Source organism: Poecilia formosa, unplaced genomic scaffold (assembly GCF_000485575.1).
Source record: "Poecilia formosa unplaced genomic scaffold, Poecilia_formosa-5.1.2 Scaffold252, whole genome shotgun sequence".
Classification (NCBI taxonomy): domain Eukaryota; kingdom Metazoa; phylum Chordata; class Actinopteri; order Cyprinodontiformes; family Poeciliidae; genus Poecilia; species Poecilia formosa.
Window position 1 is genome coordinate 24,584 of NW_006800191.1, and position 64,524 is coordinate 89,107.

The 64,524-nt window shown below is 36.1% G+C and overlaps 1 long non-coding RNA gene across 1 annotated transcript; it reads right to left on the reverse strand.

The window, feature by feature from the left end:
• Positions 1-34,649: 34,649 nt before the first annotated feature.
• On the reverse strand, positions 34,650-58,142 carry LOC107838419 (uncharacterized). The gene is made up of 3 exons (XR_001664477.1): positions 57,993-58,142; positions 36,690-36,695; positions 34,650-34,662 (listed from the first exon to the last, which is right to left on the reverse strand). It is a non-coding gene; the product is annotated as an uncharacterized LOC107838419 (long non-coding RNA).
• Positions 58,143-64,524: the final 6,382 nt, after the last annotated feature.

Sequence of the window (64,524 nt, forward strand, 5' to 3'; positions counted from 1 at the left end):
TCTTTAAATTAAATTACAATAGTGTAAAAGGGTCACTTAAAAATATAACAAAAAAGACATAAATGTCCACCAAAAAAAGTAAAGTATTTTGGAAGAAATAAGGACATTTCTGAGGTTCAAAAGTAGAACATTTGCCAGAAAAAAAATCTGAAATTTTGAGATCATACTAAGAAATCTTCTAGAAAAAACATGGAAATTTCTGAGTTTAATTTTTTTTTAAATATTTGACTTCTGAAATTCACAAAATTTCTAAAAGGATTTAACCTAAATTATAATGGCATATTAGGCCCATTCTACATAGAAAAAATGGAGCTCATGTCTGCCATAAATAACTTTAATTCGTTAGAAAAAAAAATTGAGTTTCAAAAATCTAAAATTAGCTAGAACATACTTTATTTTTTTCTCTTTTTTAAAAATTAATTTCCAGAATAATATCAGAAAAAAGTGAGTAAATATCCACCAAAAAACTAAACATTTCTGGAAAAAACAAGGAATTTTGAGTTTAAACAGTAGAAAATTTTCTAGAAAAAAGTCAGAAATGTTGAGGTTAATTTCAGACATTTTTATTTCTGAATTTCATAAGTCCCAAATTTTTCCCTTTTGAAACTGTAAATTTACAAAAGTCCCTTACATGCAAATTACAAGGGCATATTTGGGCCATTGTAGACAGAAAAAAGGAGTACATTTCTATCAAAAACCTCAAAATCTTCTAGGACATTTTGAGATTAATTATGGAAATTGTGTAGAAAAAAAAACGAGTTTGAAAAGTCAAGAATTAGCTAGAACCCCCTCCCCCCCCCGAAATATCTAAAAAAAAATTCCAGAAAAAATATAACAATGCTTGAGTTTCAAAGGTTGGACATTTTTGACATTTGAAACACAGAGATTTTCCAAAACTTTAAAATTCAGAAGTTTTTTTGTTTTTATGGAAAACTTCTCAGCTGAATCTAAATGTTTGAGTTTTTTAGTGGAAACTTAATTTTCTCTTGATTTTTTCCATCTACAATGGCCATAAGTCACCATCATACTAAATAAATCTCTTGTAAAAGATTTTAAAAATGACCTAAATGTCAAAGTGTGCTTTAGAAAACCAAAAAGCAAATTAAACAACATATTTAAATATCTACCTGTTAATACTTTTCAGATGTTCCACGCTGGGAGGATAATGAGGTAGAGATGATGGATGGATTTTATATATAGTAAAGTCTCATAAGGCAAAGATTTATATGCAGATTTATCCAGTGAGAAGGAGACATTATAGAAATGCCATCATTAACATAGAGACCAAGCAGACCTGCACCTTATCCAGGAAATTAGCCCAGTGTTACCCATCTACATGTAATTTATTACAGAGATAAATTAACTCTTGTATAATAAACTCCTATTAGAAAGAAAAAAAACAAACAATGTGGAGTAAGAGGTCTTCTTGCATAGCTGCTGCTGTTTTAAGATGCAAGGATGAGACTGAATGAGAGGATTAATTTATTTAATAAAGTGGCCTTTCAGTGTCAGAAATGAAAACACATGAAAAGTAATAAACATTTTCTCTACTCAGAAACTTTATGCTGCTTTATCCTACTGTTGAATTTTATGATCTAGCTGCTGATTCAGTACTTATTTTCTGATGTTTATGTAAGTTCACGCCTCAAGTTAACTTCCTGGTGGTTCTGGCAAACAAAAAACATCTTGTGAATATGTTTAACTGTAGAAAACAAATTATGCTGGACCCACCGGTGGGTCCGTCGGGTTCTAGGGGTTAAGAGTTTTAAAGACTTGGACTTAGTACTCGCGTCTCTGAACTTTATATTAAATATTGACTTGGGTTTAAAAAATTGATTATAAGATTTGAATAGATTTTCTTTGAATTGCCCTGATTTCCATTCATAAAACTCTTAAATTGTCTTTTTCCTATAATGCCACTTGACTTCTCACGTGAACCAACATTCTGCCACTTTATTTATCAAGTGATTTTTTTTTATTTAAAAATGTTTTGCCTTTTTTTGTAATTTGCTAAACTCTGTTAAATATAGCATCATTTTGAAAGAAATTCGGTTATTATGATATGATGTTATGTTAAATTTGTTCAATTAAGAATTTGAAAAAGATTTATTTTTTATATGCAGCAAATGTGCAAAACCATTTTTTTTTTAAGTTTTTGATTTGTATTGAATAACATTCCTTTGGTACAACAACAAAAATAAGGACGACTTTTTATTTTCTTGGCCCACGAATACTTTTGACTCTACAGTTTTTGCCCACATGACAAAAAGTTTGGACACCCCTGGTCTATGGCTTTGCGATTAGAAGGTAAATAGTTTTACTCAGTTTATATAATAAAGTTAGGAATCATTTTCCTGATGCTCCCTTTACATATGTTATACCATTTTCAACCTTATATTTAAGCTAAGTATAGCAATGCTAACTAAATTCCAAATGCTAACATCTGATTCATAATGATTAATGGAAATATGTGCACAGTAAATCCCAAATTACTTCTGACCTCAAACCAATGTGCTGCATCTCGACCATTTTAAATGAATAGAGAGGACAGAATCAATAATAACGGCTAATATTCACTCTCATTTGCATTAGCGGGCACAGGTGCTGAGCTTTAACACTGGCAATTCATGTTCGTCTGAATGCTCCGAGATGTGAGATGAAACATTATGTAAATTAGTCTGACGTTACCTACAGCAAGGTCCTCTGACCTTTTTCACACAAAAGCTCTCACACTCGTGCTTCAGGTTGACCAGGAAATGATTTATTAGAAGAAGAAGAGCAGGTTAAAACGGGCCAGGTGTTATAAAAAGACCAGGACTGCAAAAGTTTGGACCAAAACAACGTTTGAATATTGATTGAAATGTTCGTCAAAGTTGCTTGAGAGTATTTATGTTCCATACATTGTGATAAGATTATCTTCAGTGCTTTTAGATCCAGAGGCCTGACTATAAATGTTAAAAGCTGCTCTTTATTTAGTGGTTTGTCTGAGCTCTTCGTTTCCCTTTTTACAAAAAGACATCAGCTTAGCTTCATGTGATTGGGGTATTTACTTGGTTTAAAAGGAACAACAAGATTACAACATCACAGGAGGGGATTATAAAGACACAAAACACAAAAAAGACGACAAATCACTTTAAGAAAATCTTTTTTCTTGTTTATGTCCTGCAGCCTTTCATAGTCTCAGCTATGTATGAGATATTGCATTGTGTTGTTGGATAATTTTACTTACTATTTTGCGTAAAATTAACTCTGAGCTTTACATCACATATTGTTCCCTTAATATAAACATCCCTGGAGAGTTTATTTCATTCTTAATCCATGTTTATGGAGTCCTTTAAGCTTCTGTGGCAACCATTAGAAGTTGCCTTAAAGCTGCAGATTATTCAAAACGATTATTCAACAAAGCCCCTCCCATTTCCACAAAGCCCCGCCCATTTAAAAAAAGCTCTGCCTATTTCAACAAAGCTCCGCCCATTTCAATAAAGCTCTGCCTCTTTCCACAAAGCTCCGCCCATTACCGAGAAAACGATTATTCAACAAAGCCCCGCCCATTTCAACAAAGCCCCGCCCATTTCAACAAAGCTCTGCCTCTTTCCACAAAGCTCCGCCCATTTCCCCCCCCAAAAAAAACAAAAAAAAACAATTATTCAACAAAGCTCCGCCCATTACCGAGAAAACGATTATTCAACAAAGCCCCGCCCATTTCAACAAAGCTCTGCCTCTTTCCACAAAGCTCCGCCCATTTCCCCCCCCAAAAAAAAAACAAACAAAAAAAACAATTATTCAACAAAGCTCCGCCCATTTCAACAAAGTTCCACCTATTTCTCTCTTGGATCTTCAGTCCTGCTGATTTCCCATCTCTCCCCACTCAGCTCCTTCAGACTAGCAGCTGCAATTAGCAAACACCTGGTGAAAGTGTTCATCTGTGCAGCTCATCATACAAACTACTTCTCATGATGCTTTCACACTCCGCCTGTTCGACTCGTGTGCAGTTTGCACCTTTTAGATGTTTGGTTGACGTTCAAAGTCTATGTGGAGGCGCATCAGATGCGTCAAAATCCCTCGTCGTTTTCTGTTGCCGGCCTATTTGTCGAACGCGCCTTACGAATATAATGCTCAAAATGCTCCAAACGCATCGCATTGGGCCCTCGATGTGCCTCCACATAGACTTTGAATGTAAACCAGACGTGCCTGACATGCGAAACGCGTTTGGTGTGAACGCACCAAAAGTGCAACACTAAGAATGATGGCTACTGGCATCATGGAGCAGCATTGTTGTGATGATGTGCTGAAAGGGGAAAGAATAGGAAAGACAGAGGTCAAATTCAAGGTGTCAGATACGATTATGATGCAAAGTCATTCTTTTTCAGTTGTTTTTGATATAAACAGCACTTTTATAGCAAGTGAAGGTAACATAGCTACTTGATTGTGCTATAAAATGCCACTATGTGCCTGAAAAATACATGATATTGCAAACTGATCTGGTGTAGAAAGTACAGAATCCCCCTCTGAAAAGGGATTTCAAGGGCAGAAAAACCGAAACTCATAGGAAGCAATGATTGCAAAATAAAAAATTGCCTCTAAAACAAAAGAGAAAAGAAGGGCGAGAAAAGGGTAAAGAGAGAAAACAACTCAACTCCCCGACGGCATAACCCATTCAAAAGCTAAGACAATATCAAGGCAATTTCAGATCAAATTTAAACTGGCCACTTGTCCCTTTTTCATGAAGCTGATAGAATCTCTGAGCACAGGCCTTGAGAAAAGGTCAATGATAAAACCAGGCTGGCACTCAGATCTGGCAGAGCAGCTGCTGTTGGCGCAAAGACTCTGTTTTCAGGACCGACGGGTCAGAAATATCTCTGAAGTAAAAATTATATGACGTCATATAATGTATGTGTATGATTATACGTGTTTTATAAAGGTTGAATCAAAAGGTGGGTGAAAATTAGAGCAAATGTAAAAGAAATCAATACAAAATAACTGAATGGGACATTCACACATCAATCATCTTTGTAAATTAGAAAATAAGCAATAACATGAAAAAATTACGCTGTTTTCTGTAGCAGAGGATTTAACCAGCTCTTGTTATGCATTCCCCTTAAATATTTCTAAATAATTTCTTTCGTGTAAGAATTTTTAGTCATAATTCTTACAAAAAATTTCGTCTCAGGAAAATAATTACGGGAGAAGAATAGTACCATTGGGAAAAAAAACTTTTTTTCTCAAAGTTCTGGCTTTTTTCTCAGAATTTAGATTTTTCTCTTTCTTTAACCTCAGAGATTAAAGTAATTTTTTCAGTCTCTCTAATCCTCTTCCATAATTTTACCAGCAGCGAATCTATATAATTCATAATTTTTATATGTAGCTCTGCTGTTTTTACATAACGAACTCCACGAGTTCATGGCAGCCTGTTAAACCTTTCTTGTCCTTAACTGGTGGCGACTGTTATTAGGAGACTGCTGCACACAATGCAAGACTGCATGAGGGGGATGTGACGAAAAGATGCCTCAGTTCTTGCTTCTCAGCATGACATGCAGTCATCATGCAAGAACCAATCATTTTGTAAATGAGATCAGTTGGAAACAAATAATATATCTGCAGCGGAGTAATTTAGTATTTCAGAGTTTCCCGCCACGGGTGTCCACAGAGTTCCTTGTTTTCTGCTTCCTCAAAACAGACAACTCAAGTTGTCAAGTGCGCCACGAGGGGATAGCGAGTTTGTCTGTCTGCTGTTCTGGTTTTGTTCAACACGATGAACTGACAGCAACATCAAAACTGCATGGCAACTTCCTCTTGCCCCTCGTGATCAAACAGAAGTGAAAGCACTGTCAGCTCACCTGCCCGTCTGCAGGTACAGGCAGATTTTACCACAGCTTTGGGGAGTGACACGTCTCACTCGTCTCTGCTGCCCTATTCACATTTAAAGTGGCAAGCTGGAGCCGATCTTCACCTTTTTCAGCCTGGTGTCGAACCACAGAAAACAGACAAGCAAGCACATTTTCAACTTCCTGCCCCATTACCACTGCGTGCCATTTGTGAGCGAACGTGTACCAGGTTGCTGCTGATGTATTTGTTCACAGTTCAACTGTTCTTGTTGTGTTTCTTTGTTGTCTTTTCTCCTTAGGTTCTTAGTTTTTTCTATTTTTTACAAGCAAACTGCAGCAAAAGACTGAAATGTCAGCAGGCAAGAGGACTGAGGGTGTTTTCATACCGATAGTCCAGCAGACTCGGTTCGGTTGTTGTAAGAAAATCGTAACATTTGTTACATTTTCAGTTGCTGCGAACAACTTTTTCAAACAAAAAACTTTGAAAAAGTTGTTCCCCTCCTCACCTGTGGTGGCGCTGCGCCAAAAACCATTGAATAAAACAGGAAAACCTCTGAAGAAAACGCTGAGGAGTACCATATAATTTCTGTTTTGTCTTTGATCACAAACCATTTCTCTCACTAGAGCTAGATTAGCATGTTTGTTTGTGCTGTATTTACCCAGAATGCCCTGCACTGTAGTCCACTTCCTGCTTTTGGAACTGCGTGCTTTGTGCCACTTACTGTAGGGTAGTGTAATGTTGCCAAAAAATAAGCAGAGCAAAGATTTCTTTAACGTGAATGGTTCGTATTTAGGTTTTACAAAATTCTTTGAAAGTTTGAAATGAGTACTGAAAAGAAATCAATTATGACGCTGTTTTAAATGATCGATGTTCAAACAGCGCAAACATCCTTCAAAATGGGGAAAAGATGGAGGCGTGTCTTAATTTACCCCTCATCAGAAATTGTTTTTTATTACATTTACAGAAAACTTCAGAAGGCCCTTTTCTTCACTTTTTTATTGTTAACATTACTTGTTTATGCCATTTGTGACATTGTTAAAACTGATATTATGTCACATTTGTTTGTTGGCTTCCTTGTTTTTCCATGACTGGATATAATCACCTTTTCTACAATTAAAATCAGCTCAAAGTTATTTAGTGAGAATATCATTTTGAACTGGAACAATAATGTAAACTCAATGAAAAATTAAAACAATAAAAACGTTGAATTTTTTTTCAAAATCTATGTTGGTGCTACTAATGTTAAATACGTAATAAAATCATTTAATCAGATGTTTATTACATGTGGGAGCTTTTCCAGAGTATTTTTCATCTGTTGCTGTTCAATCCACATATGAACAACAAACACAAAGAAATTCTGGATTTTATTTTTCCACCAGATATATCTCCAGTAAGTCTTTTGGGTTTTATTTTAGAAAAAGGGCTTTACAGTTTCATGAAACGTACTGAATCCATGAATAACATGCACACTGCTCCTTCCTTTTGTCTGACATGATGGATGTCTACAGGGCACAAACGCAACACTAACACACGTCAGCGCTGCTGCAGGAATGATTATGATTCAGAAGTGTGTCAAATTTTAATGCCCACCGCAGACGGACATGTGGAGTTTTTGATATTAAAACACAGTAAATGAATGATGGAGTGATTTCTGTCAGTGTCCTTTCAGAGAAATGCAGCTTTCCCCTCCCAGGCGCTGAAGGTAACATCACTTCTCTCGAGCTTTCACCAGCAGAGGCATTAATTCCTGTCAGCGAAAGGCACCGAAGCAGCGCGTCACACTTAACGTTCACGGGTAGTCAGTTCCGAGTACGCGCCTCATTTGTCCTCTTTTTCCTCACAGTGCCTATATGCATGTATGTGTTGGGGTTTGATCAGAATTTTGACTTATTTTCTCAGATAAGTGAGTTAAAATCTCAGAATTTTCACTTTTTCTCAGTATTTTGACTTTAATCTCAGAATTTTCACTTTTTCTCAGAATTTTGACTTTAATCTCAAATTGTAACTTTTTTCTCAGAATTTTGACTTTAATCTCAAATTGTAACTTTTTCTCAGAATTTTGACTTTAATCCCAGAATTTGGAATTTGTTTTGCTCAAAATTTGAACTTATTTTCTGAGAATTGTGATTTTTATTACTTTTTGTCAGAATTATGACTTTGAACTCATAATCTGATAAAGTCTGACTCTTCTTTCTCGTGTCCTTAACCCTAGCAGCAAATCTATCTAATTCATAATTTTTAGACATATCTCTGCTGTTCTCGCATAATAAGCTCCCTGAGTTTATGGCCGCCTTTGATACATCTTCCCATTTTGAACTGCTGGTGACTATTGTTACTGGGAGAATGCTGCACACAGACCAGACGGCATGAGGGGGACGTGACGAAAAGAAAATCACTCTTGGTGCACTTAACGTTCAAGGGTAGTCAGTTCTGAATATAAGCCTCATTTATCCTCTTTATCCACAGTGCATATATGCATATATGTATACACTTATATACACACACAGACACAGGAAGGACAATGTTTTTGTCAGTGTTAATTTCACAATCTATTTGTACAGGACTTCTGCTTGTCTCAGGTTGTGACAGTTTTACTCAAGGCCATCAGTGGATTCGTCAGTGGTGGCCCCAAACTGTCAGTGTGTGCACACCAGCGACGCTGTCTTTACAGAAATAAAAGGAACCAAACAGGTCTGTCATTGTCTCTGTGTGTGTGTGTGTGTGTGTGTGTGTGTTGGGATGCAGATCGCAGCGTCTGTAAGAACGGGAAAACAATTAAAACAAGAAATCTTCCCGTTTTCCTAATTTTAAGAAGATGTTAGGATGTGTCTTTATTCCTGTTGAGTGCTCAGCCTGGATGCTCAGTGCAGAGCATTAAAACCGTCCGTCAGACAGTCGCACATTCGTTGTGTGTTTAAAATGACAATCAGGGGGAAACAGATAAGGAGTTTTGAGTTGCTGCGGTTTGACAGTTAATGTTTGCAAGCAGGAGAAAACCCATTCAGACTGCGGTGACACAGATGATGGCCGTCTGCAGAAACACCTGCGCTCTCCCACAATAAAATAAACTAAAGAAGGAATGCTGAAAACTACTTTTAGTTGTTTTTTCTTCTTCTTTCTTTTACACTGGAATAAAATAACCTGAAATATGGCTGTGAAACTAACAAGTGGAGTAGTGTAACTTTATCAAGATTTAGTTTTTAGATAAAAAAGTGAACATTGCAAAGTGACAAACGAGTCATAATTGATCAATAATTACAAATTGAGGTTGAAATAAATTAAGATAACATATTTTATTGTTTTCAGTTAGGTTAATATTTTTGATTCATCTACCTCTACCTGATCCAGAATCAGTGTTACTATCAATTCAAATAACTAAACGTGAAAGATATCAATTACAAATTATATGTTCAAACCACAGTTATTCTAGTCTGTTGTAATAATATAACAGTGCAATTATTGAAACTGTCAATCTCATTAAATAAAAGATTGTTTAATTAATTTGTTAACCATCACAGAAAGTCAAGGTCAGACCAATCAAACTGAGCAGAGCAGTAAAAGGCCATAAAGTTTTAGCATATTGGAGCTTGTTTTTAAATAATTCCTTAATATCGATTTTAGTTTTAGCTCCATTGGCAGATTATTTAATTTATAACATGACTCTTTCAAGTTATTACTTAAAACAAGCTCCTATATCTTGCTGAAAAGCTACTTATAAGTTAGTGTCTTGTTTCAAGTGCGTTAAGATATTTGCACAATAAACTAGACCAAAATTACTCGGTAAGATTTTGTGTTTTTGCAGTGTAATCACAGTGGTCATCCTCATTTCTTCTTCGGTGGTATTGTTTTATTAAACTGTTGCGTGCTGAGTTTCTCCCTCTTTTGTCATTTAGCGTGCTGTTTATTTTTCATCAAAATACATCACTGCAAAAACACAAAATCTTACCAAGTATTTTTGTCTAGTTTGTAGCATAAACGTCTTACTACACTTGAAATAAGACAAAACTCAGCTATAAATAACTTTTCAGCAAGATAAAAGAGCTTATTTTAAGTCAATAATTCCTTAATATTAATATTAGTGTCACCATTGCCATTGTAATGTATATTTTCACCTTATAAAATGAATATTTGAGTGAATTTATGACTGTAAAACAGCAGGGATTGACTTTTTTGTTTTTCTGTCCTTCGCTTATAACCAGAACGACACAGAAAAGGTATTCTGTCTCTGCATAATATAGTTCCTCACAGTGTCCAGAAATATGCATGTTAGGTTAATAAAGCGTCTAGTTAGGGCCATCAGCGACTAGATAAAGCACCACTGCCATCGTTTGTCAGGCAGCAATTAAACTGACCACTTTAGAGAATAAATTTTTTTGGCCTTCAAATTAATGTTAAATCAATAGCAGTAAATAAGCTGTGGAGACGAGTTTATTTCTCTGAGTTACTAAGGTCTGCAGTCATGCCGGTGTCCAGCGTTTTACTGCAGAGTCTGTGGAGTCAGGAAGAAGCAGCCAAGATGTTTTGTTTACAGAAAATTGTAAATTAATTATTGAGGTTGCATTGTGCAGAAAATGTTGCTCTCACACAAACACAAGTGGTTTCAGAGAAATATTCGGACCCATTCAATGGAGACTTGGAAGTATTTTCATCTTTGATAAAAAATAAATGACTACAGTCTGAAGTTCTTGTAAAAAAATAAGACATTCTCCTCTTCAGACTTCAATTATGAAGACATGAAGAGAGAAAAAAACTATATTGAGACTTTTTTTGGAAGGTACTAGAAGGACACAGAATTATTTTACCTGCTTTAATTACCAGAAAATAAATTTTTTTTGTGTTTTTTTTTTCCTCCAGATGTTTATTTTTATATTTTCCTGAACACCCATTCTGCATCATTCATCCTGTGTTTACGCTCTGTTATTCATGCAGGGTCATAAAATGGCTGCTGCCTACATCCAGGGGTCGTTGAGCGAAAGGCGGAGTTCACCTGGTCAGGTCGCCAGGGCAACACAGAGACACATCCTAGAGTGACCACTTAAAAGTGACCTCTTAAGATCCCTACAACAGGTAAGAAAAATCTATACAAAACATATTTGTTACATTTTTTGCACAAAAACATTCTTAGACAATGAGATTTTAGTCTATTTTGAGTTGTTATAGGGTCTCTTGTCACTTTAAATACAAATAACAGGCCCCTGCCCCCAACTCAACATTTACACTCGCATGTGAAAATGGTAAATGCACAATTATACAACTGTACATATTTGAAAAGCATTAGTAGAGCCTCCTGCACAACCAACAAGAATGCAGCAAGTGGTTTCTGGAAGGTAAGTCAACAACAAAACACTTGTCTTTCACACATTGTACAGCACATACAGCGGTAAAACCAGCTGACCAAATGTACTAGAGCTCAGGTTGGGTTGCTAGGTGACGGGTAGTTTCACTGGAGTTGCTAGGTAACAGGCTGGGGTTACTAGATGAAGGCACCCTAAGGACTGACTGAGAATCTATCTATCTATCTATCTATCTATCTATCTATCTATCTATCTATCTATCTATCTATCTATCCTTCATGTTAAACCAGTTTTCATTCTAGCTGGTGTCCATCTTGAACTTTCTCAATTTCCCCTCAATTATGTTCTGGAAACAAGGATAGATAAAAATCTTCTGTCTTATGTATGTGATTTCAACCCTCGTTTCTGCGAAGCATCTGCTACCCACTGCACATTCTGCATCAGATTTATTTTTTGAGTTAACATTTATGCACATGGAATGCTAACTATTACAATCAGTTTTTCTTTTAGTGACCAAAATGCCTTCACACATGACTTTCGTTCTGCTAGAACTGTGAACTCTGCCAGCATTTGACACACATTTAATACTGAGTGGATTTCATTTAAAATCCAAGGACCACTCCTAATGCTTTGTGTGTTTGGAAATGTCATCTCCAGAATTTTGTTACCACTCAATTAGGAAAGGTCACCTGCACACTTTTCCATGTTAAACCAGTTTTCCTTCTAGCTTGTGTCCATCTTGAACTTACTACCCCTCTCTCAATTTCCCCTCAATATTTGCTTTAAAATGAAAGTGCAAAATGTCACTGAAAATGTTATTCCAGCCAGAAACTGAGAAGCAAAGATGTCAAATTAAGTGGAGAAAGTGCTAAAAGTTTCACTCTTATATAGCATGCTGAAAATAAGACTAGTTTTTTAAATGTCTGATATTAAGGAGGTTTTAACACCAGTTTTAAGCCTTCCGGACGTGGTATTTTTAAAATACCACGTTAAATCCCACAGGATCCCAACTACAAAGACTGAAACATAATTCTCCATATATTTTTTTCAGTGTTTTCTTTCTTTGTGTTGCTCAAATATCCATTAGTTAACAGAAAGAAGATGTTACTGTTTGTACAGATAACGTAATTTTGCTAAAGATGTTTCTAATGCCTCTTAAGGTGCAGCTATGATGGAGAAAAAGTAAAGTTCATGTAAATTAGAGAGAATTATACAATTTCTGCGCTCCAAAAGAGAAATTATTTACAAACCGGATTCCAAAAAAGTTGGGACACTAAACAAATTGTGAATAAAAACTGAATGCAATGATGTGGAGGTGCCAACATCTAATATTTTATTCACAATAGGACACAAATCACAGATCAAAAGTTTAAACTGAGTAAATGTATCATTTTAAGGGAAAATATGTTGTTTCAAAATTTCATGACGTCAACAAATCCCAAATAAAGTTGGGACAAGGCCATTTTTACCACTGTGTGGCGTCAGACGTCAGTTTCTCAAGTTTAGAAATAGGAATGCTCTCCATTCATGTCTAATACAGGCCTCTAACTGTTCAATCGTCTTGGGCCTTCTTTGTCGCACCTTCCTCTTTATGATGGGCCAAATGTTCTCTATAGGCAAAGATCTGGACTGCAGGCTGGCCTTCTCAGTACCCGGATCTTTCTCCTACGTAGCCATGATGTGATTGCTGCAGAATGTGGTCTGGCATCATCTTGTTGAAAAATGCAGGGTCTTCCCTGAAACAGATGACGTCTAGATGGGAGCATATGTTGTTCTAGAACCTGAACATAGTTCTCTGCATTAATGGGGCCTTTCCAGACATGCAAGCTGCCCAGGCCACATGCAACCCCAGACCATCAGTGATGCAGGCTTCTGAACGGAGCGTTGATAACAACTTGGGTTATCCTTGTCCTCTCTGGTCTGGATGACATGCCGTCCCAGTGGTCCATAAAGAACTTCAAATCGTGACTCATGTGACCACAGAACAGTCGTCCATTTTGCCTCCCTCCATGTTAAATGACTCTTGGCCCAGTGCAAACGGCTGAGCTTGTGGAGCTTAGAAATGGCTTCCTCTTTGTTCTGTAGAGTTTCAGCTGGCAGCGGCGGATGGCACAGTGGATTGTGTTCACTGACGATGCTTTCTGGAAGTATTCCTGAGCCCAGGCTGTTATTTCCTCGACATTCCTGTTTCAGGTGCAGTGACGTTTAAGGGCCCGGGGATCACGAGCATCCAGTAAAGTTTTACGGCCTTGACCCTTACGCACAGCGATTGTTCCAGATTCTCTGAATCTTTTGATGATGTTATGCACAGTTGATGGTGATAACTTAAAAGTCTTTGCTATTTTACGCTAAGTAACACCATTCTGGTATTGCTGCTCTATCTTTCTGTGCAACAGTGGTGGAATTGGTGATCCTCTTACCATCTTGGCTTCAGAGAGACACTGACACTCTAAGAAGCTTTTTATTCCCAATCATGTTGTCAATTGACCTAATTAGTGTTAATTGGTCTTCCAGCTGTTTGTTATATGTTCAATTTCCTTTTTCCAGCCACTTAATGCTACTTGTCCCAACAATTTTGGGATTTCTAGACACTGTGAAATTTTTAATCAACATATTTTTCCTTTAAAATGTTACATTTACTCAGATTAAACTTTTGATCTGCCATCTATGTTCTATTACGAATAAAATATTGACATTTGCCATGTCCATATCAGTGCATTCAGTTTTTATTCACAATTTGTTTAGTGTCCCACCTTTTTTGGAATCCAGTTTGTAGATTCTCTATGGCGACTGTCTGTTTGCTGATGCACTGTCCTCCAAAATGTCATCCTGTAAGCTTAATTATGTTTAGTAGATGATGAAGTCACTTTTAGCGCCACATTTTTCTGGTGTTTGTTCATCAGTTTGAGGGCATCTCTGTGATAAATGGGGTAAGCTAACAAGATCATCCTCTAATGTTAGTATATATGTACTTTGGAATACATACGAAAAACAAAACAAAACAGCAAATTAATTTCAGATTGTTAAAGAAAATGAGAGAAAAGCTACTCATGTTTTGCAAATTGTCCCAAACGTGTCCAGTTTACCGTAATATTGTGTGTGTTCCTCACAGTGTTTAAAATTTGTTGGTTGGTTACTAAATGCACCTTAATTTATCACACAAATAGACGTCCATAATTACCGTTTGCAGCTGCTTTCATTTCTTACACCTCTCAACAGTCAGAAAGTTAACGCTAACTGTTTGCATTTGTTTATATGCTTTGTACACAGCTTAAAAACTTACTCTTACGCTAACAAACATATCTCAATCACCTAAAACCAGTTATTCACAAGGTTAAAGCCCTTAAGGGATGCTGCATGTCAAATGAACAATAAAGCTCTTTGCTCGTTGGTTCATTTGTTTATGGTTGTTGGGAAGCTTCTTTCCTTCAGTACTTACAATAAAATACCTTTTAAAAGAGTTTATTGGTAAAAAACAAAACAAAAACGATTCATAATAAAGCTTTCATAAAATCAATATGAAAAATGTAGTGAAATGTTTTCCCCGATGCCATTCAATGTTTTACAGACTGAAAGTCTTACAGACCGGCACTGGATCACAGAAATTTTGCAAAGTGTGTTTTCAATTGAAAAGGCTGTTATGATTTTACCTTTCTGGTCCTACTGTGTGTGTGGGTGATGTTTCTGTGCCTTCACAATCAATTTCAGCCCTACTTGAAATGATTAAATAGTACCAGCATTTTTATCAGGCTATGGTTACTTATTAATCTAGCTGTGTCAACATTAGCTAGCATGTTGTCAGTTAGCGTACTGCTGAGGGAACGTGACGTCAACTGATGATCCCTCTAAACATAGCAAAAATACTCATGAAACAACGTATATGACTGAATTTGTCTAAAATAATATAATACTTGTAAAGACAACACAGAGCTGATCCCAATGCAACAGAAAAGGGGGGGGGTACTGTCAGTTACCGGTTGCTACGGTAACCACCAACTGCCAAGGGCAGCATGGCATAACTTAATCCAACAATAAGTGTCTGGAGAAAAAACTTCTTAAATTAACAAAATACATTTTAATGAACAAATTTTGACAAACTGCACATCTGTAATATTGCTAAAATAAAATCCTTTTTTAGTTCAACAATTAACAAAATACTGTAAGAACATCTACGAATATAATTTGTAAAGTTTTCTTGTGGTTGGGCTAGAAAAATATGAATAGATAGATCTTCATGTTTCATTGAAGAAACGTGAAGTTAATGAGCTATATATATATATATATTATATATATATATATACATATATATATATATATATACACATACCCACACTTTTCTCCAATGAATATTTATCAAATGTTATGATTAGAAGGTTAAGTTTCTTTTACTTTGTTTTGCTGAGGTTGTAGACTTGACAGAAGAAAATTGATAACATAGGAATTTCAACTTTATATCCCTTTTAACAGGTTACACTTGATTCGAAGTGCATGAAGTTTGTGCCCAGCTGGGAAAGGCCTGTGGATCACATGGTGGGACTTCTGCTTCAAACTGCTCACTACAGTATACCATTGCCTCTGTCATGCACCAGTTCACTGCAGACTGGCACCAGTTCACTGCAGACTGGCACCAGTTCACTGCAGATTGACACCAGTTCACTGCAGACTGGCACCCGCCAAGGACCATACATGGATGTCTTCTTAAGTTGTAAACCCTGAGTACATAATGTTGAAATAAAATTGATATGCCTTTTGTAAATACATTTTCTCTATCAATGACTTAAATTGTTAACTGTGATTATTATGTTTGTGTAATGTAGTGTATATATACATATTATATAATTACATAGATGTTTGCAAGAAACGGCCACAAACCTTATATCTTTGTTCCACAATGGCTCCTCCACATACTTTGTTGCCAGATGTGTAAAATTTACAAAAAGAAGTAATTTAAATGTAAAAGTTGCACATATGTAGATTACTCAAGAGAAGCTATATACAATAGTTTTTGCAGAACTCTACATAACATCAATTAATTTATTAATAGATACATATAGATATTAATTACAGGATAGATACACAAAAAGTTAATTTCTAACAGCTACTTGCAGTAGTGAGTGTTCATCCAAGAAGTGTGACTTGCAGGAGCAGGGAGGCTCTGACTGGTTTCTCCTTTTAAATCAAGAAGCCCATGATAGTTTGACTAGGCAGCAGATGTCCCACAGCTGATTGACTGAACCTGCCATGGACAGAGGAACAAGACCATCCCAGATATGGCAGGTTGTCAGGTCGGCTACTGTTGAGAAAGATGAACAAAACAAAAGGAGAAATTATGAATCACATCAGAATATGTAAATTATTTGGCAGATAGCGCTTAAGTCAATATTTAAAATGCTTTTCTAAACAACAGTGTTGGAAGATGTCAGTGATTTTACATTAATACAGAGAGTGAACCTCTAAACGTTACAGCACTAACAGACAGCAGTGTATATTTTCCCAACTGTGGCTAAAGCTTCTGCTAGCTGGTTTACGATGCGATCGGACACTGTTTATTTTATACACAATTAGAGAATGATGAATTGACGATGAGTAATAACGGCTACCTAACACTTAAATGCAGTTGTTATTAACCTTACCTTTCATTATATCCTTAAGACAATGAGTATCCGTGAATTTTTCAGTCAGGTTTCCCGAGGCAAAATCACACCGGAAGTAAAGATACATCTCTTCGAATCATAACAGCCATTGTCTGACGTCACTGTGAAAAGGGTCTATTCTCTTTAACTGCCAAGAAACATTGATTCACACAACGGTTCACGTTTCTCATCAGACTGTGGTACTAACTTCCAAGGTGCCGAACGAGAACTCAGGGAGGCATTTGCAGCCATGGAACCACAACTGAAAGATCAACTGATAGAATACCAGATTGACTTTAAATTCAACCCACCGAGTTCTCCCCACTTCAGTGGAGCATGGGAACGGGAAATACGCTCAATTAAATCTGGCCTCCAAGTTGCAGTTGGCAATCAATCAGTTTCAGAAGATGTTCTCTACACGATTCTTTGAGGGAATCTTAAATCCAAAGCCACTAGGATACATGTCAGCTGATGTAGCCGATTTGGACCCCATCACTCCAAACATCCTCCTGATGGGGCGGCAGGATGCCACTCTGCCTCCAGTGACCTATGCTACCAGTATCAGGCACCGTAGATGGCGACACTGTCAGGCACTAGAGGATGAGTTTTGGCTCCAATTCACAAAGAACTACTTGCCGTACCTCCAGACCCGTCAGAAGTGGCAAACATCATCGAAGAGCATCACTGTGGACTCTGTTGTGCTAATCATTGACCCATCACTTCCGAGAGCTCAATGACCCATCGGGAAAAGTGTCGAGACTGTTACTAGTCCAGATGGATGCGTTAGAACAACAGAAGTCAAGGTCAAAGACAAAGTCTACATGGCCCGCTGGTTGGTGCCATCGACCAGGGAACAAGCTCCACTCGGTTTGTTCAACTCAAAAACAGCAGTGTTAATTCTTCAAGTAGTTCGAGGTGGTCAGTTAAGAAAATCCAGCAACAGAGGTCAAAATCCTCAACAAGCAGAGCTGCTCAGCCGCTCTGTGTTGGATTTGTGACTCGATCAAGATCAATATTCAAGCACCAACTCGATACAAAAACTATTTTTGAGTTGGTTAACAAGTAAATGTCACTTGCAATAAAGTTATTTTCTAATGAAATGCATTTTTCTATTAGAAAAACTTATTACAATGTAGGTTGGCCATTTGCTCACATTCGGTAAAATTCAGTAAATGCATTAAAATATGGATTTATGTTTAAAAATTAATATGAGAGAGAAAATATTAAATGAATTTCTGCTCTTATCGGCTGCTTGTTGATGAAGTCAGTGCATATTTTATTGGACAGATTCTGAAAATATTAATATAATTCTGTTTCTAATAACTAAGAATCTCCTTTTTCTGCAGTGAAACATCTAATTCTGATAATTAATTGGTGTGTGATCAATATCTCTGAAAAATATGATGCATTATACAACAATATCAACTGTATGCATGCAATGTGGGTGTCTAATTTAGCTCATTGTCAATATTTGTGATATTTAAAGATTTTATAGGATCCAGTCATTTTACAGTATTTTGAGATGAAATGATCCCGAATTTAGCAGCTGACTGTTTCACTAAACCTGGCAAAGGAGATTTGTGGTTCTCACTGTGCCCTTAAAGTCTGTGAAGCAGAAACTGTGATTTAATTGCCAACGGGATGTCACTTGCCTAAAGATATTCTGCTTGCATGCTGGGATTTGAGGAAAACTGGTAGTAATAGCAAGCACAGTATTAATCTAAACATTTATTTTAACAATTATTTATGAAACTGAACACTTCACAAATCACGCTGTCACTGGAAGACTGCTAAATTTAATATTCAAAGCTTGTTTTTGATTCCTAAGTTTGTGTTTAAAGCTTTACAGTTTAAGTTTTTGGACAATAATTAAATAGAAGTAATCAGGAGAATACAGCGTTTTAAGAAAACAAACACTATGTTGGTTGATTTTAAGGAGCATACAAGCAGGTTTGCTAAATGCAGTCTGCAGTAAAAGATGAAACGCCACAAAAGCCTCATGCTGACACTGCTAGCGTAAACACAGTAAGGTGCACATACTGTATAAAGATTTTGACAAAGTATCTTCATATTTGACTACAACCACAAACTTTTAGTATTCTGTTGGGATTTTAAGACCAAAGCAAGTAAGGGCACAACTGTGACATGTAAAGGAATTAGAAAGTGTGATCTTTAGTCAGCCCCGGACCCAATACTTCTTAGAATCACATTTAGCTCATATTACGGATTTATGTCTTTTACTCGCCGAAAAACTACAGTATTCTCCAGTATTCTTTGTTAATTAAGTCAAACTTGGGCAGAATGTATTAAAAGTGTCCATAAACATTGTTAATACTCAAAGTATTAACACAAATGCTAAGTTGGATTTAGGGTTTGTTTTCACACTGTCTGCTAGAATTGGTTCAATTGGGGACAGAAGTCGCAACATTTATTACATTTTCAGAAGCCGAAAATGAAACCATGTGGAACATTCTCTTTGATTTTGCAGGAGGCTCTACTAATGCTATTCAAAGACATATGGTTGTATAATTGTGCATCTGTGAATGTTGAGTTAAATTGGCAGCTTAATTGGATTTAAAGTGACAGAGGCCCTAAAAAGGCAAATTTTCAAAAGCGCTTGAATTGAGATGAAAATGTAATGAACATGATTTGTATATCCCCTTGAGCTATCCTAACCAGTTCAATAAGTTTTATATAGAGCCATCTACTTTTTGTTTGTCTATCACTCAAAATCCTGATTAAATACCATTTTGTTTCTGGTTGTAAGTGGAAAAACTGAGAAAAAACTTTGCAGGAGAAGAATACTTCTGCAAGAAACTTTGTGTATGAAGTTGTTCTGATGCAGCAGAAGAATATGAGGGTTATGGGATGCTGCAGCAGCAGATGGTGTTGCCCCCCTCCAGAGCTCTGATCTCCACATCTCCCAGCCAGTTTGGAATTGCATGAAGAGGCCGAGGCCTAAAGGAAGAAGCAGAGCAACCTCTGATTGGAACAACCTACCTGCCGAGTCCTTTGAAAAGTGCATCTGCGAGTGTTGGTGCGATTTTAAAGAACTTTTTTTGATGTTAATAAAAAATGCTGACTGATTTATGTTCCTTTTTTTATTTCTGAATGTTCCCTCATCTTACTTTTAGCAGTTAAAAAAAAAACCTTTGTCCTGCTCTGTATGCCATTAAATGAAAATGGGTAATTGAATTTGTTGCCTGATTAGAGCTTTTGGAGTGGTTCTTATGAAAGCTTGGGGTTATTATTTTATTCAGGGTAATTACCGGTGGCGTTCGGGTCAGAGGGATTGTCGAGCACTTTCTGTGACCTGCCGGAACACCTTTCCACAGTTTTTACACCGGTTTTAAACAACCAAAGGTACATCTGTAACTGTACATGCAGCTTTAACAAGTTAACAGTTGTAAAAATGAAACAGCAAAATACAATTACAAGAGTTAAACAAAAAAAAACAAAAAACATGGCAAACTTCCACATGAAACCCTTTATATAATTACATTTGTCTTAAATATATGTTAAAATTTAAATATGGAGCTGATCCACAGTAACAGAGGGCAACAGGAAAAGGGGGAGGAGCTGTCAGTTACTGGTTGCTACGGTAACCAACGTCGCGTTGCTCCAGCAGCCACTCTGCTGCGCGTGCCGCCTTCTGCAGGCATCAATACATTATTCTATTTTAACTATTTACAATCAGGCTAATGAAATAATTTACAACTGGCAGCCAGGGCAGGCTGCCTCTCTTCCCCCGGCGCAACTCCAGCCAGTAGTTTTGCGGCGTCTACAGAAAGTCAGAGGTTTTATTTTTAGCACATCGCCTCTGTACCATCGTTCAAAATGCTGCATTTTTTATTTCTGCCTCAGTTAAATTTTCAACTCAGAAGAAATTATTATTTTTTTAAATAAATACGTACATTCCAGGAATGTACGTATTATGTTTATGTTATTTAGAGGGACTCGACAATTCTTACTGTAAACAAATTGCTTTAATATATGCTAGTAAGTAATATTGGACGTTTGGGCCATTTTCTAAAGTCATTCATGAATTCACCTGCATTTAATGCTCATTAAGACGCAACTCATTCACTAATGTCAACGTGGTATTAAAACGTATTTCATCACGCTGTAATAAACAGTTGTATGTCGACAACATGCTAGCTAATGTTAAAACGGCACGTTAAATGCAGGTAACCATGGCAACCAGTGAGTGTTTAAAGGCTGGCCGGTTCTTGCTGCAGTCAAGTTGTGTTTACAAACAAATATTCCCTCTATACCAGGGGTCCCCAAAGTCAGTTCTGGAGGGCCGGCATCCTGCATGTTATACCACCATGTTTCCTGGTGGTATAACAACCTTTTCAGCATGTCAATGTTCTCCTTAGGCCTCTAATGAGCCATCATTTGATTCAGGTAAACCAGGGAGAGACCTAAAACGTGCAGGATGCCGGCCCTCAAGGACCACTGCTGTAAACCAATAAGTGTCCGGAGAAATAAACTTTTTGACAAAACCAAACAAATTTGAAGAATAAATAAACAAACTTTGACAAACTTCATATCTATAATGTTAAAATAAAAGCCCGTTTCACACAGCCTAATATTTTATTTTCTCAAACTAATCTGAGGCAGGCAAACAGATGTAAAATACAAGAGCTGTCATTTGCTTGGCTTGCTTACATTACATAAAACACGAAGACGAGCAATTCCTAACCTAATCAACAAAGCAAATTTATCTTAGTCCGATCTAAGTCCATTATCTGCATGAAGCTAACAGCAGCTGCTCTGTTGTAATGGAAATCTTAATTACACACATTAATTATGCTGGGATGAATGCAAGAGAAATGATATATAAGCTGTTATCGTCAAAATCAGCTGAACCATGCAGACATAATGGACCCAAGCACTTCATGTAGATGATGTGGTGCAGTCAAAGACGGATGCGTTTTACACAGACCCCCCGGAGTAGACGAAAGCCAAATAAAGACTCAAGCCAGGGCGGCTTTTCTATCAGTCTTCATCTTCGGCCATGGTGGGATTTTTATCTTGTGGCCTGAGGGAGGGATCTGTTTGAGTTGAATCTGGACAGGCCTTGAGATAGGCCGCTATTACTAGCACACGGCAGCACAACAACCATCAATCTCCACAAGTTTCAGCGCTAACACGCAGGACAGCAGAGCAGCCGCCAGTCTTCGCTGCTTAGGATGCAGTTAAAGAGGAGCCAGGTTTTTTTCTCACCTCCTTTTCACCCCCAATGCTGGGACCCGACTAATCAACCTCCAAGGTGGACACACTGCCAGTGACAGCTGATATAAAACCAGTTATTACACCCAACATTGTTTCCCCCCTGATTGCAATCACATGTCCTGGTTTTGTCTCTAACAAGCTCAAGAAAGAAAGGGGGAAAAAAGACTTTAAGCGTCTTGTGTTGCACCTTAACCAAGTGTCAGATGCACCCATCCTGTCTGATTTCCCACTTTGACTCCAGTGCCATTCCAATTCATTTCCTGTAACAGCAGAAGATTACTGGATCTCCACAATGTAACCCTGGTAAGAGAGGTCAGCAGCGGTGTTGGACCTGCAGGGAGGAATCTCAGACTTTTTTTTATTTTTTTTTCTGTCCCCCAAAGCTCTGGCAGATCCAGACCTCCACAACAAAACCAAATGTACAATAAATCTTTCTAAAGTGTGCAAAAATCATGGAATATTATCAAAAGATGTGGAAAAAAAATTTAGAATTTTCCTGACTCTTAAACTGTTTAGATGGAAACTCTTCTGTATCTGTATTAACATTTTGCCACACAATGAGAGAGGAAACCTAGTGCCATGTTTTTAATTAATTTTGCCACGATGCCTTCGATGGAAATTTAAATTACTACATTCATACTGGAAATTTTACAATGAAGGGAAAAAAATACAGAAAAAAATTTGAGGCTGTGTGGGATTGAAGAGATGAAAGAATTTCCTTTAACTGATCTTAATTAAAGAAACAAGTGAAAGAGTCAGTTACATTTTATGATTAATCAATAAATGTACAAAGATAATTGCAAGAAGAGTTTTTTTCCTGCCTGGCATGCTTCCCAAATTGCCAGTTGGCATGTTTATAGCGTCTAATGATTACCATGGAGTCTCTGTGAACCAGAAATGAGACTCTTTGCTGCGGTTTTCTAACAGTGAGCACAAAGGAGTGAGATGGCAACATAAACACTGGCTTTGGGTGTTACATCCTGATCAAAGTTTTGCCATTTTTCAGTATTCATGCTTTATTTGCTTGGTGTCTGTTGTTATCAGGCTTTTCTCCTGTGGATCCTCGAATGTCTACTTCTAAGACTTCGCTTAAAATGTTTTTTTTTAATTCAGGTTTTGTTAAAACTTAGGTTACCTTGAAATATTTCTTATGTGATGCTAAAGCTACAGGCTTAAGATTTCCTGGAAAACGTGCTGTCCATCTTTCATCTCTATGCTAATTTCTGCCAAAAACAAAAATTCTGACACTTTCAGATTAATCCAAGAAATTTTCTAGGAAAAAAAACCAACAACTCTGAAATGGGAAAGTTAAGAATTTGCTGGATAAAAACTCAGAAATTTTGACATTGACCTCAGAAATGTTCAAAGAAAAAACGATGAAATGTCTGAGCGTGTCAAAGATTTACTAGAAAAAAAATCTGATATTTTCTAGAATAAAACGAGAAAATTTCTGAGCTTGAAAAGTACAAATTTGCTAGGAAATCTCAGAAATTTTCTAGAAAAAACATTGAAATTTTTGAGTTTAAAAAGGTTGAAAATTTGCTATAAAAACTCTTGTGTTTAAAATTTCTGAGTTTTGGTAAAAATTTAGTTTTTTTTTCCTATCTGCAATGGCCCTAATGTGCCATCATACTCATCATTTTCTCCTACTACTCGACAATTATGTACATTTGGCTGTTATTGCTCAGTTTAAGGTTTGTTCTCTTTTTACCTTTCATGGAAGTTGAATCCAACCTCGTTTTTTGGTTAGCTGTGCCACTTTCCCAGAAAGTTAACAGCTGAAATGATGGCAAATAATGCAAATTGGAGAGTAGTAGGAGAACAAAGTAGCAGAATAAGAAAAAATAAGTCAGTTTATCTCGCAGAAAAAGCCTGCAGCATCTTTTGGACTGCATTTTCCTTAGCTTGTGTGTTTAGCTTTGTTTTCTACAAGGTAAAGAAAGGAACGGCCACATAGTTTTTCTTTAACATTGAAAGTAATCCTGGGTTTCTGTGTCATGACACTTCAACAAGTCAGGATCTGTTGAAGTTTCTTCCTGTTGAAAGGAAACTTTCTTGTCCACTGTCTCCACATGCACGTCTAGCACAAGGAATCACTGCAAAGTTAATGCAATAAACTATCCACTGCTTTTCTCTCGTTTGCTGTTAAAATTGCTGTAAATTGTGATTTTGCTAAAAAAAATTACTTAACATGGATTTTCCCCCATTTTTAAATGCATGCAGCTAAAAAAAGGAAGCAGATGCAGCTCTTTATGATCTAATTTCTACTATTTCATATCATCTAATAAACAAGAGGCATTCAGTTTATTCAAATAATCCACTGAGCTGTTTTAATTTCTCATTTTAACCTCCTGAACTTTTCAAGCTTTTGTTTTATTTGCTCCTTATTTAGTTTTTCAAATCCATAATCTTTGTAAATAGCCAACAGATTGGAGTAGTTCAATAGCGATTATAAAATCTGACTGGAGTTTTTTCTTTTTGGTCAGATTTACGCCGCAGCATTGATATGTTAATGTGATGAATGACAAAGAATGACTGAGCCTGGAGGCTGAAGCACAGGTGGGACTGAAAGGTCTGATTACAGTTAAATCTACTGAATATAAATTAGTATTGAAATGATGAGGATATGATATCATAACATGAATATTACATTATTTAAATTATAAAACTGTCTTCCCTTCAGTGAGAATTCATAAGACTAAATAAGTCTTTTTAGAGTAATTCTTTGTTGGAAAGCAAACAGAAATTCCCTCAGTAAGATCAGAAAGAGAATTTGTTTTTTCTCTTCCTGAAAACCAGAACTTAATTGTTTTTCCGCTGAGAAGCGAAGGAGAACAGCATAACCTTCGTTGTTCCTGTACAGGAAGACTTAGCGCTCCAAATATAACCCATCACAGATGACTTTTGTACATTCTGTATCTTGCCTTCCTTAATTGCTGTGGTTTGTTCACAGCGTGAGGGGCCAGGAAAGCGGAGCGCACCGACGCAGGCGAGGTCTGCAGCTCATTATGCAGTGGAAAAGCAAATCATTTCTAATGATTTTAAAAACAAAGCTGACACTGAACCTGATGCCATTATTTTTAGGTCCGCACTCTCATTTCGGATTTCGTCTGGATCGAGTTCTGATGAATGTGCGCCTCTAATTAGAAATAATCAGGCACTTCTCGTTAGCCGCGACACACACAACTCTGTAAGTCCTCGCCACCTTTTCGCCGCTTTACATCGCTTAATTTATTGTGACTTCTTTGTTTCTGAATATAATTAATGTTCTGCATCTTATTTGTTATGAAATTCATCACCCCCCGACAACTTCTGTATTCAGTCACAAACCAAACCAATTCATTTAGATATCTCAGCTTAGTGGATGAATACATAAAACTGTAATTTACAGGATGAAATAAACATGAGCCTAGACAATAACGGGGCAAAATTAGCTCCACAACTGACACTGAAATGGGCTTCTTGAGAAAAGCAGTGATTTGTGCGAACAGCAAACCTTTATTAATTTTGTTTATTGTCTTCAAATTATAGAACAATCTTTCAACCACAAAACTGCTCTGCAAGTTGCTTTAAAGGCTTAAACATAACTTTTATTATGCATTTATTAGTATAAGCAAAAATCTCTCTTATTTTTTCCCCAACACATAAATACATTTCTGCTTGCTTGATAAGGACATCAGAGCAAAGCAAACTAATTATTATCCTGATTTTTCACAAAATAGTCAAAAAATAGGACACACAATTACATTTAAGATTAAAGTAGTTTAAGAATTTTAAGTTTAAAGTGTTATTTTAGCCTTACACACATGTTTATTGTAACTAAATGGAAGAAATGTTCATGTTAGTGTGGTCAAACCTAACTCAGTTTTAAGGTTAAACTGACTTTGTAGCTTATTACCAGAGACTAATAGCAAAAATACATCTAGAAACATTCAAAAAACTGCTTAGCAATTACAGTGTAAGAAATGTTTGATTGCTGTAATACCAATCAACATTTTTTACATTGATTGCCAAGACAAACAATTTTAGACTAGCTATTTGAAAGAAAAATAATAGATTTTTCAAAATGTATTCTTGGTTTTACATTGTCTTGTTTTAGCAACCCATTCGGTTCTTGCCAGAAATAAACTTCTTGCCTGAGTGAAAATAATTTTACATTAAATCTTTTACCGTATGAAGATGGACCCAACAAGATAACCACAATCTAGTAAAAGGAAAAATAATTTTTATTGGCAATAAATATGTAAATGTGCAAGCAGGAACATTCCTGCTTCTCAGAGGCAACTTTTAGGTCCAACTCTGCAAAAAAGACAAGATAATGAGTGACAAGCGCGGTTATTCATACTATTTGTTGTTTTACTGAAATTTGTGCCTATGTGCTTGCTCGTAGTCATACAAAACAAACTTTCATAGCGTTTTCTAATTTTTCAAATGACTGTGGGTTGGACTGTTGGAGTCACTTCAAGCATTCTGCATCCTGAGGTGAGTGAATCTTTATCATTTTCAGCAACAAGATAGCATTCCATAACATTAAATATGAATATTATTGGATAATTACAACAACATTTGAGTATTTCTGAGCTATATTGATTATGTCATAATAGTTTTTTTTGGAAATGTCCAAAATGTGTGGTGCAGTCTTGCTGTATTATATTCACAGAAAACTGATGCTGGATCAGTAGCTTCCCAATTAAGATGCACCTCCATATATCATTGGGGGGAAAAAACTGCAATAAGGGTTACTTATTTACAGACTGTGACCTTGCATACAGACCAGTTTTTCAATAGGAGACGCTATGCAATATCTCAGAAAACAATTTATTTGGATGGATTTATGGATAAATAATTGTAAAGCGAGCGTTCTCCAAGCATTTTAAGATTATTTTAACATGCTGACATGTAGTCAGAAACAGTGAAAACTATTTGGGCTTCCTTACATAAGAAATAAATAAAAAACATCTGAAACAACTGAGCTAACATCCAGCACATATAAAAAAACAAACATGTCCAATTTCAGCTTACAGCTAAAAGACACCCAAACATCTCCAAATAGATTGATTTTGTTTTTTTGAAGAAACAGCACAAACACAGAATATATCACGCCTACAGTCATGTTTAAAAGAAATGAATCAAATCCCTCCTGCAGAGCTGAAATATTTATTTAAGCGTTCTTTAAATAAAAATATGAATAACGCTGAAACAGTTGCCACTTAATTTTGATTAAGCAGAAGAATCAGTAAACACATTCATAGAGAACAACATCTCAGGGAAAGTAAAAACCACGGAAAGATGCTGGCACTTTTAATTGGGCTATTTTCTCAAGTAAAGGCTAAGGGAAGGTTAAACAAAGTAATCTAACAAATTTATGATTGCTCCAGCAAACCCAACAAATCCATTTCACAATGTCGAGTTAAACTGTCACCGAGTGATGGACTAATTCCCTCCTCTGATTCTTTTCCTGCCGTTGGCTGTTACTATTTTGGAAACATGTCCCATCTGGCCGCTCCTCACAACAATATTGCCCAATGAACTTTCATTTCCTCTGTTGTTAAATAGAAATGAATCTGCTCTCCATCACAGGTGGGAGGCACACTTAATTGACTCGTGTTAACATCTTTCCCTGGCTTGTACACCTGCTCTCTTTCTATAAGCACATTTTATCAATGCAATTTATTCCAATCCTGTGATTTGACAGCTAGCCCAATGATGGACAGCCGAATAACGGCGACAAAACTAATCCGAGTTCAGCGCTGCCAAAGCAGGATCGGATCGTTCGGGCATGCGAAGCTACGGTGAGCTTCATGCAAACGGCGAAATAAAACCGGCTGCTTGTGCAACGGGGTTTTTATTTTAATTTAGATGTGGTGCTTGTCAAAATTGGTTTATTCTTCAAATTCATTTTGTTTAGTCAAAAGGTTTACTTTCCCCCTGACTTTTATTGGTATAACAGTTGTGCTGCTTTTGGCAGTCGGCGTTGCCATTGCAACCGGTAACTGGCAGCTCCTCCATGTTTGCTTTACAAGTACAGGTATTATATTTTAACATGTATTTTAGCTAATTTAATTACAATAGAGGGTTTCATGTGTAATTTCGCATTTTAACTGTGGGAAGGTGCAGTGCTGCCAAAGCAGGATCAGATTGTTCAGGTATGCGAAGCTGTGGTGAGCTTCATGCAACCGGCGAAATAAAACCCAATAGATCTGAGATGAACAAACAAAACATGACTTTTTTGTCATTGTATGAGATTTAAGCTGCCCAACCTTTTCCAGTTTTAGTTCATTTGAGATTACAAGAGAGCATTTTTATAACTATTGCTTTTCTTCACAAACACTATGATTACTTTTAAAGTTTAAACATTTGGTGAAAAGTCCAAAAAAATAAGTAAAGAAGTTAGCAAATATACACAATGATACCGTTTTACAGATGCATGAAGATGCAACATTTCTGTCTGGAAAGTATAAATAATCTGGGAATGCCCAGCCATCATAACATTCAGGAAGGTGAAAATGATCTGTTCCAGAGATGAAACATAGAAATAACATCTCAAGACATTATTAGTAAGGAACCTTAAATATGGACACAAATAGGGATTCTAAGTGGTCAAAGAAAGTAAGTATAGCACCAAATTTGTTACAAAGCAGCTTAAAGCGACACTGAAAAAGAGAATGGAGCTACAACTTAAAAAGTTAATTTGTTACATGTAATCGAAATAAGCTTAATTTATTTACATTTGACTAACAAGACAACTTGTCTAATATATGTGGCTGCATAAACTTACTTTGATTACTTGGAACAAATTAATTAATTTTTTAAGTTGAATCACCGATTTAGTTTTTTCAGTGTAATAAAACGAAGTGTTTGGAGAGGATGTCACAAAGTCATAAAATCTATTATAGAAAAGTTGTGGCCAGAGCCGACTGTCATTTCTTGTGTTAGGATATTAAAATTGTGTGGTTTCCAAGGCAATACCCAAAAAATTTATGTAAACCTTTACATTGGTTAAAAAAAACAACTAATTTTGCCATTTAGCGAGTAGCAATAATAATATTTGTAATGCTAAATGAATAAAAACAGGAAAAGCCTAATGAGATTTAAAGTCAGACAGTGAAAATAATATCTGGTTTCAACTCAATTTGTCTGGTTCTGCAGTGATGCAGAGCATTTAGCTTTTATGAAGTATTAAGTTGAAGGGTAAATAAGATCTCTGAAGCTCTCTGTCAAGTTAAAGAAATAAAAAAGATGAATGAGTGGGAGCCTAATTTGTCTTCCAGAGCTCTGAGAGGCGAAAGCTGTATAAATAAGAGGAAGAAGAAGAAGAGGAAAGCTGAAGCATTACTTTTTGATTGGCTATCTGTGGGCTGCATCTCCGGTCTTTAAAACGAACATCAGTTTCATCTCATCTACTGCTTGACAGAATTTAAATTGGATCCCAAAGAGAGTTACAAGATAGAAATGAAATCATACATTTTTTTGCCTCTGTTATCCATCAACATTGTTGATTTGAGGATGTGTTTTATTTAAAATTACATGAACGTACTTGGCAAACTTTTCAGCTCAAAAGTCAGAAGTTTTATTGACAACTTTATGGGGGAAAAAAGATGTCTAGCAATATCTCTGCCAAGGTTGAAAAACTGACTGTTTTGATGCTGGCTTGGTAAATATTTACTGTTAGTGTGAGACAATGTCAGCAGCCTAACAATTCATATGAATAGGCGCCACTTCACGGAGACGCCTCGTAACTTCAGCATATGCAATTATGCTTTCTATTATGAAACTATCCCTTTATTTTCTACACAATTAACCCTGGGCTAACACTAATTTATGCCTTCATTGCCCACCGGATCCTTCCTCCACATGACGAGTAAACAGAGAACCACCTGAAGCGTAAAACTGGGAGATTAAAGAGAAAGGAAATGTGCATATGCGCACTTTTTCAAATCCCATAAGCATTTTGTGTATTACATTGACGAACATATGAGAATATTCATAAGTTTATTAGCCAGCCCATCTGTGATCTGTAAGTAAATATGGACACAATGGTGAGATGGACCAACTCTGCTGCTGGCCTTAGTTTTTCATTTAATTTACTGGTAATTAAAACATAACTCCACCCTTGTCCTAGAAAGAGTAGAGCTGAGGTGAACTACAAAGAAGGAACGAGACGGAGGCAGTAATTAGGCTGAACAAACACGGATATATTTGCCATGCTTCTTTGAGCTGAGATAAATTCCTTCAGGATGTTTTTTGTAATTATTGCACCTTTTACAAAATTTTCCCAAGCTTTATTTTTGCCATAATGTGGTCTTATCTCTTTTGTGACACTAAAGATTTAATTAAATATTATAGATTGACTGGGATTATTCCTGGCATTAACTAAGTAGTAAGGGAAGTAAAATATGTGACGATAGTACGCAAGATAACAAGCTTAATTTGATGTACCGACATGGATTAAATAACCACGTTAATCTAACAATCTGAAAGCAACAATATTGCTCACCTGGAAGAAAACTTTGCTGTTTAGTTTATTGCCGTTTAGACTTTAGTGTCACTGCACAAAGACAGACGACTGAGGCTACTTGAGTACACAGAAAAAACATGTATGCCTATAAATACATACAAAATTATAAAAGTGTTCCTGGTGCAGGTAAGAGAAAATAAATTTAAAAAAATCTAGAATAAAAATACAAATAATATTTGGGTTGTCATGGTAACAGGCAGAAGCGTAGGTCAATGCCAGACATCGTGCTTAAGCAATCCTTCTGCTAAACAGGTGAATTTTTTTTTTAAAAACTCGTCATTACTCCTCTCTGCACTTCCTCAGCTGTTGAAATATGTAAATAATACTAATGTTTGATGATACAAAACAAAAGTTTTAATAAGAGATGGTTTCATTTTATTAAATTTTATGTGATGGAATTAGAATTAGTCCGAAAGGCAGAGTTTCACCCAGTGTATTATAAGCCTGGCGGGCCACCAGGCTTTACTTGTGCCCCCACCAGGCTTAGCATTGCTTATTTATTTTAAGTCTTTTTAAAATGTTTGCATTTTTAAGACTTTATAGCTGGTGTCAGGTATTAATATTCCAATATTTTAATAACACATAATCGTCAAGTGAAATTTTCAAATTTCCTGTCAACTTTAAAAATTTTTAACTCAAAAAGACGACGGGCCGCTCGATGAATGAGAGCCCAACCACCGGGCTTAGCAAGTTTTCTGGGGGAAACTGTGAAAGGTATATTGTTCATTCAGGTTATACTTCGATTTTCTGAAAAGTAAGCAATTAAAGCAACTACTTTTGAAAATAAGATGGATTACTTTCAGATTAGCGTTAGTAGTTGGATGTTTTTGTGATGTCTCAGAATAACACCTGGAAATATCAAATCTTGAATGGTAGCCAAACATTTTTACCTTTCTTATGTTGTTTTTCTGTTTTCAAGTAAAGCTCTCAACATTTTTAGGAACCAAGAAGAAAGAGGGCATTAATGACTCCCCGCTGAGCTAATGCATGCTGCCTCGTGTCAAGTTGTGTAAATCACAGGGGCAATCATTAAGACGGTTAAAGTAGTACACTGCGCGCTCTGTGATTATGTTCAAAAAAACAAACCGTGTGGCGGGCGGACGGATTAATACAGTCCAGCGGTGTTTTTAGATCAGAAAGGAAGAGGGAGAGAAAGCAAGCTGCACCTCCAGCCTTTGATCATGGCTGATGCTGAGTGCGGTGATTTACTGCAACACGAACCCTTTGAAGGTCCTGCTTCTGATGCCGTGGCCGGATCCGTCCTTTCAGATTCACTTTTTTATTATCATTTTTTTTTTCATCTTTACAGACGTACATGAGATAATTATGATTATTAGATTTGGGTCAATACTTTTATGTCTACTCAGTTATTCAGCCAACATGCAGTAATGAAAGTAACTATGAATGTGTATTTTTAGTTATTTATGGTGACATTCAGGGCTGTAGCGATACACTAATCTCACGATACGCAATATTCTGCTCACGGTACGATATATATCGCAATGTTCAACAAACAATACGACTCGATACATTTTTAAGATTTTCTGAAAGATTTTAGAGGACAGAGTGATTTTGGTGATATTTTGTGATTGTTACATAGACTTGAATTAATTGAACTGATGGTGTAATACTGGAGTAATATTGTTTTTGTTATATATTTGCTTTGTTTAAATGTTGTGTGGCTTTGTGTATTTGGTTATGCATAAAATTTATCTTTTTTGACTTATTCACTTACATTAGATAATGTAATTTATCCATTTCATTTCATTATGTAATTAATTGTAACTGGTTGCTTCATTACATGTCATTTTAATGTACATGTGCAACTGGGTAAAAAATGTAATCTGTGAGAGATGTCATTTAATTAATGTGGATTTGACCAAATTCAAAGTAGGATTTAATTTATCGATACTCGCAGATGATATATCGATACTTTCTGAGGGGGAAAAAATCGATAAATATTGTAAAATCATTAAAATTACACATTCAGGTATAAATATTTATGAGTTGGTGTGCAGAGGCCAGGAATTAAACAGTTTTAAATAACATGTCCAATACTGACCCTTCGGATGTGACGTCCCGCCCGCTCCGCCATGACGGACGTCAAAACAACATATTTGCTCCGATAAAGCCCATCAAAAAACAGACATCTGTAGCCTAATATTGCCTTTATTTAATTGATTTCACTTTAAACATGATCATAGGACACTAAACAGACAAGGACAGAAACCAAACGTGTCATTTTATTTAGCAACGGACAGGAAATTTGCAGTAAAATAGTGAAACTTTAGTAAAATAACGTAATCCTGAAGATATTCTCTTGTTTTGTCTCTTGACAATAAAAGCGAATGTAAGTATTAACATTGAATCAAAATTTCTGACTTACCCAGCAGGTAAACACTCCCAAGCCAAGTTTGGGTGATATTTCCATAAATCTCTCTAAATATTCCTATTTTATGACTGTTTTAGTGACTTGTAAGAAAGGACTCGAAGGCAGGACACGAGATGAGACACAAAACAAAAAGAGCCCAAAGCTCATAAACAAAAGGCTAAAGAAGATTTAAACACACTTTGGGTCAGCTTTAAATGGCAGAAAGTAAAAGAACACAAGCGCTGGGTTTGATGTGACCCGTTCAGTTATTTACACGCATTTCTACGACGGTGTATCAGGAAAATGTACATTAAAAAGGGATTTCTTTTAGTTTGAAGATTCAACAATTTGTTAGAAAAAACTCTGACATTTTGAGATTGATCTGAGAAATTCTCTAGATAAAATTAGATTTTTTTTTACTTTGAGGAATCAAAAATTTGCTAGAAGCTCTGAAATTTTTAGATTAATATCAGAACATTTCCATAAAAAATTAGACATTCTTTAGTTTGAAGATTCAACAATTTGTTAGAAAAAACTCTGAAATTTTGAGATTAATCTAAAAAAAATTCCAGAAAATCCTGTGAAAGATATTTTCTAAAAAAAAAAACGGCAGAAATTTTGAGATCTAAGAATTTTTAAGAAAAAACATTTCTAAGTTTCAAAAGTTGAATTTTACTTTTTGAAACTGACTTTTTAAATTCACAAATGTACGTTTTGTTTTCCTGAATATGTCTGAAGATTAATTTTAATAATTTTTCAAGCAAATCTTCAACTTTTCCTATTCAAAATTGTCCTTTTTCTAGAAAATTTCTGACTTTTTGACAGAAATTTTCTACTCCTTTCTTTTCTATCTCCAATGTCCCTCATGTATCTTGGGGCTTTACACCATATGGACTTAACAACAGTTTTAAAAGCAGATTTAAAACATGTTTTCATAATAAGATCCTACATTTGTCAACTCAGAGTGAGAAGGAGAAAAGCTTCTTATTGTGAATGTCTGAAATATTTGAAAACAAGCCGGGTTTTCGCTGTGAAGGACTAAAGACGGTAGGAAGACAGGTGTGAAAATCGGTGTTGAAACGATGTGTGTGGGGGGAAGCAGAAAAAAGGATAACATCCATCCATCTGTTCATGTTTTCTATACCAAATTTAACCCTGCAGGGGTCACAAGGGACTGGTTGTTATCGGTGAATGAAGGGCGGGATACGTCCATCAAACAAAGACAACTTCAGCCATATTTTTCTTTGATAAAATATCTACAAGCTGTGAAATAGCCCTGAAAACTTGGATTTTCCTTTATTTTTTTAATTAATTTTACGTTCAAACTGTCTTGCACAAATACCAGTCTGTCTACAATTTCCTCCCTCCATCCAAGGTTGCTTCTTTCAAAGTAAAATATTCAGACAGAAAACATTTCTTAGAGTTAAGAACAAACTTTTTTCCAATGCATAGAAGCAGGATTATCCAAGTCTGTGCCTTTTTCAAGCCTTTAAATCGTTTCCTGACATCAAGAACAATAGCTATTAGACTTCAAAAGACATTTGAGGGCCAGCGAATGGGAGCTGGAGAGTCAGAGATGTTTCGCACTCGCAAGTCAAGAATTGGTACTTTATCATTTCTAAACACAATGTTAAAACTATCATAAAAACTAACATAAAACCACCTAACTTCAAATTGCCCCACAATAACACATCTTAATATATAATATATACAACCTTCTTGTCTTCTTTGTTAAAAACAGATCTACTTGTTGTGTTTTTAGTTATTTACAGATTCTGAAAGCTTACCAATGATGCCAAACACATAATCAAAAAATAAGTTGCTCTTTACTACCAAGTGTTGAGAGCATTGATAAAATTTTAGGGCTCATTTTTAATAAGATAAAAATGATAGCTGTTGACATGCGAGCAGAACATTGTAAGCAAGAAAAGTCGTAAAAAACAAAAACAAAATTCTCACCAACTGAGACTGAAACCAGTTGTTAGTGAACGACATCAATGCTCTCTGCAGGTATAACTTGGTTTCCTCCGATCATAAGTAGTCCTGCTTTTGTTTTCCTTCCACTCATATCTTCAGCTTGTTGTTTCAGTGGCCCGTTTTTAAGTCACTTATCCACCATTATTTTTAAAAACAATCCTTTAATGAGCTAGCTGTAGCGTCGCACTTTGAGCTGACGTCACGGCAAACCAACGGCCGTTTACATGCAGTACCGTGCGGACCACCAGGGGGCATAAGGGAACCACAGTTTGAGAACAGAACAGTTTTCAATCAAGACGGTCAAAATGTGTGTTTGATTCTCAGATTAAATTAAAATTTATGCTGTACAGTAAGTCTTTGTAAACAGTGAATATTTAAATGGAGAGCAAAACACACCAGTAAACAAATCGTAAAGAGAACTGAATGCCTAAAAGCATAACTCTAGTATTAAATTAGCCACAAATCCACAGGCAAAGTGAGCTCAGATGTACATAGTATTGATGTAGGAATATTTATGTGCAGGGATGTGCTTTGCTTGAGAATCTTGCTGCAAGCAGCTTCTCAGGGCGCTGGACTGAAGTTGTGGGAGTTTGTTCACTGATAAAAAGCGGCTTTCTTCAAAGATCCTCCTTTGAAACTTGTTTGTCCTGTTTCTTCAATGGCTTGCAACACAACACCTGGCGTCCATTGATCCAAATATAAGAATGTTATTAGGAGAAAACAAATGGAGAAGCAGGAGTATGAAAGCACGGCTGCTAAAAACAATTAAGCAGTTCAATATTTCCAAACAGAAGGGGCCTCTGCATGAAAGACTGCAAAGCTTTCACACTTTAAACAAGTTCATTTTTACTGAATTGTAAAAGTATAAATTCCAAATAAAACTTTGAAGGTCGTTTAGACCAGTGTTTTTCAACCTTTTTGAGCCAAGGTACATTGTTTTAATTATAAAAATCAAGAGGCACACCACCAACCAAAAATGTAAACAAAGATACTCTGTAGCCGCCTATATTACATATATATAGTCATTCTTAGTGCCACAACACATGATTACGCCGCTAGTCACTACTACAGCAAAGACACTCAAAGATGGCATTATTTGCAGTTGATTAATTCGTTTTCAAAAAATCTTTTAAGACCAATTACCGTATTTTCCGGACTATGAGCGCACCGTACTATAAACCGTACCTTCAAATTTTTTGAAGCCCCCCCCCGGAAACTTACATATATCAGCCGCACCGGGCTACAGGCCACTGGTATTTCTGCCACTCTCGGTTCCCATAAGGATCCAGCAGAGGGCTGCGTCCTAATAACTGCTGGATTTATTAAGGACGCAGTTCTCCGTCTCCAAATCCGGTTTTGTTCACACCGAGTTCAAGTGCAGCGGCTTTATTTCCCTCCTGTACTGCCAGATCGATACTCCTCAACTTAGAGCGCCATCATATACGAGTTTGAAAACATTTCTCCGTCATGCCTGCTGCTAGCATGTGCTTGTTCTAAATGAAAATTAGCGCGTTCTTCTTTGATTTCCAATTTTGACTTCCAATGATTCACTTCCTGTTAAAGAGCCCCCTGGTGGTTGAAGAAAAATCCACAGGAAAGCCGCATGTTCAAAGTGTAGGAAAAAAGTAGCAGCTTATAGTCCGGAAAATACGGTAGGTGAAATTGGATAATTTCCACGGCACACCTGACGATCACCCACGGTACACTAGTGTGCCGCGGCACAGTGGTTGAAAAACACTGGTTTAGAGAGCTACGTTAAGTCCACTTTCAACAAAGATTAGACAAAAGCCTTTTCTCATTGGAAGATAATGAATAAACTTTATGATTTACACTTTATACTACACATTTCCTTTAATAAATCCCAATCCACATTAAATTAAGATCATGTTTAATCACCTTGTCTTTGTTCTTCTCAAACCTGAAGACTTTAAATATTACCCCTCTCCATCGTATAAAAAAAGCTAATTCTGAATTGCGTTAATAGAATGGTCCATTATTAATCAAAAATTAGCGCATTTTAAATGAAAATCATGTAACCAACAAAAATATTGTTACTTCAAAAACCCATTTTTGCTGCTAAATGATTGAATAAATAGATATATGAGCTCAATAAAGACATCTACTAATCTGGTATATTGGTTATCTGAGGATTACATCATGTCTTTCAAACATGTTTTCTCTATATAGCATTCCATAGCATATCTGCAATTCATTCTAAGAGAATATGAAGATATGTGTTTTTGTGTGTTGTGGGGAAAAAAACATTACCAAGCATTGTTCAGGTGAAAATCCTTCAGTGAGGTTGATTAATATTCAGTGTGGAATATGAGAGCTTACAAAATTAGACACTCCTGAACAGGTCAGAGTAAAGCTCTGCCAGAAGGCAGACAATATATCAGTTTTATTCGAAGGGTGAAAAAAACAAACAAACACTGAAGAGAGAGCGAGACTCTTTTGCAAGTGCATTACCTCTGAAGGTTATGTCTCCAGGGAAAAACCTTCAGTGCTGCTCAGACCAGTTAATTCTGCAAAAAAGTGTATAAACAACAAAATAAAGATGCAAAACTGTAATGGTAGACTGTAATAAAATATTCCCACCACTTATTAAACGTTTGCAAATGCTTTGTCCACATTAATAAAGACTCACTCACTTCAGCATGCCAAATGCTTGAAGAGCCATCTGGCAGTTGGTGGTTACCATAGTAACCTGTAACTGACAGGTCCGCCCCTCCCCCCTCCTCTGTTGCCGTAGGTAACTGCGGTACGTATTAGAATCAGCTCTGTGTTGTTGTTTTTTTACGAGTATTATATTTTAACATATATTTTAGGCAGTGTTTTATGAGTAATTTTGCTATGTTTTGAAAACTTTGTTTAATTATTATTGAGTTATCCATTTTAGCTATGTTTAACGTCAGAAATGTTAACTGCTGCCAACTGCACATTGGGAGCTAATGCTTTGTAGCTTGTTTAGGGTTATTTATTTTGTTTTATTTCATGTTTAGGGGCAGAATGTTAACCACTAACTTGATTTTCTCTTTTCTCAGAATAAGTACAGTGAACCTGAATGTGTTTGTCGTGAAGTCAACCTACTGGACCTGAGACAAACACAGGACGCTTACAAGCGCAAATATTGCAAATATTTCCAAATTAGTACCACAAACACAAAATCCTGGAGGGACTGAAATGATGTTCAATAATATTATTTAATTTTGATAATGCATTGATATTTTATTTTAACAGCTTGTGAAGAGGTTTTATCAATGCATTCTGGCACAACCGGCCCTTTAAGAGCGTTCATGATGTTGATTTGGCCCAAAACAAGCACGAGTTTGACTCCCCTGGTGCTCATGTATCTTACAACACTCCTCTCGGTGAGGAATGTGTCCTGTTTTCCTTCAGTAAACACAAAAGCTTGCATCAACATGCTAAAACTATAATGCTCGCCTCCATTTTCCATGCTAGCCCTGCGCTGCTTTCCTCACCCGTCAGTATTTGTCATCCAGCTTTCAGCCGGCACAAAGCTCAGCAGGAAAACATACGAGGCTGGCAATAAAGGGAACCTAAGATGCTTGAGCATGCTTCACTATGGGAATGCTCCAAGATCTTATTTGTGCTTTTCATGCCCTAAGCCTCTTGTCTCTAATCTGTGCCACTTGATGTGTAGGTGTGCATGGGTGTGAAATATGCTTTCCCCTCCATGGCAAGGATCGCACATTGTTCTTGCCCACAGGAAGGAGAAAATGTTTGGCAACAATTTTCTGAACCGCACAAAGAACCTACAAAGCAGATTCAAATGAGGAGATGAAGGCGCGCGGTCGCCCTGGGCATTTAGTGGCTTTGTGCGCACCATGACATCATCATTTCATGAGCAATTGTGTCAGTCACAATGCAGACGATAGAGGATGTCATGACCCTCGGATAATTGCAGTGTCTCAAGGGATGCCTTCAGGAAACAGACACATTACGCTACGCTGTGTTTTCTCCTCAGCAAAACCAAACGCAGCATCTCTAGCAGACACGCTGGAGAGTTTACAGTTTAGCAGGTTGAGTTTTATAATGTGATAAACTCCCTAATAAATAATAAACAATGCATAAAAATATGGGGTTAGGGTTTAAAGCGTCATAATTAATGATAACATTTTCAAATCACACACATAAAGCTATGTTGGCTTATTATGTAGAGTATGTCATCAATTATTGAAGCCATTAGTTTAAAGCTGCTGCTTAATCACTGGTGCTGCCTCTGTGAAAGCATCACCAATGAGTTTTCAATGAAAGACATGGCCTTGCCTTCGTTTATGGCCCCAGAATGCATATTTGAATTTTTTCATGCAACACCAGATAAAGAAACTGAGTGGGGTTGTTAAGAAAACTAACAAAAATGAAAGATGGATTTATGTATAGCGACTGAGGTTGACTTTTCATGTAAATGCACCTTTAAAGAAAAGAAAGCTTCATTTGGAGCTAAATATCAAGCTTCAAACTAAACAATCAGCTTGCTAAGTACACTGTAAAACATTAAAATGAAAGTCACCTGCTGCCTTGAAAATGCAATTTAAGTCAGCAAGAATTTTGTTTAGGTTTTAACTCAGAAATTAAAGTTTATGTAATAAGAAAAGTTGTCTAAAAATACATTTTTAAGTTCATTAATCTTTAATTGAAAGTATTAACTTATTGCTGTAATTTAAACCAAATAAATATTTCACAATAAAAAGAAAAAAAAAATAGTTAAAGAGCACACATTTCTCTACTATCCTCATTCAGTAAGATAAAAAAAAAACTACATATTTTATATTGGAATAATTAAAACTCTTGCTTTAAATTGCATGAACAAAATTCCTGACCTGATAATGAATTTTATTAACAACACAATTAATTCAGCTCAGAAACATTTAGTGTGAGCAGCACATTATCCTCAAGCTTTGCAAACTACGAATTGCATAAAAATAAACATTTTTCTTAGTAAAACACAGTCAGGATACAAAAACATGCTGCTAAGCACTCTGGGAAATAGTTCCCACTTGTGTCTTTTTTAAGTGTTAACCTAAAAACTAGTTTATCCAACTCTTCGAGGTTTGACAAAGTTAATAAAACATTAACAAAACTTACTACTAAGTTTACCTTTCACAAACTCACATATTGAGGTTAAAAATGTAAAACTTTCTAAGTTTATTTAACTAAATGCAACTCAAATGTTTTACAGTGTATATATATATATATATATATATATATATATATATATATATACCTGATATCGACACAGAAATTAAGCTAATGTGGCAGGAGATATTTATTTAAATCTTAAAGGATTTTACTGAGCTAAATTATGGGTTGTGATTTTACACTTCCTGTATTTCTCGTACAGCTTCTGACCTCAGTCCTGACCCGTATTAATTACCAGAACCTCAGCGTGGATATTTCTTACATAATGGCTTTAACAAACAGTGCTTTGTCATAATGAAGGCTTCATTTCGTAACGCTGCGTCTGCCGCAGCGCAGCTGTCACCGACTACCTCAAGGTGTCTGTGTTTTGATTAATGGAGCTGTAAATGCTTCACGGGGCCGAAATACAAAAGGAGAATAAAATAAAAAAGCAACATTTACATGGTCGTTGCACATTTTTCAAGATTTTTCAACTACATTTACATGAATTACACACAATGATTCTCAGTTTTGTTATGTAAAATAAGAAGATTTCACAGTGGGTCACAATGAAATGATGAAAGCCCCTGAAATCGGCCCAGAACCGGGAGAAATGTGAAACCTTTTTCTGTGAGCAGCTAATCTCAGAGCAGGCGACTCTTTGCATTGAAATCCTCCAACACCTGGAAGACGCACAGAAATGTAAAGAATAATGTAAAAGAATAAAAATGATAGAGACTCATCTGATATAATACTGATGACATTCTTATTGTGGATCAGCCACTGGGCTAATGTCACTCATCTAACCAGCTAGCTAGCTTGCTCACAATTAATCTCACTTTTATGTTGTAAAGTAAGATTTCACAGTAGGTAACAATAAACAATAAACTAAAGTCCCTGAAACTGGTCTGGAAAGGTAAGAAATACTAGCTAGCGATCGACAGCTTGAATAAATATGCACACTCCCATGATCGTCGCACATTTTTCAAAATTTTGAAATGAATTACACACAATTATTCTCACTTTTGTTTAATGAAATAAGAATATTTCACAGTAGCTCACAATGAAATGACCAAAGTCCCTGAAATTCATCTGGAAAGGTAAAAACATACTAGCTAGCAATAGAGAGCTAGCTAGACTAGAATAAATATGCACTCTCATTAATGTCACACATTTTTCAAGATCTTCACATGAATTACATGCAATTATTCTCACTTTTGTTTTGTAAAATAAGAAGATTTCACAGCAGGCCACAATGAAACGACTAAAGACCCTGAAATCAGTCTGGAAAGGTAAGAATTGCTACCTAGCAACAGCTATCTAGTTAGCTAGATAAATATAGTCACTATTCTTCACAAACTTTAAACATCCCTACGCTTCAATGTTTCTGTCCATCTTCTATTGTTTAACTCTTTAGGGTAACTGCACTTTTAGTGGTTCATTTCCCCCCTGTCTGATGATCAAAAACAAAGAATAAAAATTTTTAAAACCAGGAAAATTTTCTTAGTTTTCCAAAGAGAAACATCTTTGCTAATCTCTACTCCTGTACTTGCAAACTTTGTTTTTTTGCACTACACAGGAGCTTAAATATTTCTGTCAGTCTTTCTCTGCTGTAAAATTCACGATGGTTTGTGGTCACCAAAGATGCATTCTGGGTTCAACTGTAAAACAATTTACACTGTATTTGACAGTAATGAGCCCCGCTGTTCAGCAAACAAATTAAATCCACAGAGCTATATTAGATAATGAAATCCATAGATCAAGTTAAGGTAGTGCTCAACATGAGGGGGGGGGGAATAAAAAAAAATAAGATATTGTTTGTGGGATTAATGTTCCTTTGTGGAAACAGCTTTAGTGCATTATTGGATGTTTTATTTTTGCTGTATCTGTTTTTCTAAAGGATGTAAAATCCAAAAGCTTTTTAACAATCCAGATTACTTGCAGGCACAACACCAACTGGGCCAGAGGTGTAGTAAAAGTCTGCTTATTAAATAAATGGTGGTAATATAAGAAGAGCTGAGGAACATTCCTCTTTTCCCCTCTGAGTCGCCTAAATTCTCATTGGTCATCCGCAAAACAAAGAACCATTTACAACAGATCCCTGCTTCTCAAAGGAACTCAGTAAAAAGAACATAAAATATGTGCTTTAATGACTACATTTAATTATATATTGCAAAGTAAATTAAAATAATTGCTTATATGTGCATTTATAGCTGAAAAGTTTTATTCCTACAACTAACTTTGCGTTAATAACCTCAGATACGGCTGAAATGCCCCTGAGCAGCCCAGTAATGCGGTTCTTCTTAGCATGAGCTAAATGGATAAAACTGCATGCGAGTCTGTAAGAGGAACGGTAAGTGGTATAGGAGGTGAGACAAAAATAATTGAGCATCTTAGGTCAGAAGGTGGAGAGGAGCAAGATTTCCACACACAGGGAAAGATTAGCTTTAATGGTGATGGAGGCTCATTTCTTGCTGCTAAGTGTAAATTGAGGTAATAAGCCATTTGCTGAGGGATTTCATACACAAAGTCAAGGACTATTTTTTTCCTTTGGGAAAACTCCGAAAAGAAAGTACACTCTTCAAATTCTAGAGATTTATGCATCATATGCGTCATATTCAATAATTTAGATCTCATGTATTTTAGTAACTCAATTCCCTGAGTCCATGACAAAGAAAACAATATACAGACTGTTGTTTTCAAGTCTTAATGCTGTTCTGTTTATTTTTTATTTTTTTGCAAGACTCCGCCCTTATCTCCCTGCTGGAGAGCAAAACGCTACTTGCTAATGATGACTAGCATTCGTTTTAGCTGGTAAGTTGTCAATATAACACTCGGAATCTTAAATGTACGCCTGATATATAAAAGAGAAAGGGATGTAGTGCTTTGCTGCTCTGAAAACGAGATGTCAGGAAATGTTTTAAGAGAAAAATGGTGAGAGAGGGAGGTAGGCTAGTTATGCTAGCTTGACAATGACAACTGTAACATGTAGATGTGCTGTGCTACAAAATAAAAAAAATCTGACAGATTATCTGTAGAGAAGGTGTTTAAATTAGCTAATCAATCACCACAGAGTTAGCTAAGCTAATAGCAGCGGCAGCTAATCAACAACAGCGGTCACTTATTGATAAGTGCAAAATAAACATCAAGGCTAAAAATATAGAACTGTAACGGACAGAATGTTCTGTTATTTGTGTGGGAAATGTTTTAGTGTTTTTTGGTGTTGAATCCTGATACATAAAGTGGCATTGTTGTCAGTTGCTATGGCAACCAGTCTACATGTAGCGTAGCCGATGTAAACAGTGATAAAAAAGTGGTTTTGAGTTGTTCTTTAATGGTTTTTCTGTGTTATTTTTCCCCCTTTGCTGTGTTGCATTGCACTAAATTAATAATTACATCGTCACGTTTCATTTTAACGGTTTTGTTCTACTGCGGCAGTCCAGCTAAGAATCGTCTTTTTGCCCATCAGCGTTGTGTGTATGCATGAAATTTCCAGATATAAACAACAGCATGCAGGGAGTCCATAGAGGGCCACAGAAATAGCTCTGGCGGCTCAAATTTGGCCCACGGGACACAAGTTTGACACCTGATAACCAAGAAAGTCCAAAAATGGATCCAAGTCGATATAAAGGCTTGAATAACTTTCTAACTCAGAATCTCTGGGAATGAGATGGCGCTCAAAACATGTTTTGGCAACTGAACTGTTTAATATGTGAAAGAACTGTTTAAGAGATCTCAAACCTGTCAACACAAGTCTATATTAAAACTAAATCCACTTCCCTGCAAAAGCTTTTTTATTTTTTGTTGCTTCTTTTCAGTTAAGTCTGTGTCACATCGCAACAGGTTTTGCAAGTTTCCCTTTTACGGATTATGTAAATCCCATCGACGTTGGTTTGCATTGTACAGCAATATTTGGTTCAGTCGGAAGCACAGAGCTTTCCTGTCCGTTTCCATCAGCTGCGTCGACGTGACGGGAAAAAGTAAATTTGTCTGGCTGAGTCACGGCGGCGCTGGTTGCAGGGTTAATTGAGAGAGGGAGTAATTGGCCAGTGGGCTCAACGTGTCTGATGGGAGGAATTTGGAAAGTAATCTTACCGTTTGGAAGATTTCCACGCAGTTCCTAAAAAGAGCCGTCTTTATCTGAAGCTGTAATCACCTTAACAGTTAGACGTTCGAACTTACCACCCAAAGCAGATTCGTAATAATTCACCAAAATTTGACTGAATTAGAGATAAAACCCAATAAATTCAAACTTCTGCATCCAGATTTTCTGTTGCAGTTGCATAATTTAGGATTATTCAACCCTGGAAAAAAAATAAAAGTTTATTTTCATGAGTGGAGACAATCTCACTGAAATTGGATGTTTTCTTTTGTTATGAGCTTCACTAATTGTGAAATTATTTGTGCCGTCAAAATAAATTATTACTCAATGTTTAAATGTTTAATTTGGTCATATAATAGTTTTGTGATATATCACTGTTCTACTAATTCTGGTAGCAACTGGAAGCTAAGCATCGCCATGTTTCAGCTGGAAAATAAAATATGCAAGCAAAGCAGAGGGTTTCAAACAGAGTATAAAACAATTATTGAAGCATTCTTGGCTCATTACTTTACGAAGTTAATTAGATTATTCAAACTAATGAGAACAGAAGCAAAAGAGCTGCAATCCCTTTTTCCAATATGTTTATGGGGAACGTCAGATGATTTAAATGGAAAAAACAAGGAAGGAGGAAATTAACTTCTAAATTAAAACTTTGTTATTGTAATGACATGTATAAAAAAATTATTTTGGAGGCTGAAAATTATGTTATTTTTAAATAAAAATAAAAAATTTATTAAAAAAAACCCCAATTATACTGGTAGCTGAAAACTATTTTAGTTTAATTATTTTTAAATAACTAAATAAAAATAAATGAAAAAATAATTTTCAGCCTTCAGTACATTATTTTTATGTAAAAGTAAAAAATATTTTTTATAGAAAACAATTACATTGGTGACTGAAAGTTATTTCATTTATTTTTCAATAAATAAACATATAAAAATGTTTTTATTTTTAAAAGAATACAAATAATTCTCAGCCACCCATATAATTATTTTTATATAAATATTCTTTAAAATTTTTAATTTCTATCAAAAACTATTTTATTGGTGGCTGACATTTGTATTTAATTTTAAATAAATAAATAAAAAGAAATTATTTTCAGCTATAAATATTATTTTTTTATATAAAAGTACGTAAATACCTCATATATCCACAAATCCAGACATTATTTTATGTTGCTGGACTCTCTTGGGACGACTAAGATCTCTTGCAATTCACATTACTCATCTTATTAGTTCCTGAATCTTCTAAAACACAAATCTGTAATTTTTTTTTCTAAATCATTAATCTTGACATTCAAAGAAAGATGTAATCAAATAAAATATACCAAACATGTAGACAGAGCTAATCTTCAACTAAACAGATTCTGGTTGAATTTTTTAGATTAAAACACACTCAAAGGCACAAAATAAAATGATCTTATGGTTATTTACAGTCCCACAAAAAGCTCTGTGCATTGGAAAATAAAAGTCAAATGGTAAAAAAAATAATATTTTGAAGCAGGAATACATTTTTTTTTGGTAAATTTTTGTTTTCTCTCTTTAACCAGAGTCCATTTGCTCTAATTCTGCCAGTAAAAGCTACTATAATTTTCCATTTTCATGGTATTTGTTACAATTATGACTCCCAAACCGATAATGAAATACAAAACAACATTTCTGCTGCAAAACATTAGAAAAACAGGCCAAAATGTAAATGTTGCTTTGAGTATGCAATGCAAAGAAAGCTAAGGCTTTTCTACAATACCATTTCTATGCAGTATTGGGTAGAGATAGATGATGATAAAAAAGAAGCAATAAATCCCACCGTTACCAGTAAAACTTTAAAAGGAATGCTTTTATGTGCGACATTAAACATGCAACCCGCAGCACCTCGTCTGCTGCAGTTTTCAAACATTTTTCATATTTCAGGTGACTGCGGTGTGTATTAAAAGCAGGTGGAGTAACATCAGTCACTGCGCTGAAATATATGCGCCGGAATGGACAAAATGAGGTCCATTAGTGACTGTAATGGTGGCACGATGTTTGATAGAGGAAATGTTGGAAATAGTTCAGAGCCGCTGCCTGCATGACCCCCATTTCCACCGGTTCTCCAAGGCCAGGATGTAACTCTCAAAAATCACAGCGATTGGAGAAACCTCTGTGTTTTACCATCACGACGTCCAGGAAAGTTAAAGTACACACGAAGAATTAAAAACGCATTTTTAAAAAGTCACAAAATGACAGAGCAGTTAATCAACAATGACTAACTGCATCCAGACAGAAATCAATACCCAAATTATTTGTTTTGCCTTTTTAGGACTTACAGAATGTCACAGAACGGCGCCTGATGTAATGCAAATAATTGTGTGATCTTTTATTAGTTAAAAAAGTACAGCTCATGCAGTCTGGATTTAAAGGAACTCAGTGTTTCGGCTGTTTTGCAGTTTTCTGGAGGTTTGTTCCAGATTTGTGGTGCGAATTGAGACAGTTTCAAAATAATCAGAAATGGAGAAAATGACTCCAGATTTCAGCAGGTTGCGCTGCCATGACTGGAGCTATAAACTGAACACTTTATTTCACTGATATGCCAAATCAGGGGCGGCCCATGGAGACTAATTGCTACGGGAGCTTTGGATGAAGCGTGATCTGCTCAAAGCATCTAACAGGGTTTTATTTTAACAATGTTATAGATGTGAAGTTTGTCAAAACACAGGTTGTGATTTTATGAAGTTTATAGATCAAAGTGACTCCACTGCACATACATGAGCCTGATTGACAGCTCCAAGACTGCTCCCTGGCTCTGATTGGTTGTTTTTGGCCAAGCAGTGCATTTCTGTATTTACAATCTGTGAAAAAACTCCTCCCAGTACTGCCACAACAAAGTGATAGTTTCAACAAATGCGTTAAAAATTTTTACATATTTGTTAAATTATGTAACTATTTTTAATTACTTTATAAAACTATTTATAAATATTAAATCCTGCAGCTTTAAGTAGCCTGCAAACAAAAAACAAAAAACAAAAAGTGATATAGAACACACATAAGACATGTAAACAAAGATACATTATCAAAGTGATTAAAATAGACAGAAAATTCTTCAATATCAGCCAAATTGCATTTGAGTATCACTTTCATCTCATTTCAATGCCATTGCATTATTTTGTTTCAGAAAAATTACAAAATATAAATAAGGCCAAAACACTAAAATTTCTCTCATTGGCTCCAAGTTGAAAGTCACCGGAGAGTTCATTTACATTTTGTGAGAGAGTAAAATCAATTTCAGATGCTGATTCCGTTTATCCCATCTGTGTGGGAATAAATAGACTGTCGAGACAAAGCAGCTGAGAGGGGAAAACCATCACATGGTTCAGAAATAATGCCTGCTACCGAAGAAGAGAGAGGCGCAGCAAAAAAGCATCAATAAAAACCCGAAACATCTGCAGATTTGTTTTTGTTTGTTTTGTTTTTTTAAAAGCTCCACAGCTTTTTGGGGAGTTAATAAGATGTCAAAACAACAGCTGGGATTTTGTTTTAAGGTCAAGGTGAAAGCAGGAAAGAATTTGGTGGGAAAAAAAAGGAAGTTTAGTAGAAATATACAACCTGGTTTAAATGTCAAAGAGACAAAACTAAAGATCCTATGTTAGAAATGAAGCCAGAGAAAATGGGTTTGCAGTAAAACAGTTCCAATAAGAGACTGATCATCTGCAAAACTCAAATTATTTACTTAAGCTTTTCTTTTTCAAATGTGGAATGATAATAAATCTACAACAGTATACTAGACAAGAAAAAAGGAGTGAATTTCTACTAAAGTTTACAGAAAAAAATAGGAAATTTTGTTGGAAAAGTCAAACTTCCAACTTTTCAAACTCAGAAATTTCCTTTCTAACAAAAATATTTTGAGATTTATATAAAAAAAAATTCTAGCAATTTTTTTTTTCAACTTTTCCAACTCAAAAATTTACAATTTTTTACATTTTGAGATTGATCTCAAAAATGTTGTCTCTTTTTAAAGCAAACTTTTCAACTTTTCCAACTCAAAAATGTACTTTTTTTTTTTTTTTGGATTGATCTCAGTTTCACATTCAGAAATGTCCTTGTAATATAAAACAGTCATGTTTTTTTGGCAAGTTTCAGACCCCAACCTCATAGAAACATATTTTTAATCAGAAATGGAAAAATAGACACATCTGCAGCTTATGTTAAAGTGGGACTTCTTTATACACTATTTTATTGTCCTGTTGTTATTTTTGGTTTCAGTCAAACCATAAAAACATGGAAAACCCCCAAAGTCACTAAACTTTACTAAGTTCTTTAAAAGGTTTCCTATTATTTTATTTTAATTAGGGAAATATTCGCAGGATAAAAAGCTATTCCTATTCATAAAATATGTTTATTTCAGGTGATTTGTACATGTTTTGTGCACTTTGACTCCAGTTTTTAAATAAACAAACCTTTAAAATATCTGTGCAGAACCTCATGTTCCCCAGCTTCATCTCACCCCCACTAAAGGAAAAACTGTTTATTAATTTCTACTAAATATTTGCATCTTCAGTGACGGAGGTCGTACAAATCAGAGGCTGTAAAAAAAATAGAAATATATACTTGCATCTATTTCCACAGTTAATGATAATTAATTCAACTTAATAGAAAATGTTATCTGTTTAATTAAATGCATTGTCCTTGAGGATTTATGTCCTCACCTTCCAGTTAAACTGAAATAAAAAGGAATTTAATTAAAAATGAGCACAAAAGTTTATTTAAATTTGAGTTTTTTTCTATATCTCAACTTTTCAAACTCAAAAATTACCTTTTTTATTGTCTTTTAGAAAATTCCTGAGATTGATCTCAAAATTTTATTTTTTTCCAACACATTTCACACCCAAATTTCCTTTTTTTATTTTTTAAGTTTGATATCAAAATTTGAGTTTTTTCTAGCAAATTCTTAACTTTTCACACTCGGATGTTCTGCTTTCTTATTTCTGAAATTGATCTAAAAATTTCAGTTTTATTTCTAAAACCTTCAACTTTTCACACTCAATTTTCCTTTTTTATTTTTGACATTAATATCAAAGTTTGAGTTTTTTTCTAGCAATTATTTTAACTTTTCACTCCTTTTCCACAAAGTCTTTTATTAATAATAACTAATTCCATTTAATCTGAAATATTTTCTGTTTAATTAAATGTATTTTAAGTGTCTCTGAGGATTTATGACCTCAACTTCTGGTTAAACTAAATTAAAAAGGTAAAATCTGAGCACAAACAGTCCAGGCACTTTCAGTAGAAATCAAAAGCCACCTCAATAAACCAGACAATTTGGGGAAAAAAAAGATTTAGTTCCATTTAACAGCAACATAATTGTATAATTTCTCCAGTCCTCCTTCCTGCGTTAGCCTACATTTATCCCATTAGGTGAGTGGGAAATTTTTCCTCTTTACGATGACGCCGAGCGAACAAAGAGACATGATTAGCATTAGTCTGAACACGACTAACACAGGTATACAAGCCTTAAGAATAGTAGCTCAAACTTTGCCAATGTCATCCTCCTTGTAGAACAATTTAGTTCATTATGAAGCGCTTGTGGGACGTTCACCTCACTTTGACTTTCGGCTCAGATGATAACGAGTCAACCTTTCATCCCGGAGCCCCGCTAAACAATGCTTCCCTAATCATTAAAGTGGCTAAGCCTGCAGATGAGCTCAGCGCGCATAACGCACCCGTCACAGTAATCATTACTGACAGGACATGCAGCTGCTAATGATCTTCTCTTAATCACACTTAATCAGGTAATAATGATTTTGAGGTGAGAGATGAAGTGCTTGCTCTCTGCTTTCACCACGCTGCAGCCCGATTGTTTCACTTGACTGGTTTCGGTGTCAGCGGGGGGGAGTGGGAATGGAGGCAGCTGCGTGTGCTGTACTTTCCCCGACTCGCCAGATCACCTGTTAAGCAAATAACAGGTTGAAGAAGGACGTCCTCCTTCAAACCGGAGATTTTACACGTCAGAGCGTAAGAGAGGGCAGAAATGGCAACTTAAAATTAACTCAGATTGTTCTACAGCTCTGGAAAAAAATTAAGAGACCACTTAAAATGATTCTCAGATTTTACTCTTTATAGCTTCATGTTTGAGTAAAATGAACGTTGTTCTTTTCTTCTATGAACTACGTCTCCAAAATTCCAAGCAAAAATTTTGTATTTATTTGCAGAAAATTATGAAAAAGATGCAAAGAAAACAAGTTCATATTTATTTAGAAACAACAATACTAATGTTTTAACTCAGAGTTCAGAAATCAATATTGGGTGGAAAAACCATGAAAACCAGTGTAATGTATGTCTCAGAAATCGTGTTTTTTTATTTATTTTTGAAGCCTAAAATTAATGATTTCTTTCAAAAGTTTATCATTTTAAGCTTTATTTTATTAAGGTCAATAATTCTTGTTACAAGTGAAATAATCTGCTGATGGAACAAGTACGTTTAAGAAATAAAATAGAATTATTCACTTAAAACAAGCTCCTATCTTGAAGAAACATTACTTGTTTGTTCCGTCTCATTTCAGATATTTGCAGTAGAAACTAAATACTTGGTAAGATTTTATGTTTTTGCAGTGAACTCATCTCAAAAGGAAGAAAATCGTACCGTTTGGCGTCGCACAAGCTTTCATGTTGCCGGTTCGACTTTCAGCAGACATGGTGAAACAGGAAGTTAAATTAGACGGAGGCTGAGGTGATTGGTCAACAGCCTGCTGAGTTGCAGTGATTGGTCAGAAAAGAAGGAGATACTAAAAAAACGTTAAGGTGATTGCTCAGATTTGTAGAAACGTGAAGAGTGGTGAAGATGTCAATTATGTGCAAAATTTGTGAATGACGAGTGAATTTGCATGAATAGTTGTGAATAGTTCCTGCAGGGACTCAAATGAATGACTTGCAGAATCATCTCCAGCTGTAATTAAATAAACAATCAGTTAGTTTTCAGACATTTCTGCACAGCTACTGAAGAATTGTAGTCAGGTTGAGACCTGGACTTTGATGTGTTCATTGCAAAGTCTTGAATTTTTGTCCTATTTCAGACAATAATTAATAAATTTGCTGCTGTGTTTGAAATCATTTTTTTGAAGTCCAAACTTTGATAACGATTGAGGAAATTGTCCAGTAAAAGGTAAACATCACCTGATGAACCAATGGTCACAAATCTGACAATAAAACACATTGCTGATACAGAGGAATTTAGGCAACTTGCTAAGAAATTTTACCTTTAGTCTTCTCAGATCAAACAACATTTGAATAAATCTGCTATCATTTCAGAAATCCTCCATTAAAACTGTTTTCCAGTTACATTATTATATCAGAAACAGAAACACTTAATGTTTTCTCCTAGTATTTCAATGTTTGACCTGAGAGCCAAAGTTTTGGGAATGTTTTCAATTTGTGGATAAACTTTGTAAATGTTGCTGTTTACAAACTACTGGGCAAAAAAGTACCACATCTGGATGCTCTTGACCAGCAACGTTAGCATTTTTCTGGAGGCGCTCACGCTCACTGTTTGATCAGGTAATCATGCTAATTTAACTGGCAGAAAAATCTCTTTGGCAAAATTACTTCTTCTCAGTGATATCGGCTAAATGGAAAAAGTCAAGAGAAGGTCGAGCACTTCCTGCAAATTGTTACTTTTTGCACATTTTCTTTGATTCTGAAGCCAAAAACAAATCAATAGATAATTCCAGATAGCCATTTTGTTGGTTAAAGATCGTTATGTTCCTATTTTAATAAAGTCCTGACTGAGTCTCTATTCACTTACATAAATAAAAAGCTATTTTGGCTGCTCACCTGCGGCGGTGAATAAGATGCAGCTACAGCTTCTTTGTTGTGTCTCCCATCCCATAAATGATTAACAGACCAATGTTAGTTATAAAGAGATGTAGCAATGACCTTTCAGTTAATATTCTGACAAAGTGAAGTTGAAGGCAGAAAAGGAAACTGTAGAGCAAGAAGAGATGCATAGACTAAATGTTGGACTTCAAAAAAACGATTTCAGATTGTTAAATTACATTAGCCAAGTTCACTTCACTTCATGTTTCCCCATTTAAAAAAGGCGTTATTTGGTTCAAAGTGGTCAAAAGCGTGAATTTCACTCATGTACAACACTGCCAAAAATACATTCAGTCACTAAGTCGTCAGATAAAACCCACAAACTTAATTAAGCTACGTCAACTTATTCGTAAATTTAGATGCAATTCTTAAAAGGTAGAAGGTTCCTGGCTCAAAACATCAACAGAAACTTTATGAGTTAAATTAACACCCTACAGTTCATGACAAGTACATCATTTTTCACTTTAAATAAAAATAATTAATTATCTAGAGCAAAAATAGGAATTACAGCCGGTGTGACATTTTAAGGAAACAGAGTCGTTGACAGGTTTATCACACAACACGCAGTCTCCAGCTCTTGCTCACAGCGAGTGTTAACGAAAATCTTTTGAGGTTTTCTTTTTTCCTCCACTCCCAGTGTTCGTGCAGCTTTCCAGTGAACCGTGGCCTCTCCTAATTGTAAACTCAATGAAGCATTCTTAACAGATGCTGGTGGAACGGCTCCATTAGGCCTTACAGGCGCCTGTCATCCTCATATCAAACCCATGAAATGTCAAACTGTCATTATCACACGGCCCATGCCCCATCTATCCAGCCGGCAATTTAATTCTTATTAAATGCACATTATAAGTGGAGATGGATGGTCTTGGTCCAGTGGAGATGCAGCTTTGGAGTGACTTCTGGTAGGGCACAAGAATACGCAGCTAGCAAAACAGTACTAAGAAAAAGTTCGGAGCCTTGTTTACTTGAGAGATATTTATTGTAGATGTGACAACAATACAGAAATAATACTGTAGGTTGTTTAGTTTTTATACATTTGAATATAATAAAAATATATGCATTCTGGGTAAATGATGTCTAAAGGTCCCACAGCGCCAGCTCCATCCAGCCAAAACGGTGATGCGTAACGTTATTAAGCCTTTTCTAATTGAACCGGACCGCATTGAAATCGATGGGAACGTAGAAATCACAAGAGGTGATGAAGATGAGGAGGACCAAACGGAGGAAGAAGATGGAGTTGACCGTAGGAGCTGGTGTTTGTTGCTGCTGCTGCCTTCAGGTTCTTAAATGAAACGATGAATGACACGTACCTCTGGTCAGACTGTGTGACCCAGTAAGTACTTCATACCAGCAGTTTGGGAAAAGCTGTTTAGGGTCCGATCTTCTCCGGTGTCGGTAGTAGTTTCACATTCAGGACCGGTGTTCTAGCTCCGTTAGCATTTCCAGTAATAATAGCTCCGTTAGTGCAGCTTATCTTTGAAGTTTCTCCCAGCGTCTGTAGCTCTGTGTCCGGCCCAGTAACAGCTGTTTGGCGTGGCCTTAGTCCGCTGGATCGGTGGATTTGGTACCGGAGGCGGTGTATCTCCATCAGCATTTCAAAGAGGCTTCCAGCTCTTCCTGTCTCAGCACGGCAGCACACATTTATTTTCATCTCCTTATCGTAACGATCACCTGTTAGAGCCTTTGTCAGTTTTGCTCGTATAAAAGACTCAAAGTCTTATTGAGAGAAATGTTGAGAGCACAAATTGGAAGTTGTGTTCAGATCCAGGTCCCTCCCACTGCACTCTTCTTTTTTTATGTGGGAAGCGATGCAGATTCACGTCAGGTTTTTATGTTTTCTTTTTATAAATTACAGCCAATAGTGACACAGTGTGGCATTATCTAAAATTACACCGGTCAAATGCAATATGATAAACAAGTACTCAGGTAAGGTTAGCCTTCCTGTGTTCACTCTGTAGACTGAGAACGGACCAAAACGCGTCATCAACCAATCGGGTGACAAAATGGCAACCTCCATGGGTGAAAAATATAAAACAAAAGATGTACAAAAACAACAAGAAAACTCATGTTTTCATGCAGTTTGCCACAAGCCCAGGAGGGTACAAACACTTGAAAGAAAGTGCTATGGACAGAGAGGATGGTTGTAATCTGACGAAATGTGAAGAAAAGTTCAAGGTCTATCATGCTTCATGTTCGCTGTTCTGCATTCAGTTGCTGTAGCCAATTGGTGTGAATCAGGAATTAGCTGCAGATTCCCCGGGGTTATTTGTGTTGGCCTACACAAATAACCAACACTGTGTGTTGGCTGTGTGTAAAGCTTTAAGAGGAAAACCCTAAAATATCTGCAGCTGTAAAGGAAGAGTAAGATGTTTCTACAGTTTATTCAGACTAACTGAATGTAGATGTGAGACATGGTTTCAGATTTTTACATGTAGTTTCTTTTGGATATTGTTACAGAATAGCAATGGATTCAACACTTTCCAATTATAAACTCAACTGAGAGTCCTCTGGTGGAGCCAGGTACACAATGTGCCATTTCCCCAAAAATGTTTTAGAAAATATCTTGTCGGCTGACGAAAGAAGTGTGTCCCATTGGTGTAAAATTAACACTATTTTCAAAAAGTGATCCCTTACAGTCATGTTTGTTGCCATAGGTGATGAAAATGTAATTTATGTAGAAAATCAAGCCATCAGTTTCTATGTTCATACACTTAAACGCTGACTGATCCCAATCACAACAGCAAATCCCCCTCTGAACAGCTAATACACACAAAAAAGAAAGGTTTTACAGCCGAGTAGTGGATTTAAATCTGATTGGGTTGATGTTGTACGACCTGAGGCAGTAGGATTGCACTCGAAATCTCAATGCGACCAAGTCAAAGCAATTCTGAAAAGAGGAATTGTCCAAAATTCATCCAACAGGATCATTACCAATTCATGCAAGGACTCTTTTACATCTTGATTATGTGAGTTTTATCTGTCAGAACAACCAGTTACTGGGTTTGAGGGGGCAATGGTTTCACATTGGGCCAGACTGGTTTGCAGAGATTTTATTCGTAGAAACCTGAAGAAATCTTCATTCATGTGAAACTTTTCAGGTTATTAAGCAAAAATGATGAGTCACTGTCCGCCCAATTGTTAAAAGGTTTAGTCTATAAGTCACTGAGCAACAGATGAAGAGAGGTCCAGACCTTCCCAGGAGACGGACTGGAAGGAAAACAAAGCTGTGCCACTTCCTTTGTTACTCCGCCAGCTTGATGGGAAACAACTAGACATGACAAAACAGCTTTATGCTTTGAGCTGCGTGATGCAGAGGTTACACAAAACGATTCCCAGACCACAGCCACTTATCTCCACACAGCTTTAATTTTTATTTATATATAATTATTGCCTTGTAAATAATAGAAGCTGCACTCAGATGATAAATCCTCTGTGGTGGCTGACCCCTTAGGTAACGGCTGTGGTGAAGTAGTAAACAGGAGAAGGAAAACACAAATTAAAGCATTTCTTCCTTCAAATAGAAATACACACAATTAGTCTGGTAATTTTTTGAAACTCGAGAGACACGAAGATATTTTTCCACCACTTCCCGTCTGTTTGCGTGCATAATTATTACACTTTGAAATGTAATTAGCACACACAACTACTTCTGTTTCAGCCATTTACAACTAATCATGTCACCCCGTACTCAGCCATTTAAAGGGGATCTGTTATGCTTCCTTGAACAAGTTACATCTATAAACTATTAAAAAGTTAATTGCATTTTTTTGCACAAAATTATTCTTAGATAATGAGATTTTAGTTTGGTCAGTTCTGCCTATGAGCTCTTTAGGGGGTCTGGTCACTTTAAAACCAATTAAGCTGCTGCTGGCCACGTCCCCCAATTCAACATTTACACTTCTCTGTAAAAATGGCTGCAAACAAAGGCACAACTATAAACTACGCATCTTTGAAAAGCAGAAGTGGAGCCTCCTGCACAACCAACACGAATGGAGCAAGTGGTTTCTGGATAGGAAGTCAAAAACAAGAACTGGGGTAATGTGCTCCATCTTCCTGGTTTTAGTGAGAATGCGAGCAGCAGCGTTCTGGATCAGCTGCAGTTTGGGGAAACCAGTAAAGGCACTGTTGCAGTAATCAATGCGGCTCAAGATAAACATGGATGAGCTTCTCTAGATCTTACTGAGACATTAGTCCTCTAATCCTAGAAATGTTCTTCATGGCCGACTTTGTAACTGTCTTTATTTTTAGAAGCTGCAGTCGAGTCCCAAATGGAAGTACACAAATGTGAGTTTTGCACAACAGGTCCCCGTTAAGGAGGCCTTTTTGTGACTTACAGCACCAGTGGTATTTCAAACTGTTGTGACGGTGACGAGGTGCGTCGCACGCCTCCCCAGCGTCTGTAACAACAAGCATGCAGCTCCTCAGGGATCCTCCTGCATATATTCCCTTGAATATTCATGAGGCTCTGTTTCTCTCTCACACACACACACACACACACACACACACACACACACACACACACACACACACACACTCAAACAATAATGCTCCACTGATCAAAGAGAGCTCATTATCTGTGTGTAATGCAGCAGAGATGTGCTGGAATATCCACTAAGTTTTACAGTCAGATTCTCCTTCTGCTTGTCTCAGCACATCATCTCCGATGCTGGGCAACACTTAAACCAAAGCACGCCCAATTTTGATTTTCAAGAGTCCGTTCAAAGAGAGGCTTTTGATTGCATTATCAATAAACGAGAAAGTGATTCCTATTCATCAGCAAAGCACCATATCTGCAAAAGGATGATTTCTGGCTGATAATCAGCCTCTCGTAACGAGTGGTCGAGTTTTTCCCCTCAAGATGCTTCATTTCATATGAGCGTGGGAAGGCGTCAGTGAGTATGCAATGACTGTCGGTAACTGAGAAGTGAGAATGAGATTTGACCTGGATTATCCACTTTTGGCGTGAATTACTGCGATGATCACGAAGCAGATTGCCCAGTTGACCTTGTCTGTCGTTGCAAGTTGGACCTGCAGCAGATTGGCCAATGACGAGGCTCACAGCAGATGCTTTTCTCTAAAACTGTGATGAAGGTTTTCTCTTTTTGCCGTTGATGCCACTGAGAGGCGGCAGTCTGCTGAAGCCTTGTCCCCATTTTTTATTTTTATTTTTTGTGAATCTCACAGGACCTTCATCTAAAACAGGGGCAGCTAATCAGAACTGTATTATGTAGTGACACTGCTTTAACCCTCTTAAGACCATAATTGTAACTGGGCCGCCTGGTATTTTTCTGATTTTATGGCTGTAAAATTCTCAAAAAATGTGCAATGAGTCTGAATTTTTCCTCTTTCTTCCAGAACAACCTCAGCTTTCAGTATTTGATAGTTATTTAACATTTCTATCTATTAAAAATTGTGAATAAACAGTTTAAAGAGAAAAAAACAAATCGGAATTGAAATTTTCAGGTTTATTAATGAACAAAAATTTCCTGATGACAGGGGCAAACAATTTCAGATGAACAATTTCAACTTTTAACTATATTACATAAATGCAGAGAAAACTGTGACGCCTGGCCTCCAATTTACAAGTTTTTATGCCTGTTTTTTATTAAATTATTTCAGGCGTTTTCAGTTTTTGTGGTAGGCTCTAAAGCAGTTCCTCTCCAGCTGCAGACAGAATCCCACTTCAGGTTGAGAGGTGCTGGTACCCATCTCCAGTGGTCAGGAGCAAGAGGCAGGGGACACAGTGGACAGGTCACTGGACAGGTCACCAATCCCTCACTTTGCTGATTTGTTGGTTGTTTTTTTTTTTCACAATTCATCTTTTGGCAGAAACAAAGTGGTGATTTACTTATTTTTTTTCCTTTTTGCCAAAATCACTTTAGGTAAAAATATTACTTAGGACATTATTTTTGGAAGACCACGATTTTATTTTCAGCATAATAAATAGTTATTGCACAAATTATGCAGGAATCAAGATGGAGCTAACAGTTAGCCAATAGCTGTGCAGCATTCATATGACATTAGCTTGTACAAATATTTTACACAACCTGGTTCGCTGGTTATATGTCTCTCATGTTCACTGCCTTCAGATATCAGCCTTCTGGGACCCTTTATCAGGCTGGTGGATTTTCTTTTAGACATTTCCATAATTTTATGCGCGATTTCAACTCGTCCTCTGCCGTTTTCTCTCTCTCTCTCGCACTGCTACTCCGCTGACACAACACAGAGCTCTGTAGCTACTGTCACGTTAAGAACACTATTTTAACATCGTTTTTTTGTTTTGTGTATTTGCAATGCTTGTAGTCTGTTCAATTTGATTTAATTTTCTTAAGTTAATATGCAACAAGAGTAGGTAATTACTCCCCTTTTGACACTGGAAGGCAACCAGACCCACCATATTGTTTGCACAGGGCATCCAAACTGTTATTTGTATCACCTTCAAACCAGAACTCAGGTCAAAAATTTTAATTGAATGAATACTTCACTTGGTCATAAATGCTGCTAATATTTGGTTTTAAAAGTTACATCTACTCTCTAAGCCATGTTTATATCACTTATCCTGATATTGTATGACTGCATTGAACAGAAATGAAAGGTTTAAATTAATCTTCTTCAAATATCCACTCAAATTCTCATTATCTGAGAAGCATTCAGGCTTTGAAATACCTTCAGATTTCAAAACTTTTTCAACCTTGGGATGAATGTATGTGCAAATTCCAGAAAATCTAATTATTTTCTAAATAATAGAACCTGTAATCCAAATATTATTGAGTAGGTCACAGTGTTTTCTGAAGAGAACGTCAGCCTTTGTGTCACGATGAACTTCACTTGTTAAACAGATATAAAACTGATAACAGGAATGATCACAAAGAAGAGCGGGTCATGAGAAGTCGTATTTATAATCTCTCTATTACTCTTTATAAAAAATAGCAATATTAGCATGATACCAGCATTACACCGATGACAATGGAAAGTAAGATGAAAAATCTTCTTACTAGCAGACACTGGCTGCAGTGAAACACAGCAGTTCATCTTAATCTAATACAGACCAATATTATTGTGATTTTGCTTTTTTATGTTGTTCATTGCAGTGAATGGTTGCAGAGATCATATGGATTACAAAAGAGCAGAAACTGGGAAAATTTTGCCATTCTTACACTAATGACACCCAAGTAAATATAGAATGGATGTGTGAATATTTAATTTACCAGTTTTGTAGCAGCAAGACTGAAAAAAAATCAGATGATACACTTAAAGTGTAAACGTAAGAAATTAAATGTACTTTTTTAACTTAACTAGGTCTGTCACAACAACGCCACGCCCCCAAAATCAACGTTTACACTCGCACTTAAAAATGGCTGCAAATAGATGCACAACTATACAACAGTACATCTTTGAAAAGCAGAAGTGGAGCTTTGTGCACAACCAACAAGAATGCAGAAAGTGGTTTCTGGATGGCAAGTCAACAACAACACACTTTTCTGTCACAATAACAAATTTTACTGGACGATAAATTGCCCTAGATGTTATTGTGAGACTATATTCAAGTAATATAATGGTAATAATGAAAACACATTCTCAAAGATCAATAAACTTTAAATTCTAATTAACATTTAACACTGGGACTGGAAGACATTTAAAAATCCAAAATAAACAAAACTAATTACGAAGTCTGTACACACATTCGTCTTGCAAAATAATCGCTAGTTGAAACCGAAGCATCAGAGTGAAGACTTTTGTCATCCCGTTTTTGGTAGAAAAAGAGAAAAACAATAAACGAACAATATCGAGCAAAATTTATCATGTGATTAACTGATATATTGCAACATGCCTACAATCTTAACTAGTAGAAATATTTGAATTTAACTCTATTGTTCTTAATTCCAAATTGTGGAAATATTCCTTTAAGATGGCAGATGTTTTGTGATGATTCTTAGTGATTTATTGTGTGAACAAGCTTATTCACATCAGTTCAAAACATTTTTCTGTCTAAAATCTGACATTTATCCATTATAAATCACCTGGAAAAACAACAAATCTAATAGGAGGAGAGAAAAACTGTCAGGGTTTGATGCTGTTGGGGATTCAAATGCAGAAACGAGGACATTAGGAGCCGTGGAAAAGAATTTAATGATCAGAAAAGCAGAGTGAGGGCATCAGAGGATCCGATATTGGAGAAACTGAACCGCGGAGTATTTATTGACGTTACGCAGGTGAGCAAATGAGATTGAAAACAGCTGCAGAAGAGCAGGAAATAAAGGTATAACGTAAAACATTTCAGCTATATGTAGTCTAACCTTTAGTACTTAAACTAAAGACACTTTGCAAGTTTTAGATTCTCAACTTAAAAATGTGAATTTAAATCCTAAATTAAAATAATACTGTGAATGAAATGAATATTAAATGTGTTCTTGTTCAAGTAGATGAGCTTTCATTTTCAACTTAAAACACCTCCAGATGTTTTACAGTGTAAATAAAACAATAATAGCCTAAAACTTCTATACAACCAAAGTAGCCAAACTAAGCTCAGGTGCATCTAAATCAGAAAATGCAATCAGGCTTTTTTTCTCAAAAAAAAAAGGACTTTTTGAAAATAACCGTTAAGAAAGCATTAATAATGTTCTGTTTTATTGAGCTGCACCCATTTGTTCACTTGGAAATGTTTGCAACTCATCCTTCTAGACTCTCCTCAGACAACCCTGCAGATTTTCCATCAAATTTCGTTTTCGAGACTGGCTAGATCCTTTCTGTACTTTAATTTCACTCGCATTACATCATTTTTCGAGTTCTGCTCTGTTCTGTTCACACAGAACCCAGCCTGGAATTGAGAGTTGAACTCATAGAAAAATCCCTCTTCATCTTCAGGTTTCAAGCAGACAAGATGTTTTGAATAAAAACTCACCTTGATATGGAACTTTTTTTTTTAACTTTTATATACGGTTGGGCCATATCATATCATTCGCAATAATACTGGTAAAAAAGAAAACTTGCAAGAGAAAATAAACTTTATCGTGTGTCAGAGACTTCCAGAGGAGAAGGTGAAGCAACAATGTTTACTAGATTTCTACTCTTTGGCAACGTTTCAACTAGATTTAGCTGTTTAACCTGCAGTTTCAGCACAGCGCTTAGGAAGAGCGCAGCAGATGTCACGGTCAGCCAATCGGGCGATCCGTCTGCTCGCCCGGTCGGCTGACAGTTAGTTTGCAAAACCACAAAAAAAGCTCATAAACCAGCGACTCCACCAGAACTGCGCACATGGGAAAAAGATCAGACCAGGTTCACTACAGGAGGTTAAAATTATTCGTTTTTAGCTAGCTCCACTACATAGTCAGAGTTAGCAGAAAGCTGCAGGCGCTAGCTGTAGCTTCAGTGGTGTTTTGGCCGCTGCTCCTGTTTAGACAGAACTCAGATCTGCATAAACTCACTTCTCCTCTCCACACGGAAAGAATAAACCGATCAGCCACAGCAAAGAAACTTCATGAAACACAGACGCCTTCCCTAAAAATACATAAATAACTCGAGTTACATGAGACAGGAGAAATATTTACTGATTGTTTTGTCAGCACCTGGTTGACTGGAACTGTAAGGATACAACAAAGAAATGGAGAAAAGAAGCTAGCTAGCTGCAGCTAGCCACGTCTGCCAACTGGTAAACATTAAAATAAATCAGTGGAAGTGAGAGTAGAAGGTGCTTATTACTCCACATGCCAAATCAGATATACTTTAGGAAAAATATAAAATAAACTTCGCTCATTGTTGGTAAAGCAATGAAAACTCAAGTTTTGCTCATGTTTTTACTGTTTGCATGGGTTTTTATGTGACGTAAAAGGAAGATTTTCTTTTAAACATTAAACAAGACTCTTAGTTTTGCACATAATGTTTGCATTTAAAAATCATGAGGGGGGAACACTTAACATTTTGTAAACCGTCATGTTCAACCACAACAGTTAATTTTTATTTCCATTTGGTAGCTGATTTCATACTGTTCTTGTTAGCTAAATTATTTTACATTTCAATTATAAAGGAAATATTTATAATATCATCTGATATTGTGATCGAGGTATTTAAAAATATATCATGGTATCTTTTTGGCGATATATAAAAATGATGAAAAGGTAAAACCCCTTGATTATCATTGTCATTTTAATGATTTTGGAGATGTAACCAGTTTTGTAATGTCTTCATGGTTGCCATGGTGTATAAATAATACTGTTTGAGCCTTTGCACACTTCTCCTTTCTTTTTATTTTTGCTCAACAAGTTTAGTTTAAGGTTTTGTAACCTCTGCAAAACACTGCTTCTGCTAAAGAATGCAGAAAAGTAAATGTCAGGAAAATCCTGCTGGAACAGCTGAACTTTATCTCAGGTCAGAGTCGGTGTAATTGATGGCAGGGCTGAATAAAAAAAAAAAAAAAAACAGTGCTGTAAATGACTAAAAGTTTTCATTTCAGTTTGTTGAGAAGAAATGTCACATTTTATGAGGAAAATGTTTTAACAATTGAATGGTTTTAAATCCCCAAAACATGCTCAGACTTTAGAGTTGATATATTTACCGACATAATTTGTTATTTTCGTGTTTAGGCTCCGTTTCACACGGTTTCATTTGGTCCGATATAGGCCTGTCAAGCTCATTTCTATATTGGACCACTTCAGGATCTTAAATAAAACTGTTACAGAGTTACAGCTATCTCAAAATATGATGAGTAGTATGTCTTAAAATTACATATTTAACATATTTTCACATTGTAATTTGACACTACGCAATAAACGGATTTGATTTTTATGGCGTTCTAATGCAGGGGTGTCCAAGGTGCGGGCTGGGGGCCATTTGTGGGCATTGGAGTGAGTTTGTGTGGCCCACAAAAGCAGTTTGAGAATCAGAAATTCGGCCTATCCAAACTGGCTTTTTATTTTCACATCAGGATTAAATCACCATTTTCTCATAGTGGATAAAGTTAGGCATACCACAAATAGTTTTTTTTTTATAACCAAGTTTTTATTATAAGTAGATCCACGTTTATCCAGAGGTTTTTATTAACTTTGCTGCACCAAAATCAACTGAATTTGGCTAAATATAGCAAGCATTTTAAAAGAAAGTGATCTTAACTTCTGCTCTTACAATCGAGAATAAATTTGTTATACTGAGCCCAAAAGAATCTGAAAACAAGATGCCTTTTGTTTTTTAAATATAGCAAACTTGCAAAGCCCTTTTCATGTTTAGGATCTACAATGAATAACCTCCCTCTTCTACAAAAAACAAAAAACTTTGACCATTTTATTTGTCTGGTTTTGGTTTTCATTCCCTTTTTTTTGGTCCATGTGACAAAAAGTTTCGACACCCCTGACCTAGAGTCTTGAGGGCCACATAAATAGCTGCAGTGGGCCGAATTTGACCCGCGGGTCTTGAGTTTGACACATAAGATCTAATAGTTTAGCCTGATTGGCTCAAAAACAGACAAGCTGTATTGTAGTTTTGTATTCTAGCTTGTTATTCAACCTAAAAACAAATATTTATTGTGCTTCAGAGAACGGACACTTTCTTCAGTCGTTCACATGGATGAACTGAAAGCTGCATGCTCCTCTGACCCAAACATCCATCTAGTGTTTTACATTACTCCAGCCTTTTCTTGGTTACTCTTGACTAATTCTCCTATGCTTGAAACAGCAGGTTCTTTATTTTTGTTTATTTGCCTTAATTTAGTTGGATTTTCTCAGTCCAGTCAGCTAATGGTTTTTAGTTCTCTCCCACAAGCAGATCCCCCCTGGGTTGTTTCAAAGTAATTTGGTTCCACCTGAAGAGACACACATGCTTGCTCAAGCGCACAATCAATATTAATCGACTTTGAAGGGAGGCAAAGGCATGTCTCCAAGTAGACGTTGCAGCCTGGAGATAATAGTTTAGGTAGCCTGAAATGTACAGACCGCCGTGATCTCTGTTGAGGTTATTGATGACCCCGAGCAACTCTTTGTCTCCATGTTGCCGTTTTATTCATTTTCTCGCTCCCGCACCAACGGCTTTTCTGTTATCACTCCATCTTGTTGAAACTTTTGTTTTACTTAAGGCCCATATCAATAAACTGAGATTAATTGAATAAATTTAAAACAAAACTAAGTAGTTAATATTGTCACGGCTCATGTGACCAAGTCTTAGATAAGATATTGATCTTATGTAATTCCTTCATTAAAAGTTCCTTTGTGACTTTTGCTGGTCACAGTTAAATGGTGGTAGCATTTTCCTTTGTGTGTCTTTTTTAATCAATGGCACAATAATCTTCTGTTACTTTTTAAGTGAATATAAATGGCAAGCGATTTTTGGCCTGTCCTGCTTGTGATCTTTACGTATTTCAACCTCTTCATGCAGCATATTAAGCTTTTAAAGCCGTTTCTCAAACTTTTTCACCCTCAAAGCAACTACATCTCAATACAACCTGAAATGAAAATATCAGTCTCTCAACTCACTTATAATTTTCAGCCAAACCAAACAAAATTGGTGCTACGTTTGTGAAGCAAAAATGTCTGTTTGTGCTGCTTTTGTTTTGATTTCTGATGACCTCTGGAAACTTTATTTAATATTAAAATG